Genomic DNA, 72,089 nt, shown 5'->3' with positions numbered 1-72,089 from the left:
TCGTTTGTCTGAGAGGTTTTCACTGCTTTCCGTACCTGTAAGGATTTCAGCTTCGGTGCTTTCTATCAGCGCTTGAAATTCCGGTACTTTACCAACGCAGCTTCGACAGTTTACAAGCCGGCCGGTGTGGCCGTGCGGTTAAAGGCGCTTCAGTCTGGAACCGCGTGACCGCTACGGTCGCAGGTTCGAATCCTGCCTCGGGCATGGATGTGTGTGATGTCCTTAGGTTAGTTAGGTTTAATTAGTTCTAAGTTCTAGGCGACTGATGACCTCAGAAGTTAAGTCGCATAGTGCTCAGAGCCATTTGAACCCATATGACAGTTTACAATTACAATACCGATTGCTGCTTGGTCCCCGCATGTCCTGACTTTGCCCCGCACCGTTTGAGGCTGTTGCCCTTTCTGTACTTGCCCGAGGCCATCTAACCTAAAAAACCACCCAGTCCACGCCGCACAACCCCTGCTACCCGTGTAGCCGCCTGCTGTGTGTAGTAGACTCCTGACCTATCCAGCGGAACCCGAAACCCCACCACCCTACGCCGCAAGTCGAGGAATCTGCAGCCCACACGGTCGCAGAACCGTCTCAGCCTCTGATTCAGACCTTCCACTCGGCTCTGTACCAAAGGTCCGCAGTCAGTCCTGTCGCGATGCTGCAGATGGCGAGCTCTGCTTTCATCCCGCTAGCGAGACTGGCAGTCTTCACCAAATCAGATAGCCGCCACCGGAAGCAATATCGTATTTATCCACCAATACCAAGCAGCAACTTTCAATTAAAATATCTTCCCCTGTACAGGAAGTACACAATGTATGTACGATATCAGGTTGTGACACAGGAATGACGACATATGGAAGTTTGGGCCTGGCTGCGAGACGTGCACCGATAGCCAAAAGAGCCGCCACGGTAGCTCAGCGTGCTCGGTCAGAGGGTTTAGCTACCCTCTGCAATAAAAACACTGAGTGAACGGATCAACAAAGAACCTGCTCAGCTGTCATCGGACGTCCGCATGAACAAATTAATCGACCAATATAGAGCAAAATGAGAAAAAAAACGATTTCGGCCACCATTCGCGTTAATGGGGAAATGCGGGTTCGAGTCTCGGTCTGGCACAAATTTTCACTGTCGTCATTCTCTTACACAGCTTTCGTATTCGAAACTGCGAAAAAATTTCATGAAGAACAAATATTTAGAATGTTTGTGTTGTGGGTTGGCAGGAGAGCCAACACCGTATTATTAGAGGAAGCCGAAAGGCACGCGTTTTAGCTCACGCAGGCTGGCGTGAGGTATGATTCAGTATCAATAGTATCTGGTAATGGCGCCTTGCTAGGTCTTAGCAAATGACGTAGCTGAAGGCTATGCTAACTATCGTCTCGGCAAATGAGAGCGTATTTTGTCAGTGAACCATCGCTAGCAAAGTCGGTTGTCCAACTGGGCGAGTGCTAGGAAGTCTCTCTAGACCTGCCGTGTGGCGGCGCTCGGTCTGCAATCACTGATAGTGGCGACACTCGGGTCCGACGTATACTAACGGACCGCGGCCGATTTAAAGGCCACCACCTAGCAAGTGTGGTGTCTGGCGCGTGACACCACAGTTTGTTTTATTTGAATAGCTTTTCACATAAAAATCCAGAGGCATTTCTTTTCAGCACGCCCTCGTATGTCGAGCAACATATATGATTGACTGTTCTTTGAAATTGTAATTACTTGATATCTCCGACGTCCTCTTTAGCTGCTCACAATTTTCATTCAATTTAGAAGCATTTATATAAATGCAACAGTTCTTTTTTATTTGAGAGCGTAAAACCACTCGAAACTTCTGCAATAATATTTCGCATGATATTAAGCCCTTTCGTCAAAAGTAGCCTGTGGGTAAAACAATGAAAGCACTCAAAAGGTTCAAATGGCTCTGAGCACTATGCGACTTAACTTCGGAGGTCATCAGTCGCCTATAACTTAGAACTAATTAAACCTAACTAACCTAAGGACATCACACACATCCATGCCCGAGGCAGGATTCGAACCTGCGACCGTAGCGGTCGCTCGGCTCCAGACTGTAGCTCCCAGAACCGCACGGCCACTCCGGCCGGCCGAAAGCACTCATCTTAAAACGTTTGTAGCTTGTAACGACCGTTAGGTTATTTCGTTTGGAGGCTGTCAGTTTGTAACGACCTGTCATGCTATGCAGTTTGGTAAGTAAACGACGTGTATTTGAAACAGTCTTCAAAAATATATTGGTTCGTATTTGACGGAGGATCTGTATCAAGATGCTCATTTTATGTGACTTACAAAGAGACAACAGTTTTAAGGTTTGTGAGGGAAGCACATATTCATCGGAAGATTCATCAGCCAAGAATAATAGTGGACGGAAACCAGAATTAAACGAGCTGGTTTATCGTATAATGAAGAGTGTTATCTCGAACAGCGTTATAACTCCGTCAGCATAACTTAGTGAGCGGCTGCAGGACTATGTTGCCATAAGAATTAGCCCAAGTGAACATCGTAAATTGTCCATCAAACGGAGGGCTGAAAATATTAATTGTTTATTTAAAGAGAGCAGTGTGGGAAAGGTGGTCCAGGAATAATAGAGCATGAACTGTTGTTATTAAACAGTCTTGTTTCAGGCGGCAGACTGTATTCATCTATCGAGAATGTGGGTAAAGCTTCGCCGTCAAGCCTCACTGAGTCCTTTACGGATTTTACTGAAATTATGAACGTTAAACTGGGTAAAGTAAAAGTAAGGATGTTCCCAACGCGTAAGTTAGTTATACATTCAGTTATGGGAGGGGGGAGCTTAGAGTTATCCCAGTCCTGTCGACTTGTGGTCTGCCAGTTACCAATTTTTTTAAAGCATTTCTTTCATTTTCTAAAAGAAATTCAATTTATATAGTTACCGAGCCGCCCGTAAAGTGTAGTTTCTCCACTACCTGCATGGGTAAGACAAACCAAGACCCGTGTTATCTCCAATATGAGAATGCTTACTAATGCATTGTGGTGTTCAAAGCAATTATCAGGTTGAGGATAGTTTTACTTTTTTCTAGGGTCAGATAAATGTTTGTTGGTAACGGAGTTCTGGTCTTGGATATTCTCGTTCGCTGTTTCGCATTCGATATCTGTCTAGCTCTTCTCCTTAACGTTACTTACGTTCCCAAACAGCGAATTTTCTACAGTCGCAGTACTTTGCTCGTGTTCAATGGGCACAACGTTGTTGTTACCATCTTAAGAAAATCATAAAAAATGCCCCGGCACGAAATAAATTTATTGAGCAGTGAAGAAAGGTGACATATCAAAGCTACAGGACAAGGCTCAGAGCCTATCCTAAATAACAATGAAGCGTAGAAAAACTCAAAGGCAGTACACCCCGGTCAACGGTCCGTGCAAAGTGAGCGGCTAAAAGCCTACACAAATGGCTACCGCACCAGATGCTGCTTCTTTTACGGTCGAAAATTACAGAGGCAGCAACTGAAGCCAAACAGCAGCGCTGCTACGAAGCCCCAGACCGAAGATATCGGGCCTCAGGTTTGTGTTCTGCAACCAAACGTAGAAGGCGCAAGTGACGAAAAATGTAAGCAGCTTATTAGACTAGCGATGAATGGTAATATAGACATTATAACACTACAGGAAACACACTTAGACTACAAAGAACAAATGGAAGTTCGAGGAAAAGTTAGTGGCCATAGAATTGTAGCCGCCATAACACCTGATTTCCATGGTTCCATAACCTACATACCTAAGAGACTATATTAACGGGTATAGAGTTTCAGCTCTACTAGACAACATAACGTTAAAACTATAACAACTGACATATCAGGAGCGACAATAATGTTGACTTTTATGCCATCTAATATCAGCTGACCAGTCCCGCCTCTGCCAGCCCTAAACCACCAAGGTGACTTCAGTAGTCACCGTACTGACTCGGGATACAACAGTAATGTTGAAAACGGTGAAATGTTAACATACTGAATGGAACAGAACGAAATTTATTCAGCTTTTGCTGTCAAAAGATTGAATACCGTACGACGTATAAGATGGCAAACTGAAACAAATCCAGAGCTTTGCTTAGTAAATACAAACAACTAAGGACCTCCTATGCAAAACACAAGGAGAGTCTGACGAGCTTCCCTGACCCAACATAGAGCACTAATACTTAATACAGAATTACACCTGCTTCTAATAACATAATTTCAGCAACCAAGGTAGAATTTCAGGAAAGCAAACCGGGGTAAGAGCACGAAAGAGATCAACCGTAACATCCGATAGATCGACCTCACAACAAAAAATTACTCCAGATTCACTGGAATATTGATCGCAGCGGAAAAACGCAGCATACCTCAGGAGTTCAAGAATAAATATATTCCTTGCTGGAACCATCTGGAATTCACCTATAGCACCCGGAAAGGGTGGTCTGACATTCGTAAACTGGGAGCAGCAAACCAATTTTACGGTTAGAAAACTTAGATCTCCTCATCTCAGGTAGTCCCTCATTTAAAAAAACGAGCACAAGAGGTTCCCCTGCCCCTAAATTTCTAAAATGAGGGAAAGCGACAAATAAGTGAACTGAATACTCAAACCAAGGACTATACCAATATCTCTATTCCATATATAGAGACCGAACTAGAAAAGATTGTAAAACGCTTAAAGTGAGAAAGGTTGCTAGACTTCATGGGTTATTCCTGGAGTTCATTGAACACCTGGGACCACTTGCTAGAAACTGGCTACAACGATTACACAAATATTGTGAACACCGGCCAAGTTCCTAGCAAGCTGAAGATATGCAAAACTCCTACCATTCTAAAACGCGGAAAACCACAAGGTAACCCAGAAAGCTTTCCTCCTAGAGCACTGCCAAGCGTCTGCTGTAAGCTATGAGGAAGGCTAATCTATAAGAGAATTTATGAAGATGCTGATGAAGCGGTTGCTTCCTACAAGGCAGGGTCCCGTACAGGGCATAGCTGTTGTGAGCAAGTTCTGCCCCTAAACTCATGCAGTCAAGTCAGATTCCAGAAAGGTCTGAAACACCTCTGTGACATTTTTGACTTAACAACAACCTATGGAACCGTGTGGGTAGATGGTCCGATTGTCAAACTAAATAAAACAATTCCACGTCCCAAAATTTCAAAATTTCTGGAGCGTAAGCTGAGAATCGCTACTCTAAAGTGACAGTCGAAGATGATACTAGTAAATACCTCACCATCATGAACGGATTACCTCAGGGATCAGTATTAGCTCCACTCTTCTGCAGTCTACAGACAAGTAACGTTTCAGATACAAACTGCGGAAATTTTGTTATGATTATGACATGGCGATAGCCACACAGTCTAAGGACTATGAACAGGATGAGTGAATACTAAATAAGCGTCTAAATATCACAAGTAAATTTCACACCAAGGAACCCTCAGAAAAGTGAAATATAGTGTTTCCATCTGAGCAACCACAAAGCAAGTAGAAAAGTAAAGGTATTTTTTGTGGTAGAAAGGTAAAATACAATATTTTGCAATATACCTAGATGGCTCCCTCATCTTTGAAAAGCACTTCGAAAACATCAAACAAAAATTTAAAACCAGAAAGAACTTGATTAGAAAAACTGTTGGAGCAAGCTGAGGAGCCCACGTTAAGACACTACGCATAGCGGCAGAAGCACTGGTCTATTTCAATACTTATTAGAGCTCTCCTGTGTGAAGTACAAGCTGTCATCCGAAAAAAACTGGAAGTACAGCTTAACTATACGATGCGGCTAATATGTGGAACACTCAACTCCACGTCTCTTCCATGGCTACACATTTCTCGAATATTGCCCCTACTCACCTCACGCGACTCTTACACGTGACTCAAGAGTGGAGCAAGATAAGCCATATCTCGATCTCCAAAGATCTGCCAATGAATAATAAATGGAGCTCCTTACACCATAATAGGCCACAGTCTAGGAAACCTGTCTGGAACCACATTCCACCCACCTATGAGTTGAAAGTACGGTGGAGAACAGGATGGGAATCTTTCCAGAAGCACAAGTACACAGCCTACACATATACCACTAAACCACTTCCAGGAATACGTCTGCCTCGGACATCATGGAGCTACCTGAGAAGAATCAGGACAGGGCATTCCAGAGAAAAGCTAAGCTGTTTAAGTGCAAAACGGCTGAAAATCCACAATGCCACTGTGGCTCTTCAGAATAAGCAGTACAGCATATAGTAACGGACAACAGTCTACATAGGTAATTCCAAAGGACCTGGGACGACCTGCTGGCAGCAATAACTAAAGCAAATGAATGGTTGAACTCATGGGACGAAGCACTATAATTTTAATTAATGTTTAGGTACTGGAATCAGCATTAAACATTTAGTATGTTTTATATTTTATTTATGATACATATTTATTTTTGCCATTGCAATATAATTATTAATACGAAAATGTTTTATATTTGAAGGTGTGAAATGATTTACTACCTCTGTTGACGCCAAGCGATAAATAAAAATAAACTATGGAACCTTAGAGCATCGCTCAAATAGAAATAAATGTTGCCAATATTTATGTATTTTAGTATTCTTTCTTAGTCGGAGATGGATTTTGGTTAATTATATTAAGCTTATTAAAATAATTGCTTTATCTTGTTCCAACAAATATCAGTCAGAGAGAGGTGACGCAGTGGTTAAGGTACTGAACTCGCATTCGGCTGAATTGGGGTTCAAATCTCGATCTGATCATCCGGGTTTACCCCATCGTGTTCTTAATCGACTACGGCAAATACTATACGGCTGGTTGTTATGAAATATTACTTCGCCACCCGATCTTGTGCTACGTCTCTAATGGCCCCCTCGTCGTCGTCGCGATGAAACGAAATCTTGCTGCTTAAACTAACACCAAGGCTGACAAAGAAGCAATGGTTGGTTTTATTTAACTCTAATAATGTATTCATTAGTAAAAAAATAAAAATAATGACGATTCAGTGAGCTATGTGCGGGATGTGGCGAATCAGTATACATGATGTGTAAAAACACAATTCCAGTCTTATAATTCATGATCGACTTTAGAAATGAATGCCGTTTACGAATACGGAACACGACTACCTCTAACAACAATGCAACATGTACGTCACCGTTGGAAACTGCTAGTGATGAATGTGAGATCTTATCTTTTCCCGTTTTGTTCTTTCTATAATATTCCTGTGCTTTATGGAAACTTGTTCTTTCTATAATTTTTCTATACTATATGGAAACTAGTATGGCCGGCCGTGGTGGCCGAGCGGTTCTAGTCGCTACAGTCTGGAACCGCTACGACCGCTACGGGCGCAGGTTCGAATCCTGCCTCGGGCACGGATGTGTGTGATGTCCTTAGGTTAGTTAGGTTTAAGTAGTTCTAAGTTCTAGGGGACTGATGACCTCAGCAGTTAAGTCCCATAGTGCTCAGAGCCAGAGAAACTAGTATGCATATTACAAGTGTTTTTCTTTAGATGAGCTGCTATACAATCAGAAAATAAGGAAATAACTTTGTCTCAAAGCAGCATGTACTATAGCACCAGCCACAATTGAAGTGAATAATGACTAATGACTTAAGTCTGAAACCCTGCAAAGCGACAATTGCTGCTGTGAACTGGCTGTGTCCCGTGACACGGGAATGTAGAGAGGTAAAGCACTGAATTTTCTGCCAACCACAATTTCTTCAGGCGATGTACTCTACATTTACGTGAATACTCCGCAAGCTACTATACAGTGAAAGGAAGAGGGTACTTTGTACCAATGTTAGCCACTACTTGTCCTATTCCACTGACATTTTTGGTGAACGAAAAATGAATGTCGAAGTACCTCTGTAGACACTCTCCCCTTCCTGTCTTACTCTCATGATCCATTCGCGAGAAATACCATGGGGTCAGCAGAATTTTCTCACAGTCGTCCTCGAATACCTTTTTTGCCCTAGGCCTTTACCCGTTATCTTCCTGCAGTCGGCATGCTAATTTTCGGATTTGGCACTGTTAGTTGTAGAGGGTGTCCGGATGCCCTTTCTGTCGCTGCCTCTTTCTCGCCCCGGGATGGAATTTGTGTACCGCAAATGTCTGCGTCTAATGTTATCCGTGTGAAAGTGTGCGCACGTTTTTTCTGAATGTTTAGGAATCTTGTAATTGAGGCATGATGTAGGTAAAATGGAAAAGCTGGTCGTACACAGGCTTTCGTCATTTATCCACCAGACGAATTCGATAGTCTTCCTCGAATACTATTTGTGTAAACTTACCCAAAAGGTTGTCGTGAGAACAACATCGCCTTCTCTCGAATGGTTCTCGTTTAAGATCCTGCGCCTGTACTATGTAACTGTCGTATGCACTGTACTGTCTTGTTAACAATCTGAGCGTGTGTCTCTTATTTCTTTGGCGGCTGCTGTCGGGTTTAATGAATAACGGCCTCAAACATATTCTTAAATAAGTCGCACTAGTGTCTTACACGGAGCTTCCTTAACAGATCAGTTCTAGGCGCTTCAATCTGGAACCGCGCAACCGCTACGGTCGCAGGTTCGAATCCTGCCTCGGGCATGGATGTGTGTGATGTCCTTAGGTTAGTTAGGTTTAAGTAGTTCTAAGTTCTAGGGGACTGATGACCTCAGATGTTAAGTCCCATAGTGCTCAGAGCCATTTGAACCATTTTGAACCTTAACAGATGCCTTGCACTTTCCGGCTACCAAACGATTAATTTCATAAGTTCTTTCCTTTCACATCACTTAGTATCATTCCACCTAGGTATTTACACTGTCTGATCAAAAGTAGCTGGACACTTTTCAGTAGACATTAACATGGGGTGTGTACATCTTTCGCCTTTATAATGGCTTGAACTCTGCTGGGAACACTTTCAGTGAAGCGTCTGAATGTCTGTGGAGGAATGGCAGCCCATTCACCTTCAAGAGCCGACAACAGGGAAGGTAGTGATTTTGGACGCCGGGATCTAAACCGAAGTCTACGTTCTAATTCATCTCAAAGGTGTTCCATTGGGTTCCGGTCGGGACTCTGGGAAGACTGTGTTATTAGAGGGTGCACTGTCAAGCAGATAATTCAAAATGTTCCTCTAGTGTGCGCAGAACACAATGCTGTAAAATGTGTTCATATCTTTCTGCAATTAGTGTGTTCTTAAGAGCAATAAGGAAACCATACCCTAATCACGAAAAACACCCTCATACAATATCACCACCTCCTTCATATGGCGCTGTTGGCGTGTACACCCTATGGCAGAGTGCCGGCCACTGTGGCCGAGCGGTTCTAGGCGCTTCAGTCCGTAGCCGCGCCACTGCTACGATCGCAGGTTCGAATCCTACCTCGGGCATAAATGTGTGTGATGTCCTTAAGTTAGTTAGGTTTAAGTAATTCTAAGTTCTAGGGGACTGATGACCTCAGATGTTAAGTTTCATAGTGCTCAGAGCCATTTGAACCACTTGATGGCAGAGTAATTTTCTTCAAGTATTCGCAGAACCCAAATCCGTCCATCGGATTGTCACAGGCTACAGTGTAATCCTGCCCTCCAAATTACTCGTTTCTAATCATGACCGTCCAGTGGCTTTGCCGGCCGCTGTGGTCGAACGGTTCTAGGCGCTTCAGTCCGGAACCACGCGGCTGTTGCGGTCCCAGGTTCGAATCTTGCCTCGGGCATGGATGTGTGTGATGTCCTTAGGTTAGTGAGGTTTAAGTAGTTCTAAGTCTAGGTGATCTCAGATGTTAAGTCCCATAGTGCTTAGAGCCATTTGAACCAGTGGCTTTGCTCTTTACACCACCTCAAGCGTCACTTGGCACTGACTGCAGAAATGTGTGGTTTACGAGAAGCTGCTCGACCATTGTACTACGTAGCTGCACTGCTCTCGCGAGTGATTCCTTCCGATGATTTCATGCGGTTTTTTACAACCACCTTCCGTAATTCTCGACGGCCTGCCTGGTACTGGTTTAGTTGTGATCGTTCCTTCCGGTTTCCACTTTACAGTCGCATTATCAACAGTCTGCTTGGACTGCTTTAGATGGGTAGAAATGTCCCTAATGGATTTGTTTCTCAGGTGACATTCAGTAACTAGTCCGCATTCGAAACCACTGAACTCTCGCGACTGATCCGTTTTACTGTTACTGCTGCTCTTCTGACAACAAATACTCCCCACCTCGTTTTATACTGACGCTTCCGCCAGTATAAAAGTGGTAAATTCCGCATTAGATAGGAGTGGCGGTACACATTTCATCAGATAGTGTGTGACAGGCACCCCAACTTTACCGGTAATTCTGTACTCGGGTGGTATCGAGTTTTTCCTCTTGTTTAAGGGCATTTTCTTGCGTTTATCGACATTAAGGAGATCTTTTTGGGTGCACCAAGTACATTACTGGCCATCAAAACTGCAATACCAGGAAGAACAGCAAATGGTGGTGGTTAGTGTTTAACGTCCCGTCGACAACGAGGTCATTAGAGACGGAGCGCAAGCTCGGGTTGGGGAAGGATTGGGAAGGAAATCGGCCGTGCCCTTTCAAAGGAACCATCCCGGCATTTGCCTGAAACGATTTAGGGAAATCACGGAAAACCTAAATCAGGATGGCTGGAGACGGGATTGAACCGTCGTCCTCCCGAATGCGAGTCCAGTGTGCTAACCACTGCGCCACCTCGCTCGGTGAAGAACAGCAAATATCGAATTTTTATTGTACGCATACAGTATTGTAGCAAGAATACGTGATAAAATTTTTTGGTGATTTGCGGTATACACGATGCGAAATTTTGAACACTGAGCTGCCAACTCTGTCAGCATCAACGGTGTAACCTTGTTGGGCGTAGAGTCGAATCGAGCTTTGATGAAAGATACGGGTGCGTTTTTACACCCGTTCTTTCGTCGTGGCTTTTCATAATGGGCCAGGGAAAGAGTGCCAAGATAGTGGTGCCAGATGTATGCTTCGCCACACACCGTATGGTGACTTGCGGAGCGTAGACGTTCTGGTATATGTAGCTGAAACTCATAAATTGTCTACACAGGCAAAGAGTAACTGAAGGAAAAATTTTATTTGCTATGTGTAAAAATTATGTCAACTGTTTAGAATCTGTACGTACCGGTTGATTAGAAGGAAATTGTCGGCCCCCTGCAGCTGAGTGATCAGCGCGACAAAATGTCAATACTAAGGGGCCGGGTTAGATTCCCGGCTGGGTCGGAGATTTTCTTCGTTCAGGGAGTGAGTGATGTGTTGTCCTAATCATGATCATTTCATCCCCATCGACGCGCAAGTCGCCGAAGTGGCGACAAATCGAAAGACTTGCACCCGGCGAACGGTCTACCCGATGAGAGGCGGGTCACACGACATTTATTCATAATGAAAGTGCAGCTACTCGCAAAGGTCCATTGTGGGCTGTAATTATCGTATGATAGCGAATCTTGTTAGATATTCTAACGCGTTAATGCGGAACCGATTTACGCTGAAAAAAAAATTGTTCTAATTTTGTCCACCAGGTGCAAATCTGGCGCTGTGAATGCAAGAATGACGTATAGAAATGTTTCCACACCTTTTCTGCCTAGGTCTCGTTGGGCAGAAAAGGTAAAACAAATGAGAGGCATAATGTTGATTTTATTAGTATTTGCTGATTACCGGAGACGCCGAAGAAATGCTGTACAGCGCCAGATTTGCTCCTGGATCCATTTTTTAAGCGTAAATGGGCTCCACACTAACGTATTAGCACATCTACCAAGTTTTCTTGCCATACGATAGTTACAGCCCATACTGGACCTCTGTGAATAGCTTATGCAGTAAACAAAACTGTATATTATTCTTTAAAACCCATTTAAGACGCCTTTCATACAAACGCGAAATGCGTCTGGAAATTAAATGTTTTTGTTGCAGCAAGAAAATGGTGTTTAATTTATACAACGAAAATAGTTGCTATCACTATGACTATCGTAAATGTGCCAGTCATTCCATAATTATTATCACAAAGTGAGACAAGTAACACTAAAAGAATCGCAGGGATAAATTTGTGGAAAGAGTCGAAGTAAGAATTTAGGGGGAGAAAATCAAAGCCCTGTAACACCAGCGGAGCGGCTCATGAAAAAATAATTTCCCTGATAAGTGTACTGCGACGGTTCGGTAGATAGCTGGATGTAGTGCATCCTACTGAAGAAGCTGTACACACACTCAAAGGCAAAAGTTGCGCTAATTTACAGAAAAGCGGTCGAGTACTGGATTCGGCCTCGCATACAGCGCGAGTGTGAACATCGTTATTTGAAGCGAATGCATAAGCAATATGGAGTGCTGTTATTGAAAATAATATGTTGTAGTGTTTTTATGCCTCCATCTACACGTGAGGAACATTGTTCGTTATAACAAGATAATCGAAACATATTGTAAAAAGATACACCCACGCTTATTAATTACTAGTTGATTAGATTTATAGAATTTGAATCACGATTAAAAAAAATCCCCGATGACGGGACAGATGTGCTGACAAGTGTTTGAGGAAGAAAATAAGATAAGAAGATTTTTTTTTTTTTGCAGTCCTGTAACTTCAGCGTAAGAACTTTGAAATTATTGCAAGAAATCGAAGCTGCAAATTAACATGTGCACTAATGCACTATTAAAAACAAGACGCAACTCTCAGACGTAGTACAACGCTCTTGCTACTTTCCTATCTTTTTAATCGTCTGCTATGTGCATCAGTATAAAGTTCCTCTATATGAGTTTCTGAGATTCGTCAATGACGGCATTGTGACCTTGTATTATCTAAGTATTAACAGCTGTGGCCCTTGCCCGAAGGACATGCTGCGATAACTCGGAAAGGTAGCTTAATGTTCTCAGCTCGCCGACACATGATAATTACTGAGGACGGCTGGAAGGTAAATGAATGCAGTAACGTCAGAAACCAAACATCCGGTCTTCAAACAAGCATCGGCGCGCCTTGTGCGCGGTGCATACGCTGTCAAGGAGATCTGAAATCTTTCCAGCTTTCAGTGGATACCTGCGACTTGTTTCAAGAATAAAGTATTGAGAAGCTTATCTTCAAAAGATCCTACGAGTTTCTATAAAGAAATTTTGCTTGTTCGATTTAAACATAGCTTTTATTGATTTGTGACGTCTAGGTCGTCTGTTATACGAATTATTATAGGTGTCGGTCATAGGTATTAGCAGATCCGTTCTTGAACTACACTCTACTATTAAAATACATTCATGATAAAACTGTAACCTTTGGATGATCAGTCAAATTGCAGTGCTGACGTAAAAGGGTCCTTTTTGCGGATCGTGAAATAACACAGTAACAGTGCAATAAACGTACTAAACATATTTCGTTATTTTGTTGTTATGACCTGTAATACTGTAACAGTATCATCAAATACTCATAAAATAATGTAGTATAATAACTAAGAATCTTCTTAACTCCCAAGCTTGTTAGACAATTTTATAATCTGACAGCTATCATTGTTTCACATATTTTTATTAAATATAGTTACAAACTGAATTATAACTGCTGATGTAACAAATTAATTTAAGAGCATTAGTAAAATAATGTGTCTCCATCAACAAAGAGTAAATAATTTGTAATAAACAGGCTCGCAACACTATGGAGCTACCTACCGTGTTACTTGAGGCGTCTAGATAACGGGCTCTTTTAAGTCAGCTCCAACTCGCGCCATGACAGGAAAAAACGGCTATGAATCAGAGCCAGAAATCAAACCTTTTTCGCCATTAAACTCTAAATAATCGTAAACAAACATACCACCATCGAAACGATGAACTAATACAGTACGATTATCGTACACGATGGTATAACAGGATGGTGCTACGATGTAAAAGTAATTCATGCTATGGTGCAGCTTCGTAGTTAGTACGAATTTCAATGTATTAACTAGGAAGCCACTTCACAGAATTAATCACTAAATTACTAGAACAGTAAGCGTCGTATTCATGGATTTAACGAAACTTTGCGTTCTGGTTTCGTAAGTTATATCTCTGCCCATATTCAACTCAAATAATAATTTCTTGATTGGAAAACATTGTAATGTAGTTTTAGGCGAAGAAATGTCACCGGAAATGTGTATCACTTTCTGCGGGACTCTGGACTGTGTGAGGAGTCAACTGTCATTCACAGTGTGTGATTTAGCAGACCACGTAGGTACCAGTTCGGCGTAAGGAAGCCATGGCAAGGCTTTGAACGGTGTACTTAGTGTCAGTACACGGAAACTGATTAAAGTTAAATAAGTGTCTTGCAGTGTGCGTAACTCCAAAGTTATAAAAAAGTTCAATATTACGAAAGATATACACTGATTAGCCAAACCATTATGAGCACATGCTTAATTTGTTTGTCCGTTTTTGAACGAAATACATCACTGATTCTGCTTATAAGGGATCCAACGTTTCTAGGTAGGTTTGTGGAGGTATGCAGCAGTAGAGGTCAACGCACAGGTCGTGTAATTCGCGTAAATAACGGGCCGCTGATTTGCGGACGCGGTGATGGCGCCCAATAGCGACCCAGATGGGTTCCACAGGATTTATATCATGCGAATTTGATGGCCGAGACATCAACGTGAGTTCACTATAATGCTCCTCAAACCACTGCAGCACGGTTCTGGGTCCGAGACACAGACAATTATACTGCTGAAAGATGACCTAGCCGTCTGGGAAGACATCAGGTATGAAGGGATGCAGGTGTTTGCAGTTGTCAGCGTGTCTTCGATTACTGCCACAGGTGCCACGCACGCGCAGGAAAATATCTCCCACAGCGTAATACTGCTCCCATCAGCCTGCGTCAGTGGCGCGCTGCACTTTTCGAGCCGGCGTTCTCCTTGATGACGGCGTTTGTAGAGACGATCATCGACATAGTGTAGCAAAAATGTGCTTCTCCCGGAGAGTTGACACGTTTCCATCGATAGGCAGTCGAATTCCGATGGTCCCGTGTCCGCTGCAATCGTAATTGACGAAGTGGTTGGATCAACATGTGAACACTTAGGAGTAGTCTCCTGCGGAGCCCCATGTTCAACAATGTACGATGAATGGTGTGTTCAGAAACACTTGTGCGCACACCAGTATTGTGCTCTTTCGGTATAGAAGACACAGATCACCATGTATCCTACTTTATAGAACAGATAGGCCTCCGAACCCCTCTTCTGTGAAGAGTCGTGGCCGTCCAACCATTTACGCCTATTGGTAGTTTCAGTTACCCTCCACCTCTTCCCGTAGATGCTCACGACAGTAGCACGTGAACGTTCGACCAGCTTCGCCGTTTTCGAGATCCACGTTCGCAGGCTCTGCGTAATAATTACCTGTCGTTTACCTCGATGGATTTCCGCATTTGCAGCCCATGTCTTCGGCAGGGTGATACCCTGTGTGTGTCTGCTCCCCTTACAAATTTTTGTTACCTCGTCACGTGTCCGCAACACCGTCAGGCTGCTTCCAACGTTGCGGTAGGCGGTGGTCGTAATGTTTTGTGTTATCAGTGTATGCGACTCAAATGAAATGGATGCTATAGGTAAGGTACACGTCAGTCAGCAAAATATTAGGATTGAAAAACTGTAGACGATCTCGAACTTCCTGTATGACGTCAAGCCCTTGCGTTCTGTAAACAGAGAATCTTAACATTGAGTTGTGGAATGAGAGAGAACCTGAGAGAGTAATTACTTACGATTCGCTGATCTGCGTTTCCTCTCAGATCAGCAAATCGTAAGTAATTACTTTTTTTACATAAAAGATCGCGACGTGAACTGTTTAATAAACTAAAAATAACAAAAACTGTATCTTTATAGATCCCACTAATGATGACTTAGAATAAGAAAAAGGTAAAACGCACCTGGCATAAATAAATTAAGTGGCAGCAGGAAAAGGCGGTTTTATTTACAAAACGAGAAACAATACAATCGAACTGTAGTCACTAGTACATAATCACTTCTCTTCGCAAAGTCTTACCAAAGTTCTGAAATATGCATGATACAAATCGGGGTATTTAGAGGATGACCCTAAAAATTTGAAACCTTGCTGCATTTTGTTGCCGGCCGGTGTGGCCGAGCGGTTCTAGGCGCTACAGTCTAGGACCGCGCGACCACTACGGTCGCAGGTTCGAATCCTGCCTCGGGCATGGATGTGTGTGATGTCCTTAGTTTAGTTAGGTTTAAGTAGTTCTAAGTTCTAGGGGACTGATGACCTTAGAAGTTAAGTTCCATAGTGCTCAGAGCCATTTGAACCAGTTTTGCATTTTGTTCTATATTGTCTTCCCCATCGTGTATATAACGTGAAGAAATTTTGACATTTTATGTGCATGGTGTAAAGAAACGCTATGTTTTAAGCATTTATTTGCAGATTATCTTAATTGTAACTATTTTCTATCATAATAATGAGTAGTTATTTCCAGTTAACGATATACACGCATATGATACAGTAAACTAAAAATAAAAAAAAACTATAATTGTAAAAAGTAAAATAAGAATTTAAAACATAAAACAAATGTAAGTAAAGTAATTAAAACAGTAATTAATATTTAGGTATTTTAATTATGTATGTTGACAGTACTCTCTCAACACATTGTGTACACCGTATTTTCCGAAAATGACTTTTCGGAAGCCAGCTGTATTACACATGGATGTATGTAACATAAAGTCTTCTTTAATTTATGTTGTAACAAAAGTTTTCATTTTACAAAATTAATTGAGTATGATGGGGTATTTTGCAAAATTTTAAATTATTACGAAAGGTGGTTACACAGTTTTCAAGAACAGTAATTACATATCAAGTTTTACATGCAAAACATTTTTTATATATCATCGTTTCGAAAAAGAAATTCCCTCTATTAATAAAATGCCAAATTACCTTTCGGGATGTGTTTTACCCCTTAAAAGTGAAATTCGGCACAAACAAAAAAATACGTATTACAATATTTTGCACACACCCACCACGTTTCATCGAGATCCTTTATTGGCATTTGGGAATGTTCCCTCGTGAATGACCAGTGTGCATTTTTATTGTTTTTCCATTGTTGACTAGTTATGTTACCTCAGGTACAGGTAATACAGGGGAATCAAAGTCAGTTATGCGTTACGAGTTTAGTAACGTCATGGTTACCTGAACTGTACGGTGTGATATGTTTTTGAACAAGTCTTGAGGATAGGACGTGGCTTACCAAACAAAAAATATAAGGCGCTGTTTAAAAAAAGCGGACTGCTAATAATATCTTCGTAACGAACGAAGTTACAAGAAAGATCATAAGGTTGCTTAATGTGTGGCTGGTAGCTAAACAACATGTGTTTAATATATTTTTATGTTGCTCCTCCGCGAAGAATTATATGGAAAGTTCAAGATAGATGGGACACACTGTTTTCTGCTTTCCAGATCACTATGTAACTATGACCCAGAGACATCAAATAAAAGATATGGCGTTGGTTGGTTGGCTGATTTCAGTCCGATCGGATTAGGGAATGTTGGGGAAGGAAGTTGGCAGTGCCCTTTCAAAGGAACGATCCCGGCATTTGCCTTAAGCGATTTACGGAAATCACAGAAAACCTAAATCACGATGGCCGGACGCGGGTTTGAACCGTCGTCCTCCCCAATGCGAGTCCGGTGTGCTAACAACTGAGCCAATTCTCTCGGTAGAAGATATGCTGTGGAATATTTATGATAATACAGGCCTGGTGATAATAAAAAGATATGTGGTAGTATATTAGTCATCACCAAGCATGTATTATGATCCAGTGGTAGGATGTGGTGCTACTCCCTTACTTTGAGCTTAGTCATCAGTGTGATTAACAACCATTTGCAGAAAGTATTACAGTAATGTATTATGTTGCTATCAATTAAGTTGGAAACATATCTGAGAGATTGAAATTTTCAGAGCCCTAGCAAAAAAGCAATAGTCAATATTGATATGGTTAGAAGCAGCGTATCTTCTTATTGCTAAATTGTCTAGTTTTACCAGTTTCTATGTAAAAAATACACATTGCTTCATGCACTTGAAAGAGGAAAGTAAGTTACCGTTTAAAGTCGCAATCATTGGGCAGGTCTAGCTCAATTAGACAACAATAATTGAAAAAAATAGACTGTGACCCCGTCCGAGGAACCATCCTGGCATTCATCTGAAGTGGCCGGGTGAAGTCACGAAAAACCTAAATACGAGTCAAGTGTGTAAACCACAGCGCTTCATCGCCCACGAAGTTCCTCGAAAGAGTCGCGCGAACGTTCCCTGAGGCTCTCTATTTCCGTGCTAATATAACTTGGTCAGCGTGTTCTCTTTATGTTGGACTGCACTTGTCTCTGAAGACATGGGTATCAACGCTCAATAATATAAGTCAGAATTTTCCACTGAGTTTAGTAAAATGTATCAGTCAGAAAGAGAAAAGTTCAGATAAACATAGGTCCACAAGTGTTTAGTTACGGAGTTACGGCTATTAAAATATTTTGCCAGAAATTTAGCAACTTCGCTAATATGAAGCCATCGCAAAACTGTGTGAGGTTAAAGTAGAGCACGATTTCAGTCCTATCTTGTACGGATCCCAGAATGACAAACAATATCCAAATATTGCTCGAAAGAGTGCATTGTAAGCTACTTTCTTTGTTGACAGAATATAGTTCCTGAGGATTCTTCCAACGAACCTCAGTCTGGTATCTGCCTTACTCACGTTTAATTTTATGTGGTCGTTCCACTTCAAATTGCTCCTTACGTATAGTCCAAGATATTTTATGGAAATAACTGCTTCCAGTGATTGTTCTACAATTTTGCAGTCATAGAGTAAATGGTCTTCCTGCCTATGTATTTGCAATACGTTACATTTATTTGTGTTGTGGGTCAATTGGCACTCTACACCAAGCGACGATCCTCTGTGGTCACCCTGCATTATTTTACTAGCGTCGTGAATTCTCTGTATACAATATTATCATCCTCGAAAAGCTTCATGGAATTTACGAGGTTATCTAGTAGGTTATTTTTATATACTGTAAAACGTAATGGTCCAATAACACTCCCTGGGACATGCCTAAAGCTACGTTTACGTCTGAAAACTTCGGTCCGTTCAGAATGGCACGCAGTGTTCTGATTGATAGAAAATCTTCAATCGAGTCACATAGTTGGTCTGATATTCCATACACTCGTATTTTATATATGGAAATTGTCTGGTGGATGACGTCGGGAGCTCGGTAAGGATTGTTGCGAATGATGCTGTTGTATAAAGTCGCAACGTCTGAAAATTGTAGTGAAATACAGGGAGAGCTGGAGAAGATGACTATTTTGCAGGGACTTGCAGTTTACTCTCAGCTTTAATATATGAAACTTTTTGTGCGTAAACAGGCTGAAAGGCCTATTATAATGCGACTACATTATTGGCGATAAATCACTGCAAAAAATAACATCCATTACATATCTAGGAATATCCGACCGGCACGATCTTAAGTGACTCGACTATATAAAATTAACTGCAGAAAACCAGATGCTAGACTGAACTTCACTGTAAAAATCCTACAGAAATGATACTCACCGACGAGAGAGGTGCCCTACAAAACCCTCGTTAGCCCGATTCCTGAATAATGCCTCCCAATCTGTGCCCTTAGTAGGCAGGGTAAATAGAGAAGATCCAAAGATCAGTAGATTGTCTGTTTACCGGCACGTTTGGCAATCGCGAGAGCGTATCGGAGATGCTCATCGAATACCAGACGCAGACGCTACAGGAGAGACGTAGTGTATCACAGAGGTGTTTTCTATTAAGTTATCGAGAGTGATCATTCCAAGAAGAACCCGGCAAAATATTACTTCCTCCCACATACATCTCTCGAAATGACCATGATAGGAAAAATCACAGAAATTAGAATTGTTGGTAGTTAGCTCGAGGATAAATGGACTTTTCGAAAATGTGTGATTACAGATGTTGGATACACACAATTAGCTATAAGAAATTTAACAGCGAAGAAATTCTGCCTGACAAAAGAAATAATCCAATTGATCAACGACAGAAGGAAACATAAAATAATTCAGAAGAAAAGGAGTACAGCAGTATAAACCACTTAGAAATGGAACCAGGAGGGAGTGACTGCTGGAAAAATACGAGGCAATCCATACTTATTATAAAAACGGGTTATGTATGAATGTATGTTTCATATCTCCTCCTAAAACACTGGCCCGACTTCAACCAAACTTTGTACACTGTCTGGAAAGATATCTGTAGGGTAAGAACCACCTACCTATGAAAGGGGTGGGGGTGATAAAGAAGTGTAGCCCAAAAGGCGCGAATACACAGACCTTATTATTTGAGAATGAGAACACTCAGTTACTTGCAACATACTTTACACATAATTTGAAACTTTTACGAAACTTTTTGTCTCTGAGCACTCACACAAAATGATGAAAGGAAAAAAGTTTACCACTTCCTACATTTTCGCTCTTCATACAATAAACTGCTGCATCAGGCACGATGTTTTTTAATTTATTAGTTCTTTGATATTAACTGTATTCGCGACACATTTTTCAGACAGTATTCGCATACAGAACTGAATGCACCTGCAAAATTATATCGTTGTATGACTGGCAATTCAGGAAATATGACGCCATAAACGCTGAGATGCGTGAAAAATTGTCGCGTCTTGCATGACGTTTAATTTTATTAGTTGTTTGCTGCAAAATCTATTCGCAAGACATTTTGGAGACATTATTCACATATGGCGCTGATTATACCTATAAAATTATATCACTTTACGACTCATGGTTCAGGAGATGTGACGTCATTAACATTGAGCTTCGTGAAACCGAAACTACAGGGGAGAAATTCGCTAGAGTTACAGATGAACTGTTTACAAACATGTGTGAAATATGTTACATGTATGTGACAGTATTTTATCCATCTTCAGGAAATGTATTTGTATTTATTGAAATGATCAGCAATCAGCTTCCCACAAGAAATTTTATTTCCTTAACCGGTTTCAGGCACCTAATGCCCTTCTTCAGAAAGTTGTAACTATCGCATTGTTTCCAAGTGTCAAAAATAAGACACCTGCAGCGTACTGCTTTGGTCATGCGGTTCATAGTTTTCGTACAGGCACTATGATTCACATGATAGCAGAAATATGCTGCGCGCATCTTATTTTTCACACTCGAATGTAATGCGATAGTTATACACTTCTGAAGAAGGGCACTATGTACCTGAAAGCGGTTAAGGAAATACATGCGTCATGCTCGTCTATGGATAAAGTCACGGGTAAAAAGCACCTCCCAAAGTCCTAGATCGATTTCAACCAAATTTGGTACACATACTACTTACTGCCTGGAAAGAAATACTGTGGGAGTTAGAACCAGCAACTTCCTATTGGGATGGGGATGACAGTGTGGAGAGATAAGGGAGAGAAGGAGATGGACAGACAGAGAGGGCTAAGGAGTAGACTGACAGAGAAAGAAAAGAGGAGGATATGAACAGAGACAGGGTGAGAGGAGGATATGGACAGAGAAAGGGAGAGGGGAAAGTGGGCAGGAAGAGGGAAGAAGAGGAGCAGATGGACAGAGACAGGGTGAGAGGAAGAGATGACAGAGACAGAGCGAGGGGAAAATGGACAGGGAGAGGGGCAGTAAGGACATGGGCGAGAGAATGGAGAGAAGGAGATGGACAGAGAAAGGATAAAAGAGGAGATGGACAGAAGAAGAAAAGAGTAGGAGATGGATAAATAAAGGGGAGGAGATATGGACAGTGGGATTGGAGAAGAGGATATAGACAGAGAGAAGGGAAGGAGGAGATGGGCAGACAGAAGATCAAGAGGATATGGACAAAGAGAGGGAGAAGAGGAGAGAGACTTAGAGGAGGAGAGGAGGAGATAGAGTGGGAGGAGAAGATTGGGGAGGAGGAGATTGACAAAGGGGGAAGAGAAGATAGACAAAAGGAGGAGGAGCAAATGGACAGAGAGATGGGATGGGGGATGGACACAGAGAGGGGAGGAGAAGATAGACAGAGAGAGTGGGAGGAGGATATGAACAAAGAGAGAAGGAGAAGGAAATAGAGGGAGTGTGGAGGAGATGGAGAGGAGGAGGAGACTGACTTAGAGAGGGGAAGGAACAGATGGACAGAGGAGGAGGAGCTGGTAGATATAGAGAGGGGAGGGGAAGATGGACAGAGAGGGGGAGGAGCAGATGGACAGAGAGAGGGGTGAGGAGGAGATTGACAGAGAAAGGAGAAAAGAGGAGATGGGCAGAGAAAGGAAAGAGTAAGAAATTGACAGAGTGATTAGAAGGAGATGGAGAGTGGGTGTGGGGAGGAGGAGATGGACAGAGAGAGGGGGAGGAGGATATGGACAAAGAGAGGAGGAGGAGGTGATGGACTTAGATGGAAAGAGGAGGAGATAGACGGGAGGAGGAGACTGACTTAGAGGGGAGGGGGGGGGGACAGATAGACAGAGATGGAGGAGCTGGTAGACAGAGAGAGGGGAGGGGAAGATGTACAGAGAGGGGGAGGAGCAGATGGACAGAGGGAGGAGAGGGGGAGATGGACAGAGACAGGGAGAAGGCGGAGATAGACTAATAGAAGATTATAATAAATACACACCTGGTCAACACAGGGTACTCAGCTAGTAGAAATATAGGTAGCTGTCACAAGGACAGATTCAGCAAATGGAAAAATTGCAACACCGTATAGGTGGCACTCATCAAAGTCAAACTGACTTGAAGTGCACTACATGCTTGGATATGTATATAATCATCACATAAACGCAACCGTGCAGGGTAGGTAGTAGTAACACCATCTACATACTATATGTAAGGAAACATCGATCGGTGGGTTTCTCATTAAAAAATAGAATTTCGAAGTTTTTTGTGAGAAAGAAGGAGTAATTTTCACCACAACGAGTAAGAATTGGAGCCGGCCGAGCGGTTATAGGCGCTACAGTCTGGAACCGCGCGACCGCTACGGTCACAGGTTCGAATCCTGCCTCGGGCATGGATGTGTGTGATGTCCTTAGGTTAGTTAGGTTTAAGTAGTTCTAAGTTATAGGGGACTGATGACCTTAGAAGTTAAGTCCCATAGTACTCAGAGCCATTTGAACCGTTTTTAAGAATTGGACAGCATCAGGCTAACGTCCTGTCGAGACAGAGGTGTATCGTTCTGTGATAATGCTGCTGGCGTTCGTCTCGTCCCGCAGTTGTGATGCGAACATGAAATCGATGGGTTCAGCAGGGCCATACTCAACAATCAGAAAATTAAAGGCCCCGTAGGACTAGCGCCCATGAGCACAGACAAAATTAGTGTAAGGTGGCTAAGCGTCAACCGTTCGCCGCGCGGAGATGCCGCGTGGTTTGAGGCGTCATGTCACGGACTGCGCGGCCCCTCCCGCCGGAGGTTCGAGTCCTCCCTCGGGCCTGGGTGTGTGTGTTGTTCTTAGCATAACTTAGTTTAAGTTAGACTAAGTAGTGTGTCAGTCTAGGGACCGATGACCTAAGCAGTTTGGTCCGTTAGAAATTCACACACATTTGAAGATTTGAAGCGTGCAACGAATTCTAAAGGAAAAATGTATCTACCGACTTGACAGAAAATCCTAAGAAGTTATTGTCTATGTTAAATCGCTAAACTGATTGAAGCCATTTGTCCAGACAATCTGTGACCGTAATGGCACTGAAACAAGGGATGACGCGAAAAATGCCTCAACGCTAACGTAATTTTCCTCTGTTTCATCGAGGAAGATCGCATTGTAGTTCCTTTTTTAAATCGTCGCATGAACGAAAAAATGACTGGTGTCGAAATCAGCGACTAAAGGACAGAAAAGCAATTCAACAGAATCGCTCAACAGACGAAGCATCTCAGCACCTGATGGAATACCAGTTCTACTTTACACAGCGTAAGAGAAAAAACTTGCCCCTTTTCTAGCAGCAACTTACCGTAGGTTTCTAGAGGAATGGAACGTTCACAATGATTGAAAAACGCACACATCATTCCTGTTTTGAACAAGGGTCGTCGAGCAGACGTCCAAAACTATAGGTCTGTATTCCTGACGTCGGTCTGTTGTACAATTTTGGAACATGTTTTATGTTCGCGTTTTATGACATTTCTGAAAATCAAAAAACTCTTTTGTAAGAAGCAACATGAGTTTCGGAAATAATGTTCAAGTAAATCTCAATCCACTCTATTTACCACAAACACAGAAAACGGTAGATACAGGCGCACAGATCGATGCCGTGTTCCTTGACTTTTGGAAGCCGTAATTTAGCAATGTTGGCTAAAGAACAAAATACGAGTGTACGGAATATTGGACCAATTGTTTGGCTGGACTGAAGAGTTTCTAGCAAACAGAACACAGCATGATATTCTGAACGGAGAGAAGTCTTCAGAAGTAAAAGTAACTTCGGGCGTGTCCCAAGGGAGTGTAGGACTATTACTTTTCACAATAGATGTTAATTACCTAGTAGATAACATCGGAAATTCCATGAGGCTTTTCGCGGATCATGGTGTTGTATATAGAGAAGTCGCGACGCTAGAAAAATGTAGCGAATTGCAGGGTGACCTACAGAAGATCGACGCTTGGTGTAGGGAGTCACGATTGACCCTCAACCTAAACAGACGTGATGTATTGCAATACGTAAATAGTGTGGTGTCACCGCCAGACACCACACTTGCTAGGTGGTAGCTTTAAATCGGCCGCGGTCCATTAGTACATGTCGGACCCGCGTGTCGCCACTGTCAGTAATTGTAGACCGAGCGCCACCACACGGCAGGTCTAGAGAGACGTACTAGGACTCGTCCCAGTTGTACGACGACTTTGCTAGCGACTACACTGACGAAGCCTTTCTCTCATTTGCCGAGAGATAGTTAGAATAGCCTTCAGCTAAGTCCATGGCTACGACCTAGCAAGGCGCCATTAACCATTTCTAGAGAGAGTCTCACTTGTATCATCAAGAATGCTGTGTACAAATGATGGATTAAAGTTAAGTATTCCAGCAGCTACGTACTTTTCTTTATAGTATTCATTACGTATCCTGTTTCAGACATAACGCCAGCCGGCGTGTGTAAACGCGTGCCTTTCGGTTACCCGTCACTGTGGACTGGCTGTCTTGTCAGTCCACTACAAATAGGAAGACTCTTTATTGTATGATAGCACGATTGCCGAACAATCACTGGAAGCAGTTACTTCCATAAAATATTGGGGAGCATGTGTACGGAGCTATTTGAAGTGGAATGACCACATAAAATTAATCGCCGGTAAGGCAGATGACGTACTGAGATTTATTGGAAGAGTCCTCACGAAATATATTCCACCAGCAAAAGACGTTGCTTACAAAAAACTCGTTCGACCAGTACTTGAATACTGCTCGTCGGTCTGCGATCCATTCCAGATAGGATTGATAAATGAAACAGAGAAGATCCAAAGAAGGGTAGCACGTTTCGCTGCAGGTTTCTTTAGTAAGCGGGAAGGAGTCACCGAGTTGCTCAAGCAACTCCAGTGGCAAGACGCTTCAAGAGAGCCGTTCTGCATCACTGTATCAATGTATGGTCTAATGTTGAAGTTCTGAGAGCGTACGTTCTTAGAAGAGTCAACCAATATATTGCTTCCTTCTACGCATATCTCGCGAAAAGACCAGGAAGAAACAATTAGTGACATTCGCGCCCACATGGAGGCTTACTAGCAATTATTCTCCCTGCGAACCATACGCGACTGGAACGAAAAAGAGGGGAAGTGAGAGTCGCACATAAAGCACCCTTTGACACATACCGTAAGGTGGCTTGCGGAGTATAGATGTAGATGTAGACTGTTCGCTCTGCCGTGCAGAGCCGTGCAGCCACGTTACCTAATGGTACGTTTCGCTGCAGGTTTCTTTAGTAAGCGGGAAGGAGTCACCGAGTTGCTCAAGCAACTCCAGTAGCAAGACGCTTCAAGAGAGCCGTTCTGATGTTTTAAGACTGGTTGCTCATCCCTAATTCGAGGTCTCCGTGAAGGTGTCTTTCAACAAGATAACGCAAGACCACACATTGCCCGTGATGTCCTAATCTTTTCTATGCAGATGGTGTTTGTTTCTGTGGTCAGCATGTTCTCCAGATTTGTCACCCTTTGAAAACATTTGATCACGGTATGTCGAGATCCTGGCACGCCACCACTCGCTAGTCATTGCGATTGATGAACTTTATCACAGAGTTGAAGCAACATAGATTAATGTATCTGTATCTGTCATGTAGGCTCAGTTCGACGCGATGCCCGGCAGAATTTGAGCCGTCGTTGCTGCCAGACATGGCAGCTCTGTGTTCTTAATTTCGCACCCTGTATCTCCCGAAATCAGCTACAAATTAAATCATGAATAGTTTTAATTAAACGAAATACTGATTTAGCATTGTTTCACAAACTCTATCATCATTGTACAACCGAGGTTGCCAGTGATACGCTCATTTTCCAGCACACAGCTGATCCCAAAGATGGTAACCAAACAAAGATAAACATGTCAACCTCTTAATCTATCGAGTCTTGACTTAAACTAAAGAGGTTATCTCTGTTGACAATTCTGACACAGTAACATTTGGTTGCTACAGTATTTATTAGGATAGCATTTACAATAACTACGAATAACATATACTGGAATAGAACATTGTGCACAGAAATTTGTGCCATTATCTGCAGCGGCTGGACAAAAATACGGAAACACAGCGACACATGCATGCTTGAACATAAATGCAGACGCTGACCAAGCCTGAGAGTTGCGCTGTTGTATTATGACCACGAACGACACCTGTGCAATGTCCTCAATACGTTGCACAGTGTCCCGTGTAGCTGTGTGTGCACTATGTCGGCGCTAAGTGAATTCGAACGTGGGCAAATTGGTGGTGCTCTTATGAGTGGGGGGGGGGGGGGGGGATGATTGCTTCTATTACCACGTGAGCCAAAATGTTTGGCGTTTCCAAAGGCAGCGCGTCGAAGATTTGTACTACATACGGGGAAAGCGGAGAAACATCATCCGCTAAGTCACAGAGCGGATGAGCGTGTGTGTTGAGTGATCGTGAAAGACGGCCATTGAAGAGGATTGTGACGAATAATAAGAGAACGACAGCTACAAAAGTCACTGCTGAACTGACTGTTGCACTTGCGAATTCCTCAGCAACAAAACAACACGAAAGGAACTCCATAAGTAGGGAATTGCAGGGCCAGCAGGAATTTCAAAACATTCATCAGTATTGAAAATGCCCCTAAGAGAAAAACGTGGAACCGAAGCAATAAAACCTGGGCTGTGGAGCAACAGAAGAAAGACGTTTGTTTGGCGAGTCTTCTTGCACACTGTTTTGGCGTGGGTTCGGTGATGATTTGAGCAGTCGTATAGTGGTATTTCATGGGCCCTACGATTGCTTTGCAAGGTCGAATTACTGCCACGGATTATGTGACCATTTTGGACCATCAAGTTCATACCGTGGTACAGTTTTTGTTCCTCAATGGTGATGCTGCGATCCAAGACGACAGGGACCTTGCTCACACGAGTTACATCTTCCAGCACTGGTTTTGTAAGCACGGGGAAGAATTGTCGCATCTCCCCTGGCAATCAAAACCACCAGACCCCAATATTATGTAGCCTTTGCGGTCTATTTTGGAGAGAAGGGTGACTGACCGCTATCCACCTCCATCATCGTTACCTGAAATTGGCACTATTTCTCAGGAAGGATGGTATAGTATTCCCTTGAAAACCATATGGCACCTGGACGACTGGAAGCTCTTTTGAATGCCAATTGTTTTCATAAACCGTATCAGGCTAGGTAATGTGTTGTGTTTTCGGTCTTTCCATGTTGTTGTCCACCGCCTATATTTATGAATTACGGCACGCCGGATTTCCTCTCCTATGTAGAGGAGTAAGTAGGCTGTTTAGGTTCTTATATTGGTAACGCCACCGACACGTAGCGCTCTGTATGAAAATCACTGGCTGTGCTGTGTGCAGTCTGTGGCTGGGTGGCATTGTTGGAATTTGCTATTGTAGTGTTGGGCAGCTGGATGTTAACAGCGCGTAGCGTTGCGCAGTTGGAGGTGAGCCGCCAGCAGTGGTGGATGTGGGGAGAGAGATGGCGGAATTTTGAGAGCGGACGATCTGGACGTGTGTCCATCAGAAAAAAGTAAATTTGTAATATTGGATATCATGGACTGATATATATATATATATATATATATATATATATATATATATATATATATATTATGAATTTTGAACACTATTAAGGTAAATACATTGTTTGTTCTCTATCAAAATCTTTCTTTTGCTAACTATGCCTATCAGTAGTTAGTGCCTTCAGTAGTTTGAATCTTTTATTTAGCTGGCAGTAGTGGCGCTCACTGTATTGAGTAGTTCGAGTAACGAAGATTTTTGTGAGGTAAGTGATTTGTGAAACGTATAGGTTAATTTAGTCAGGGCCATTCTCTTGTAGGGATTATTGAAAGTCAGATTGCGTTGCGCTAAAAAATATTGTGTGTCAGTTTAAGCACAATCATGTATAATTTTTCTAAGGGAACGTTTCAGAGGTTGTAACATTGCCTACCAGTGCTGAAAAATTGGCTTGAGTTCGCTCATTCAATAGCAAATCTGAGGTTACAGACACCTGTTTTTTTCTTTTTTTTTAATCTGTAATATTTCTAATGCAGTGAGGTTTGCATCCTTTCTCCCTGTGTGTAAAATTTCTATATCTGCGACGTATTTGTGATCTTGGTTTTACCAATGTTCGATAAGCTGGAGATTAAGGAAGTGAGACATCGCCGCCGATCATACATCGATAAGTGAATCGATGGTCTGTACGCCTTCGCCATCGGCGGCGCATGTGTAAGCGAATCCCTCTGCCACCGATCAGCATCGGTGACCCGCATGCGCAGTACCGCTGCGCTGGTGCATATAAGGCCGGCCTTGGCATCTTGTCGTCAGTTCACCTCATCCGGATCCCTCATCTCCGCTCCATCCAATCCAAAGCCCACAACCGCCTCCGACTCCTCAAACTCCTCTCTGGCCGGACATGGGGGTTGCACCCCTCTACCATCCTCCACACCTACAAATCCTTAATCCGTCCCATCCTATGTTATGCCAGTCCTGCCTGGGTATCTGCCCCCCCCCCCCTCCCAAATTCTATAAGTCCCTCCAGATCCTTGAGCGTCATGCACTCCGCCTCGCCTTCCATATACGCCTCTCCTGTCCCCCACGCGGAACCTCATAGGATCTCATTCCTTTCCCCCATCTGCTCCTATTCCTCGAACATATCCGCATCCTCTACACCTCCCGCCGTCTTGAACCCCCTCACCCCCTGGTTGCTCCTCTCCTCTCCGATCCCCGCCCCCTGCCACGTCTTCACTGTTGTGTCCCCCCTACCCTCAATCTCTACACCCTACATCTCCTTTCCCAAGGTGGCTTCTATCAACTCTCCCTCCCAGATGATGCCCTCTCTCCCTCCATTTATCCCTCCTATCAACTCTGATCCTCACTCCCCCTCCTTTCCTCTGTCCTTTTCCCGGGCTCCCTCTCCCCCCCCCTTCCATCCTCTTTCTTCCCCACCTCCCCTCTCTTTGCCCCCTTCTCTCCCCCAAGTCCTTTTACATTTCCCTCCTCTGCCTCCTCTCATTACCTCTCGCGTCTGCCCTTCTCCCCCTTTATTAGTCCTCTCCCTCCTTGGTTCCCCCCCCCCTTTTCGTTTTTTCCTCTCCTCCCTCCTTGTTTTTCCCCCACCTCCAGGTCCCCCCCCCCCATCTGCCTTTGGATCGGTAGTGCCGTATTTGTGCCGCCATTTTCGTACAGTGTTTTACGGTGTGTTTTTCCAGTGAGTGTTCCGTGTTGTGTCTTTTGGGAAGTGTAGCGAACAGCCATCATACTGTCGCTGGGTGTGATTTTTTTTTATCTCTTGCGAACAGAAACCAGACTGTCGCCATGTTTTTTAATTGTGTGTCTACTATGTTACTTGTCTGATTCCTGTGTATTTTATCAACCTTGCCAACCCCTTTTGCTTTCTGTTTTAACTTTCCGCATTTTTACGCCATTTTACACTTTAAATCACCATTTTATCGCCTGTTTTTCCTTGTTTCTTTCTTCTTCCTTTTTTTTTAAAAAAAGTCTGTAGACTGTAGAGCAGCGTAGTAAGCTGCTGCCAGCCCGCCCCCTTCGGGGGGAATTGAAAATCAATAAAGAAAAAAAAAACTTGTCGTCAGTCTTGTGACTCACTCTCAGGATGGCTGGACGATACGCGGCCGAAATATCAGTGGAGGAAATTTTATTTGCGCGGCTGCATGCCCGAAATTTAATGGACTATTCATTACGCCGCGAGAAGTTGAAAATGCACAGTACTAATGATGTGAGTACCTTTGGATCGGAAGAGATTCTCTCTGGTTTCAGGCGGCTACCTCAAGTGGTAAGGACTGCCAGTCTTGCTTGCGATATAAAGGTAGAGCTCACCGTATGTACCATCGTCGACAGAACCGGCTGTGGTCATTTAGTACAGAGCCAAGTGGAGAGTCTGAATCACAGGTCCAGACGGTTCTGCGATGTGTAAGCTGCAGATACCTCGACTTGCACCTTAGGGGCCGTGCGGTTCTGGCGCTGCAGTCCGGAACCGCGAGGCTGCTACGGTCGCAGGTTCGAATCCTGCCTCGGGCATGGGTGTGTGTGATGTCTTTAGGTTAGTTAGGTTTAAGTAGTTCTAAGTTCTAGGGGACTTATGACCTAAGATGTTGAGTCCCATAGTGCTCAGAGCCATTTGAACCATTTTTTGTACCTTAGGGTGGTGAGTTTCCGGGTTCTGCTTAATAGGTCAGGGGTCTACTAAACACAGGAAGCGACTACACAGGTATCGGCGCTGTGGGGAGGGGTATGCGTGCGTATTTGGGTTAGAGGGTCCCGGGAAACTACAGAAAGAGCGTCAGTCTAAAAGGATGCAGCGCATACACTGGAAGACAGACATAGCTACAATCTGAATTGTAGTTGTAAACTGTCGTAGCTGTGTTGGAAAAGAACCAGAACTACAACTGCTCATAGAAAACACTCGTTATATGTCCGCAGCTCGTGGTGTAGTGGTTAGCGTTTCTGTCTCTGGATCACTGGGTCATGGGTTCGATTCCCGGTCCGGTCAGGGATTTCCTCCGCCCGTGGACTGGGTGTTTGTGTTGTCTTCATCATAGTTCTGAAAAATGGTGAGACTGGACAGTGTAAAGATTGGGTGCTGATAACTGCGTCGTTGAGGGCCGAACAAACCAAACATCATCATCATAAATCGTTACAGGTACGAAAAGCTGGCTAAAGCCAGAGATAAGTTCAGGTGAAATTTTTACAGAGGACCTAATCGTCTCAGAAAGGATAGATTAAATACAGTTGGTGGTGGAGTGTTCATATCTGTCAGTAGTAGCTGACCTTGTAGTGAAACTGAAGTAGGTAGTTCCTGTGAGTTAGTATCGGTAGAGGTTATGCCAGAAAACCAGAATAAACTAATTATTGGTTCGTTTATACCGACAGCCTGACTCAGATGATACAGTTACTGAACAGTTAAAAGAAAACTTGAATGTAATTCCAAATAGGTATCCCACTCATACAATTATAGTAGGTGGTGACTTCAATTTGTCCTCGATATGATGACGAAGATACATGTTTAAAGTCTGTGGTAGTCATAAAAAGCCTTCCGAAATCGTACTGAATGGCTTCTCAGAAAATTATTTTTAACTGTTAGTTCAGGAGCCCAACCGAAGTGTAAATGGTTGACTAAACACACTTGACCTCTTAGCAACAAACAATCAAGTCCAAATGGGTAGCATCATGTCGGATACAGGAACTACCGACCACAACTTAGTTGAAGCGGGACTAAATACGGTAACATTCAAAACCACGAAAAATAATTGCAAAATACATCTATTTAAAAAAAAAACAGATAAAAATTCGCTTGGCGCCTTGCTAAGAGATATTCTCCACTCCTTCGGATATGATTATGTAAGGATACATCAGATGTGGTTTACATTCTAAGAGATAGTATCGATGGCAATTCAGTGATACATATCAAATAAATTAATAAGATATGGTACTGATCCGCCGTGGTATACGAAACAGGTCAGAACACTGTTGCAGAAGCAGCGAAAAAAGCATCCCAAATTTAAAAGGCTGGCGAAGTTTTACAGAAGATCGAAATTTAGTGCGAACTTCAATGCGAGACGCTTTTAATAGTTTCCACAACTAACTGCCTTGAAATCTAACAGAAAACACAAAGAGAGTCTGATCATATGTAAAGTATGTCAGTGGTAAGACGCAACCAACATCTTCACTGCGCGATAACAATGGTGATGTTACTGAAGAGAGTGCCACTAAAGCACTGTTACTAAACACAGTTCTTCGAAATTACTTCGGCTGGCTGATCGAAAGATCCGTACCAAAACACTAGAAAGCTACATAAGTAACACCAACACCCAAGAAAGGAAATATGAGTGATCCAATGAATTGCAGACCCATATCGCCAACGTCGATTTGCAGTAGGATTTTGATACATACGCTGTGCTCGAATTTCCTTGAAGAAAACGATTTATTGAAAAAGAGCCAACATGGATTCAGAAAATATCGTACTTGTGAAATGCAACTAGCTCTTTACTCTCACGAAGTAATGCGTGCTGTCGAAGGGAGCTGTCAGATTGATTTCACATTTTTTGATTTTCAGAATGCTTTTGACACCGTTTCTCACAAGCGACTTCTAACCAAATTGCTTGCCTATGGAGTATCGTCTCGGCTGTTTCGTGATTTCATGTCAGAAAGGCCATAGTTCGTAGTAATTGACGTAAAGTCATTGAGTAAAACAGAATTAATTTCTGGCGTTCCCCAAGCAATTGTTATAGGTCCTCAACTGTTCCTGATCTACATAAATGTTTTAGGAGACAATCTGAGCAACCCACTTAGATTGCTTGCAGGAGATGCTGTCATTTACCGTCTTGCAACCTCATCAGACGATCAAACTAACTGAAAAATTATTTAGACGAAATATCTGTATAATGCGAAAAGTGACAATTGACTCTAAATAGTGGAAGTCATCCATATGAGTGTTAAAAGGAATTCTCTAAATTTCGGTTACGCCATGAATCACACAAATCTAAAGGCTGTAAATTCAACTAAATACTTAGGGATTACGATTACGAGTAACTTAAAGTGGAACGATTGCATAGGTAATGTTGTGGGGAAAGCACACCAAAGACTGCAGTTTATTGGTAGAGCACTTAGATAATGCAACAGGTCTACTAAATAGACTGCTTACGGTACGCTTTTCCTCCATAAAAGGAGTGTTGTTTAGCGGTGTGGGATCCGCATTAGTTAGGATCGACAAACGCCATAGAAAATGTCCAAAGAAGGGCAGCTCGTTTTGTATTATCGCGAAATACGAGAGAGAGTGCTACGGATATGATACGCGAATTGGGGTGGCAATCATTGAAACAAAGACTTTTTCGTTGCGGCAGAATCTTCCCATTAAATATCAATCACCAAGTTTCTTCTCAGGGTATGTAAACATTTTGTTGGCGCTTGTCTACATAGGGAGATATGATCATCATAATAAAATAAGAGAAATCAAAGCTCGACCAAAAAAAGGTTTAGATGTCCGTTTTTACCGCGCGACTTTCGAAAGTGGAACGTTAGAGAAATAGCTTGAAGGTGTTTCGGTGAACGCTCTTCCTGGCACTTATTAGTGAACTACAGAGTAATCTTGTGGAGGTAGATGTAGATGTAGATCCATAGTTCGTCGTATATCATGCGAGGAAAGGGCAAGCTGAGTTTCGCACGAGTGATGCGTTCTTGATAGTTGAATCTGCAAAACTACCATTCTTTTCGTGCTTTCATCATAATAAATGGTTCAAATGGCTCTGAGCACTATGGGACTTAACATCTGAGGTCATCAGTCCCCTAGAACTTAGAACTACTTAAACCTAACTAACCTAAGGACATCGCACACATCCATGCCCGAGGCAGGATTCGAACCTGCGACGGTAGCGGTCGCGCGGTTCCAGACTGAAGCGCCTAGAACCGCTCGGCCACTTCAGTCATCATAATACCTAAGAAGTCATATCACCACCAAATACTACTCGCAGGCGTATTTTACGGATTTAAGTTCTTTCTTACACGTAGTACGCAGACTTAGACTGCTTCACTTATAGTCGTCAAAACGATGTATATCTGTGAAGCAGCTTTTATAACGATAAGTTCAGTCACTTATTGAGAAGTGACATGCATGGTTTAACGCCTCTAAGAACCTTCAGATCACCCTCAGAAAATAAAGCATTCTGATTCAACAAACATTGAATTAATGGCAGTACTAATTTACTAAAGGACTAAATACGCGGGAGTGACAGTAAGAAAAGAACTGACCTGGTCTCTACGTCGACGATGATAAGAACAAACTGCCACGGGTTCCGCTCGTGCTCAGACCGCTGCTCAACTGAAACTGAACTGGGGATGTTAAATGGGCATTCTGGCCCCAAGCGCTCTGCTTACCTGGTAAGAGGGAGAGAGAGAGAGGAGAGAGAGAGGTACAGAGAAACAGGGAAAGAGAAGAGGCGTCGGTCTGGCACGACCAAATCCGCTCATCTGGGAACTAAATCGAAGACGTAAGTGGCCGGAAGTTACATTTGGCCTCACAAAGTGACGACAGGAGCGCTAGCAGGCTTTACTGGGAAAATATGCCGTTTGAAGCAGGCATTCGGAGGCACTGAGATTAATTGTTCTAGGAATGCCACTCTTTCCACAGAATCGACCTCAGGGAAAGCGATGAGAGGCAGAGCGAACGATGGGACTTCGAGTAACTCGCCGTCCCGACAGGAACCTATGTACTTCCTTCCCGACAAGTTTTGTTATGAAAATACTTAAGCAAAACCGTAGTAAATACTAATAGTATGACTGCCGCAGCAAGTAATTTCAGTTCAAAGCGTAAGTGATGGAATTCTACATAGACAGAGGCAGCTAAGACAGGCCACCCCAAATGCATCCAGAAAGAATAAATATATTGAGGCAAGGTATCCGTCATTTTATAGCGGACAATATGACGAATTTCCTGACTTTTTCAAGTAATTTTTATCGTTTATGGTAGGCGACTTAAGACACTGACTTTGTTTTTCCCAACGGAACTATGCACTTTTTCCTGTGGCGTTTGGAAGAAGCTTCTAAGTGAACTTCGAACACGTGAGGGGCAGGAGAAGAGGTTCTACAGACGCCTGCCCTATTATACCCCATGTAAATAAAAAAATAATAAAAAAAGCATGTAACTCACATACGCTTCGTGTGTTTATTATCACGGCTGTCATACCAAATGGTCAAAACCTTGACCATGCGTATTGCTACACACCATAAAGTGATTCTGGAGAAATAATACTGCACGTTGAATTATATCTGGAGTTAACGTCAGCACAGGCCCGTTTTATAAGGCATTTCATGCCTTCGGGAGTCATCTGTGTTTCCTAATAGAACTTTTGTTTTAATTTTCGTCACAGATAAAAATGCAGAAGTGTTAAGTTGGTTGAATGTGCAGACCGTTTCGTGGTTCCTGAACGACCGTTGCAATGTTCTCCCGAGAGAGTCTGTTATTACATGTGAGGGATATCCATCATGTAGGTACCATACTGATTGCTTAATGTCTAGTAGGATGTCTTCTAATAACTGCGGAGGCAGCATATGTTAGAAACTCGAGGTACTTGAAGATATTTAGATCCCTATCAATAAAACAGGGGTCAATGATGCGGATTTTGAAAAGCTTGCACCAAACGTTGATAAACCATTAGCGTTGCTTTTATCCAGTGCTTTGAGTCAGCATGGATTTTCATAGACGATCAGTGTATATTGTGAAGACAGACTTCGCCATGGTCTTCAAAGGATGATTCTTCCTCAAACAAAATTTTGCATTGATGCACCGCATCACTTAGCAATTTTAATAGGTAACAGTCGGAGAACTAACCAAGTTTGGAAGTCATTGCCATGACGGCGCAGTTGCAGCGAAATGTGAAGAGGATGAAATGCGATGGAATGTTGTCTTAGAAGAACAGTCGTTTGATTGATCCGTCTGGTACTTTGAAATGCCTCTTACTGACATTTGCAAGTGTGCTACTGGTACTAAAATGTTAGTTTCATTCCTTCCATCAGTTGCTCTTCTTTCTCCTTGGCGTATTTTACTCTCCACACTTTCAGTTTCTAGAACTTTCGTATAATGTTTGAAAATGCTGATCGTGAGTGCTTGACACGATACGGATACTCTTCATCACAAGCGCATCGCTACTCTAATAGTTTGGCGACATTCGTCATAAACGATATTCACTTTTTAGACTCTCGTATGAATTATGAAAATCTCAGTAGCTTTACGAGCAAGTTACCTGATTGCTAGAATAGCAGAACACAAACTGATGGGCTTCAAGCTCACAGATAAACGCAAGAACGATACCTGAGTCACGTGTTTGCTTGTTGTTATTGTTGTTGTTGTCGTCCTCAGTCCGAAGAGTGGTTTGATGCACCTCTCAATTCTACTTCGTCCTGTGCAAGTCTCTTCATCTCCGAGCAACTGCTGCACCCTACATCCTTCTCAATCTGCTTATTGTATTCATCTCTTGGTCTCCTTCTACGATTTTATCCCCCCTTCCCTCACACACACACACTTCCCCCCCAGTACTAAATTGGTGATCCCTTGATGTCTCAGAATGTGTCCTACCAACATATCACTTCTTCTAGTCAGATGGTGCCACAAATTAGTTTTCTCGCCAGTTCTGTTCAGTACTTCCTCATTAGTTACATGATCTACCCATCTGATCTTCAGCATTCTTCTGTGGCATCACATTTCACAAGCTTCTATTCTCTTTTGTCTACAACGTTCATCGTCCACGTTTCACTTTTATACGAGGCTACACTACAGACAAATATCTTCAGAAAGAGTGCCTAACACTTAAATTTATATTAGGTGTTAACAAATTTCTCTTCTTCAGAAACGCTTTTCTTGCCATTGCTAGTCTACACTTAATATCCTCTCTGCTTCCGCCATCATCAAATCGTTTGCTTCCCAAAATAACAAAACTCATCTACTACTTGAAGTGTATTGTTTCCTACTCTAATTCTCTCAGCCTCACCTTATTTAATTCGACTACGTTCCTTTGTCCTTGTTTTGCTTCTGGTGATGTCCATCTTACATCCTTCTTTCAAGACACTGACTATTCCGTTCAACTGCTCCTCCAAGTCCTTTGCTGTCTCTGACAAAATTACAATCTCATCGGCAGATCTCAATGTTTTTATTTCTTCTTCCTGGACTTTAATTCCTACTCCAAATTTTTATTTTGTTTCCTTTATTGTTTGCTCAGTTACAGATTGAATGAAATAGGGGGTAGGCTACAACATTATCTCAGTCCCTTCTAACCACTGCATTCCTTTTATGCCCTTCGACCGTCATAACTGCCGCCTGATTACTGTACAAGTTGTAAATAGCCTTTCCCTCCTTATCCTTTCTTCTGTAAGGAATTCGTGTTAATATTTTGCAACCACGACTTATTGCACTGAAAGTTCGATAATATTGACACCTGTCAGCACCTGCTTTCCTTGGAATTGGAATTATTATGTTCTTGCTTACATTTCTTATAATAGGGTAGCCGTTTGTGGATCCTCTTCTCCTGGCGGTGTGACGGTGAACTGCGGTGCTGTTATCTTGATTTAATCAAATCTCACACATGACATGCCGTTGAGGTTCTCTCAGAGGCTTCTTTCGAATGCTACAGAGAGAAGTGTATAGTTCCGTTAGAAAAAAGTCGGTGTCATAATTCGGCGACTATAAAACATAAAAATTACATGAGAACGTCAGGAAATTCGCCATATTGTCCTCTATAACTTGGCGAAAACTGCTTTCTGAATATTTGTGGGATAGCCTTTCTCAGCTGCCTCGCACTGTATGAATACTTAAGGCATTCGCGGTTACGTCCTGAAAAAAGTTGGTACAAAAGGGTCGAAAAGTCGGTTATCTTAGTATTTTTAGCTATTTTATGTAATGAATCCATACAACTTTGATGAGAATGGAGTTCTCAGTTTACAGATCCAAATGTTAACTTGTGAACTTATTTCAACGGTTTGAATCCGCGCCATTCATATCATCGTACTAGAAAATACATATTAAATACAGAACTTCATCGTTACATAATCACGCTAAGAGACTATTGATTTGTAGCAGGTTTGTGCCATAAGCAGTTCAAATGAACTAAAAAAATATTTCTAGCTGGTTGGATAACAAATAACATTAAATTACGTTATGCTGTGGTATGGTTCATCGTCAGACGACTATATTGAACACAAAATTGCGAAAGATGTTAATCGTAAAAATTTTTTATTTGCCCAAGCACGTACAGAAGGATTTACCGCATTTGTAGGGATGCTGTTCTGTTGCCACGATAAACCAAATTCCAAAGACGCTCTATTAAAGTTGTAGGCTGTGATCCGTTCATCAGGAGTTAGTTTAACGCGGCAGCTGACTGAAGTACAGTGGCCCTGTGCCTCATCAGATACAGATAAAATGCGAAGAATTGAAAATTATGAAAGAAACTTCACAAATGATAACAGTACAGAAATAGATAGGTGAGCTAACTGCTGACGTCTGAGCAGTATGTAAATGTGAACTTTTACGGTGTATTCCAGATGAATGTAAAGGTAACTACGGTTTCACACACCATCACAAAAATTGTGTGTGGACAATTCGTCACACCAACATTGAAAGGAGGAAGATTAACGTGATACCACATCGCAACACGAATGAGATTTTACATATAACCATAGCTAAAAGAATTATTCCTGAGTTTCGAACTACGGTCACGCACTGTCCGAACCTTCATTCTTAGGTTTGCACGTAAACACCAAACATCCACAAAATACACAAAACATTTGTTGCTTCGAAAGATATAAAATCAACTTATTAGATGGTATCAAAATTCTGTCTTTAGGAAACAAACCGTAAGTGATCACTTACCGAGCCCAATACTGTACCAAAAAATGGATCAAATGGCTCTGAGCACTATGGGACTTAGCATCTGAGAGCATCAGTCCCCTAGAACTTAGAACAACTACTTAAACCTGACTAACATAAGGACATCACACTCATCCATGCCCGAGGCAACATTCGAATCTGCGACCGTAGCAGTCCCGCAGTTCCGGACTGCAGCGCCTAGAACCGCACGGCAAAGGTCCCGAGTTCGAGTCTCGGTCGGGCACACAGTTTTAATCTGCCAGGAAGTTTCATATCAGCGCACACTCCGCTGCAGTGTGAAAATCTCATTCTGGAAACATCCCCCAGTCTGTGGCTAAGCCATGTCTCCGCAATATCCTTTCTTTCAGGAGTGCTATTTCTGCAAGTTTCGCAGGAGAGATTCTGTAAAGTTTGGAAGGTAGGAGACGAGATACTGGGAGAAATAAATCTGGATTGACTGTGGTTCGCTACGATGACAACAGCAATGTTACCATCGCCTCAAACAGAAGTGGAGTTCCACCAACTGGACAATCCAAACGATACAGCAGGAGTGACTAAAAGTTCATTGATATACACTCCTGGAAATTGAAATAAGAACACCGTGAATTCATTGTCCCAGGAAGGGGAAACTTTATTGACACATTCCTGGGGTCAGATACATCACATGATCACACTGACAGAACCACAGGCACATAGACACAGGCAACAGAGCATGCACAATGTCGGCACTAGTACAGTGTACATCCACCTTTCGCAGCAATGCAGGCTGCTATTCTCCCATGGAGACGATCGTAGAGATGCTGGATGTAGTCCTGTGGAACGGTTTGCCATGCCATTTCCACCTGGCGCCTCAGTTGGACCAGCGTTCGTGCTGGACGTGCAGACCGCGTGAGACGACGCTTCATCCAGTCCCAAACATGCTCAATGGGGGACAGATCCGGAGATCTTGCTGGCCAGGGTAGTTGACTTACACCTTCTAGAGCACGTTGGGTGGCACGGGATACATGCGGACGTGCATTGTCCTGTTGGAACAGCAAGTTCCCTTGCCGGTCTAGGAATGGTAGAACGATGGGTTCGATGACGGTTTGGATGTACCGTGCACTATTCAGTGTCCCCTCGACGATCACCAGTGGTGTACGGCCAGTGTAGGAGATCGCTCCCCACACCATGATGCCGGGTGTTGGCCCTGTGTGCCTCGGTCGTATGCAGTCCTGATTGTGGCGCTCACCTGCACGGCGCCAAACACGCATACGACCATCATTGGCACCAAGGCAGAAGCGACTCTCATCGCTGAAGACGACACGTCTCCATTCGTCCCTCCATTCACGCCTGTCGCGACACCACTGGAGGCGGGCTGCACGATGTTGGGGCGTGAGCGGAAGACGGCCTAACGGTGTGCGGGACCGTAGCCCAGCTTCATGGAGACGGTTGCGAATGGTCCTCGCCGATACCCCAGTACCAACAGTGTCCCTAATTTGCTGGGAAGTGGCGATGCGGTCCCCTACGGCACTGCGTAGGATCCTACGGTCTTGGCGTGCATCCGTGCGTCGCTGCGGTCCGGTCCCAGGTCGACGGGCACGTGCACCTTCCGCCGACCACTGGCGACAACATCGATGTACTGTGGAGACCTCACGCCCCACGTGTTGAGCAATTCGGCGGTACGTCCACCTGGCCTCCCGCATGCCCACTATACGCCCTCGCTCAAAGTCCGTCAACTGCACATACGGTTCACGTCCACGCTGTCGCGGCATGCTACCAGTGTTAAAGACTGCGATGGAGCTCCGTATGCCACGGCAAACTGGCTGACACTGACGGCGGCGGTGCACAAATGCTGCGCAGCTAGCGCCATTCGACGGCCAACACCGCGGTTCCTGCTGTGTCCGCTGTGCCGTGCGTGTGATCATTGCTTGTACAGCCCTCTCGCAGTGTCCGGAGCAAGTATGGTGGGTCTGACACACCGGTGTCAATGTGTTCTTTTTTCAATTTCCAGGAGTGTAATTACTCCTGCTGCAGTTCTTAGCTACAACACTTAAACGGGAGGAGTGGACAGACTTGATGAAAATATTGGAAAATACAGGATTAATTTCAGAACGAAGAAATGGTACTACCAACTTCTTGCTCTTCCATTAAATGCATCAATAAACAATGCTTGGTTGCTGGATAGACAAACAATACAGTATCAGGTTTCACAAGGAATGTGGTCAACTGCTATTTTCAAAAGTACAGCTCACGACAGTCACCTGCCCATCCAGTGCGAAATCCAAAAGCCTTCATAAAAGGCGTTCAATGATGTACGCTATGACGGAAAAGACCATCTGATTATACTATTAGGCAAACAACTAAGCTGTGGCCAGTGCTAGAAGAACGCAACAAAACAATGTAAGAAATGTAAAATTCCTTTGCATGCAAATTGTTTTGTGTAGTTTCGTACAAACTAAAGTTGAAACTGAACTTACTAAAACACAGTGCAATTTTGTTTATTTATTATTTAGTTATATTTCACATTTTGTATAATCTGTAAACAAGCTGTATAAAATATGTAGTGAGAAAAATAAATGTAAACAAGAAAAATTTACGTCCATTTCTCATAGTGTTATATGCATGGTACCTGTACCCTCCCATTCCCACTGTTCCATTTCTTGAACGTCCATTTTTTGTACTAAATATATTGTTGTTGTTGTTGTTGTTGTGGTCTTCAGTCCTGAGACTGGTTTGATGCAGCTCTCCATGCTTCTCTATCCTGTGCAAGCTTCTTCATCTCCCAGTACCTACTGCAACCTACATCCTTCTGAATCTGCTTGGTGTATTCCTCTCTTGGTCTCCCTCTACGATTTTTACCCTCCACGCTACCCTCCAATGCTAAATTTGTGATCCCTTGATGCCTCAGGACATTTCCTACCAACCGATCCCTTCTTCTAGTCAAGTTGTGCCACAGACTTCTCTTCTCCCCAATCCTATTCAATACCTCCTCATTAGTTACGTGATCTACCCACCTAATCTTCAACATTCTTCTGTAGTACCACATTTCGAAGCTTCTATTCTCTTCTTGTCCAAACTATTTATTGTCCACGTTTCACTTCCATACATGGCTACACTCCATACAAATACTTTCAGAAATGACTTAGTGACACTTAAATCTATACTCGATGTTAACAAATTTCTCTTCTTCAGAAACGCTTTCCTTGCCATTGCCAGTCTACTTTTATGTCCTCTCTACTTCGACCATCATCAGTTATTTTGCTCCCCAAATAGCAAAACTCCTTTACTACTTTAAGTGTCTCATTTCCTAATCTAATTCCTTCAGCATCACCCGACTTAATTCGACTACATTCCATTATCCTCGTTTTGCTTTTGTTGATGTTCATCTTATATCCTCCTTTCAAGACACTGTCCATTCCGTTCAACTGCTCTTCCAAGTCCTTTGCTGTCTCTGACAGAATTACAATGTCATCGGCGAACCTCAAAGTTTTTATTTCTTCTCCATGGATTGTAATACCTACTCCGAATTTTGCTTTTGTTTCCTTCACTGCTTGCTCAATATAGAGATTGAATAACATCGAGGAGAGGCTACAACCCTGTCTCACTCCCTACCCAACCGCTGCTTCCCTTTCATGTCCCTCGACTCTTATAATTGCCATCTGGTTTCTGTACAAATTGTAAATAGCCTTTCGCTCCCTGTATTTTACCCCTGACAACTTTAGAATTTGAAAGAGAGTATTCCAATCAACATTGTCAAAAGCTTTCTCTAAGTCTACAAATGCTAGAAACGTTGGTTTACCTTTCCTTAATCTATCTTCTAAGATAAGTCGTAGGGTCAGTATTGCCTCACGTGTTCCAACATTTCTACGGAATCCAAACTGATCTTCCCCGAGGTCGGCTTCTACCAGTTTTTCCATTCGTCTGTAAATAATTCGTGGTAGTATTTTGCAGCTGTGACTTATTAAACTGATAGTTCGGTAATTTTCACATCTGTCAACACCTGCTTTCTTTGGGATTGGAATTACTATATTCTTCTTGTAGTCTCAGGGTATTTCGCCTGTCTCGTACATCTTGCTCACCAGATGGTAGAGTTTTGTCAGGACTAGCTCTCCCAAGGCCGTAAGTAGTTCTAATGAAATGTTGTCTACTCCTGGGGCCTTGTTTCGACTCAGGTCTTTCAGTGCTCTCTCAAACTCTTCACGCAGTATCATATCTCCTAATTCATCTTCATCTACATCCTCTTCTATTTCCATAATATTGTCCTCAAGTACATCACCCTTGTATAGACCCTCTATATACTCCTTCCTCTTTTCTGCTTTCCCTTCTTTGCTTAGAACTGGGTTTCCATCTGAGCTTTTGATATTCATACAAGTGGTTCTCCTTTCTCCAAAGGTGTTTTTAATTTTCCTGTAGGCAGTATCTATCTTACCCCTAGTGAAATAAGCCTCTACATCCTTACATTTGTCCTCTAGCCATCGCTGCTTAGCCATTTTGCACTTCCTGTCGATCTCATTTTTGAGACGTTTGTATTCCCTTTCGCTTGCTTCATTTACTGCATTTTTATATTTTCTCCTTTCATCAATTAAATTCAATATTTCTTCTGTTACCCAAGGATTTCTATTAGTCCTCGTCTTTTTACCTACTTGATCCTCTGCTGCCTTCACTACTTCATCCCTCAGAGCTACCCATTCTTCTTCTATTGTATTTCTTTCCCCCATTCCTGTCAACTGTTCCCTTATGCTGTCCCTGAAACTCTGTACAACCTGTGGTTTAGTCAGTTTATCCAGGTCCCATCTACTTAAATTCCCACCTTTTTGCAATTTCTTCAGTTTTAATCTACAGTTCATAACCAATAGATTGTGGTCGGAGTCCACATCTGCCCCTGGAAACGTCTCACAATTTAAAACCTGGTTCCTAAATCTCTGTCTTAGCATTATATAATCTATCTGATACCTTTTAGTATCTCCAGGGTTCTTCCATGTATACAACCTTCTTTTATGATTCTTGAACCAAGTGTTAGCTATGATTAAGTTATGCTTTGTGCAAAATTCTAACAGACGGCTTCCTCTTTGATTTCTTAGCCCCAATCCATATTCACCTACTATGTTTCCTTCTCTCCCTTTTCCTACTGTCGAATTCCAGTCACCCATGACTATTAAATTTTCGTCTCCCTTCACTACCTGAATAATTTCTTTTATCTCATTAAACATTTCTTCAATTTCTTCGTCATCTGCAGAGCTAGTTGGCATATAAACTTGTACTACTGTAGTAGGCATGGGCTTCGTGTCTATCTTGGCCACTACAATACGTTCACTATGCTGTTTGTAGTAGCTTACCCGCACTCCTATTTTTTTATTCATTATTAAACCTACTCCTGCATTACCCTTATCTGATTTTGTATTTATAATCCTGTATTCACCTGACAAGAAGTCTTGTTCCTCCTGCCACCGAACTTCACTAATTCCCACTATATCTAACTTTAACCTATCCATTTCCCATTTTAAATTTTCTAACCTGCCTGCCCGATTAAGGGATCTGACATTCCACGCTCCGATCCGTAGAATGCCAGTTATCTTTCTCCTGATAACGACGTTCTCTTGAGTAGTCCCCGCCCGGAGATCCGAATGGGGGACTATTTTACCTCCGGAATATTTTACCCAAGAGGACGCCATCATCATTTAACCATACAGTAAAGCTGCATGCCCTCGGGAATAATTACGGCTGTAGTTTCCCCTTGCTTTCAGCCGTCCGCAGTACTTTCACTCTTCAACCTGTGCAAATTTCATAAAGATGACAATTTTGTACCCCAAGCTGGGTCACTCCTTTGTAAGCCAGGCTACGGAACAGTTACAGTTCTTGTAGCCGTTACATATATTGTTCTTACTATAACACCTGTTGTACAGTTGCAACTAATTGGCTTTTGCTGCACTTTTTACTAATGCAACTGACCATTTGCCTCCTTTGCTATCGTCATATTGCGAGATTATTGTTTGACAACCTGGCTCGCTCACGATGAAAACCAATTGCAATATGACTCAGACACCATATCTGTATGATGCGAAAAATGGCAATTGACTTTGAATAACTAAACGTGCGAGGTCATCCACATGAGTCGGTTACACAATAAATCGCAGAAATCTGAAAGTTATTATTTGACCCAAATACCTAGGAATTACAATTACGAGCAACTTCAACTGGAACGATCACTTAGATGATATGTAGGAATGGCAAATCAAAGACTGCGTTTTATTAGCAAAACACTCAGAAGATGCAACAGGTCTACTAAAGAGACTGCCTACACTACGCTAGTCCGTTCTCTACTAGAGTACTGTTGTGCTTCATGGGATCCGTGCCAAGTAGTGTTGACAGAGAACATCGAAAAAGTCTAACGAAAGCCAGCTCGTTTTGTATCCTCACGAAGTAGAGGAGTTTCACGGATATGATAAGCGAGTAAGGGGTGGCAGTCGCTGTGCCGAGATCTTTTCACAAAATTTCAATCACCAACTTCCTTCTCTGAATGCAAAAATATTTTAGCGTCGTCAACATATATAGGGAGAAATGATCATCGTAATAAAATAAGAGAAATCAGGGCTCGTAAGGAGATATTTAAGTGTTCATTTTTCCCACGCGCTGTTCGAGAGTGGAACGGTAGAGAAATAGTTTGATCGTGTTCCGAAGAACCCTCCGACAGGCACTGAAGTGCGATTACCAGACTAATCATGCGATGTAAATGTAGATGAAGTAATATGTTGCCCAACTCTAGTTGGAAATATGTTCTCGGAATCTCAACAGCAACGGCATCTATGCTACTGAATGAACATTATCAGACGACCTCACTCAGATTAAAAATTTTCTGGGAATGTCGTATACAAGTTTTGATATCTCTTTTCTATGGAAGAATCAAGCATTCCGAAACAGGATACAAAACTGCGACAAGCTTTACCACCAGGAGATCGTCTTTTAATTACTCTTTGATTTTTAGCCACAGGTAAGAGAATAAACACTTAAATATCAAATAAAATAAATATTTATTGACCGTAGCTACATTTGGACTTATTTTACTGAATTCTTATTTGGTGATAGTTTTCACTCGCGCATGTATCTCTTGCGAGTTAGTGTCTACCATGTCTGATATCATTCTGGAATGCTGTGTGACTCTATTTGAGTGTTTGATAGAGAAATTTTGATATTTCATAAGCTCACTCAAATACACTGATGTGTAAAACTGAAGAACGAAAATAACTTTCGCATGATGTGTAACTGCCAAATAACATAGCTCAATGAAGATTGGACGGTACACAGAAAGAACTGCTACAGTATAATACAGAAAGCAGCTGAAAGGATTACGCAATGAGACAAACAAGAATGACACTTTTATTAATAAACAATAATTACATCGAAGTCAACGGGATTTACGATGGTCCCCTGGACATTACAAAGGCAGGACATGGTTCCTAATAGGGTATTTACTTATTTATTTATTTATCCTGACAGGATGTGTGATCACTGCGGACAGCAATGCATGCTGTGCAACCTGCACCAATGTTGGCCACATGGTTGGTAAGGAGTTATTGTGGTAGACCGTTCCATTTTTCCACCAGGGCTGTTGGTAAGTCCTGGATGGTTGTGTGGACATGCTGAAATACGTCTCCCCAACATATCCCACACTGGCTCGATGAGATTTAAGTCGTGGAAAGGGGATGGCCAGTTCATTCACTGAATATCTCCTCGTTCCAAGAGGTCCTTCACCTGCGCAGTTCGATGCGGATCTTATCATCACCCATAAAAGTGTAGTGAGAGCGGAACGTATCCCTGGAAAGACAAAAAATGGAAGGAGTATAGTGTCACAATAACATTGACTGGTGAGTTTACTGTGTTAAAAGATTTGGAGATCAGTATGTACATGCAACATTATGCCTCCCCACATTCTATCGTCTGAATAATGGAGGTATGAGCATACGGCGACAAAGACCCTATTGTTCTCCTTAAGTAAATGAACCGGCCAATTGCCCTTATGAAAACAAACTGCACCCTTGGGTTCTTGTTTTGTTCATTTAGGACGTAATGAATGGGCAGTAACTGTCATTATAATTACAGTTAATAGTACATAATCGTAATTATAATTACCGTAATTTATAGGCAAGAAGGCGGTCGAGTATTACACCTGCACCCATTTTTATTGAGGTGCCCAAATGCTTTTAGCGTAAAGTGATAACTGTCATTACAAAGATAGTAATTTATGACCCAAAAATTAACATCTCCCCTCCCCCACTGGTGCATTGTGCTACTATTGGTCCAACCGTCACGAGTGCCCCCATTCCTGCCCCCAGAAACCTGAGAGGAGACTTGGCTTTCTTAGTCTGTACCTCGCTCGGGCAACAACACCACCATGAAGCGTCAGAGATCATCCACTGCCTGCAAGGAGAATAAAAGTTAGAAGACTGTTTGATTCGATTGTAATTGTTAACACCTCCATCTCTCTCTCATTATTATTATTACTATTATATTATTATTTGACATCTGGTAGTATTTTGTTTCTCTTACAGTCAGCAGACTCATAATGATAATGGAGTCGACCAGCCTGATTTATAGGAGCGATTAGATTTTCCACAGTACTTACCAGTTTTGCCAGACTTCAGATTTCCACCGCCTGTTTCGTCCATCTTTGAGCCTCCAGTGTAGCAGCAGCAGCAATGGTCCACCCGCAACGTATCACAGGATAATATAAAGAACTGTTCTTGTATGGCCGCGTGTTTCATCTATCAGCGACGTCAGCACCATGTTACCTTACATAATAAAGTGTTTCGATTGACAGTTATGTACAGTCTAAATATGGGTAGTAATAAGTGTGAAGTTGTCTGAGTGTCCTCTCGTCATGACTTCAGTACTCTAGCAACGTTTAAAAATTCTCAGTTTAGCGGTAAGAATGTTATGCTTTCATCGTATGAGTTGTGGCAGTTAGGTGAGAATTTCTCAAAGGCGGCTTCTCTGTGTTATTGGGCTGTCACACAGTGTGTGTTGATTTAAAAACTAAACTCCGTCCGATCAGGCCTTGGAAGGCCCAATGGTACGGACCGGCCGCCGTGTCATCCTCAGCCGACAGGCGTCACTGGATGTGGGTATGGAGGGGCATGTGTTCAGCACACCACTCTCCCGGCCGTATGTCAGTTTACGAGACCGGATCCGCTACTTCTCAATCAAGTAGCTCCTCAGGTTGCCTCACAAGGGGTGAGTGCACCCTGCTTGCCAACAGCAGTCGGCAGATCGGGTGGTCACCCATCCAAGTGCTAGCCCAGCCCGCCAGCGCTTAACTTCGGTGATCTGACGGGAACCGGTGTTACCACTGCGGCAAGGCCGTTGGCAGTGTGTGTTAATGGCTATCCAAAAACAATTAAAATTTACAACGATGAGGATAGGGTAGAGTAGAACCATTTACAGGAGGCAACATTCAGAAACTTAATGCGTGTTCGTTCTGATGTGCAGTGGGCAGTGAATGACAAAGTTGTGTGGTGGGATTATGTGAGCAGATTTTTTGGCAATGTTTGGCACGCTCTTTCAAAGCTGACTAATGATAACGCTTCTGATGATGTATTTACTAAAAACTTTGATATGTGTTGTGATGCTGCACACAGCATCTATGGTGCACGGACACTACCTGACGTGGGCAGATAGATGCGTGTATATTTACATACCTCCATCTTCCCCAAAATATTATCCGAAATGAAAAGAGAAAATAAACGACCCGTAAAAAAATTCTTTGTACTTTATTTCAAGTGGAGATGCAGTGCCATTGCAGCTCAGTCAGTAGTGTACTTGCACTAAGAGAAAAAATGAGAATGCCTCCATTACCTGCTGACACTAAGCTGTACAATGGCTATGTATTTTTACATGCAGTGGAACTACCCAAGCAGCGCGGGATTAGCCGAGTGGCCTTGGGCGCTGCAATCATGGACTTTGCGGCTGGTTCCGGCGGAGGTTCGAGTCCTCCTTCGGGCATGGGTGTGTGTGTTTGTCCTTAGGATAATTTAGGTTAAGTAGTGTGTAAGCTTAGGGACTGATGACCTTAGCAGTTAAGTCTCATAAGATTTCACAGACATTTCAACATTTTTTGAACTACCCAAAATATGTGCTCTCCGCTGTGGCCGAGCGGTTCTAGGAGCTTCAGTCCGGAACAACGCGACTGCTACGGTCGCAGGTTCGAATCCTGCCTCGGGCATGGATGTGTGTGATGTCCTTAGGTTAGTTAGGTTTAAGTAGTTCTAAGTCTAGGGGACTGGTGACCTCAGAAGTTAAGTCCCATAGTGCTCAGAGAAAATTGAACCATTTTTTTTAATGTGCTATCTTTTTGTAAACAAGAAGATTAGAGGAGAGATATATATTTGATAATTCACTAGGTATACATATAATTCTTTTGTACAGAGATGCATAGCTTTGACTAGAAATTACAGACATAAATTTTTCTTTGGTGTCTGTCTTAATGCCTGAGTGATACTGACCAGAAAAATATTACAGAGATTCATTTCATGTGACTGTAAACATTTTTCATGCTACTTCTATACCTCCCATGGCGGTGTAAAGTAAATGTCATTTTTTCTGATGCAATATTAGACAGAATCTTTTTTGATATGATATTAGAGAATCTTTTTGATATACTGTATATGTTTTAATGTACTTATCATTTCTCTCTCTTTGATAATAGACTTTGTGTTTCAAAATGGGAGACAAAAGGTAATATATCCACTAATACTAGTCGTATAGCTAGCAGCAAGTGGAGAAACAAGACTATATAGAATATATACGCGTATGTACCCCACACACACCCTCAGTTTCGTATATAGTACATACATATTATATATTTAGCTGACATGCACATACAGTGTGCAGCCAACCCAATAGAGACATGCATATATAAACAGCTATACTCTATGAGAAACAATTCGTCCAACTGTTCCACGTACACTCACAGACATACACACATCTGCTGTTTACAGATAAATATCCATTCAAACACTCAATCACTCAAGCGAATAGTTTGAGTATGGAAGAGTCTCTATCCTGTCTACACAGATGAATCGCTTGTTATCCTGACACGGCAGACCGATTTTTAGTTGCGAAAAAGTGATCAAATGCTCACTTGGTGCACCAATAAGGGGAAAGAAGAAGAATCCTCACCAAGTAGCAGGCACACCAAGTTATCATCAATCGTGAGAGCCATGAAGGCTTTACGGCGCATACCCTTAGTCTGCATTTAGGTGGTACCTGTTTCTGGAAGGTACACCTACTTCTGGATATCAGACCCACAAGCTCCAAACTCCACAAACCATTCCGCTGGTCTTTCATCAGGCTGATAACCCTCTTGTTTTAAGGTGTAATACCTTAAGGATTATCGGCCTCATGTCCACATGTCCAGATGTGTAGGATTTTTCGGGTTTGTACTAGAGATGGGGGATCCGCTCTTGAACTAATTCATAGAGTTGAATCTTTCAAAGGAGTGAACAATCAGTGATTCAGAAAAAAAGAACGGTAGCTCCAAACGTTTCCCACGGCAGAGAGAGAGAGAGAGAGAGAGAGAGAGAGAGAGAGACGGAGCATATCAGCAGCGCCTCTGCTGGTCAGAGCACAGTGCACGCCACACAATACAGCCAGCGCCGGCCTCTGCCCTGCTTCTACCTTGGCTGCCTGCATTGTGCAGTGCCCCATTGGATTTTGTGTTTCACATATGCCGTGTCGTCTCTGTGCGTCATCTGCCGCGTGGTGTCTGGCGCAGCTTAACTTCGCATCGCACTCTGTCGGCGATCGTTTCAGTCGCACGTCCTGCCCTCTGGGCAATTGATGCGAGCAACAGGACAGAGAGCCACCTAGCGGATAACATAGGAACTACTTGCAACAACCTGCTCGCAAGGGAACGGACGATTTGTCTCGGAGCGGGTGAGTTCACCGCTCCCCCCACCCTCGGAAGTTGCCCGCTCAACGCTCACCCCACCGTCTCGACTCTAGCCAGAGCGTTGAGCAAAGCGACTCAGGTGTCTCCCTGGTCTCTGCGGTCTCAGCTCACACAGTAAAACAGCTTGCGGCTCGACCTGCTCGACTCAGCGCCTCTGCATCGGAGTTCGTCCCTACTGGATATTGTTCTTCGTAGTAATACCGCTATGTATATTACATTATTATGTTATGTATACATCAATTGTTTTTATTTTATTTTTATTTGTTTAAACTGATTAGATTAGGTTCCTGATGACTCCTCTTACTATAGGATTTTTATTATGGACACTCGAATTTACGCTTGAATTACGAGCGAACCGATAAACGTATCGCAAAATGTGATACACCAATATTTTCCTTGTTTTATTCTGCGTAAGGCTATATGCAGCACTTTCGTTTTACAGTCAAATTTATATTTTTTTTCTTATTCTTGTACGGATTTTGCGATTTTAGGCGTCTTCGGAAGGAAACGTTCACTTTAAAAATATATGGCTTGCGATGTATTTCTATGAGGTTAATGAAATTTTAATACATTATAGCCAAATATATTGTTAATGTAAATCTCAAGTTACAACATTTTCCGATCACCCAAAAAACCACGATAGTGCAAAATAAATCAATAATCAAAAACTTTGTCATATCGTGGAAATTTCAATAAACAATACAAAATTCTTACTCATTATCTGTGTTACTTCAAAATAGGATCAAATAAGATCAAAATACAGGTATAGTACTGGAGTAAACCAAGTTTAAAGGGCAATGTGCCTTCCATTTATTTTCTAATGTAAATGAGTGGTGGGTCATGAAAAAGAGCTAATTCATTTCAGGGAGTGAACAGTTCTGATCCAATCTCTGAAAAGAACAGTTTCGCCCATCTCTAGTTTGTACCTAAGTACTTCATACTAATCGCTACTTTTCACCCAAAAGATAAACCTCTCTGTATCCGTACAAAGTAACTTTGGATCAGAGAATTTCGGCTTCGCAAACTGAAAGTGAAATCGGTACAGGTGGAGTTTGGAAACGTCAAGTATACACATACCAACATAAAAACATTTTCTGAAATCTGTCGAAACCTTAGCCATCCCCAGAACGACTAATCCTGATTGAAGATTGTGGTCCATTTAGAATTTTGTCTGGCGATATAATCTTTTACGCCATACCGTTTCTCTGAGTGGCGAACTACATAAATTTGTCGGTGGCTTCTCACAGTCTCGACGATTTTTCCGAAAATAGCGTTATTCGTTAATGTAAAAAATCTTTCTCAAAGTCGCACGGTGCTAGAGCCTTCTCTTCGGTATTAACATCAATGTACTCCCTCAACCAGCGTGACTGCTTGAAGCAGATGCCGCAGGCGACTCTAATCAGACTCATTTGTAAACTGAGGCACTGCTGGAGGTTTCTGTAGTGTTTAATGTACATCTCATTTTCCCACTGCGTCGTCATCAGCTTGGGGACATAACCATTGCATGGGACTAGGTGCTCTGGACATAGTGGCAAATCGCTGTGCTGGTCATGCAAACTAGCAGGATATTCCCTGTCTGCCTCTACGACGTATCCTTCGCTAGAATTCGCTGGCACACCCACGAAATCATCTAACCTTGCAGATGTCTCTTCACTGAACAGTTATCGAAACTCTCCAACAGGCAGATACTGTTGCATGGTGTATCTGTTTAAGTTTTTAACATCAATGTACATCATGTTCCTTTCATCCTCATTTGCTTTGAACTAGCCACCCATTCAAGAGTTATTTTCCTTTGCATGCCTATGCACACATTGGCAAAGTTCCGCATGAATCCTGTGTTCGAAAGACAGTGGCATGTTAACATTGGTCAATTATTTGTAATTACTGTGAATGATCTGTGTGTGACCGAATATATATGACACTTATTTCTATATTTAAATATTGTTGTAATATATTAGTTTAGTCTGGTAAGTCGTTTAGTCAAATCATGTCTTTAGAACTTAAGGACGATGCACTGCAAGAAATTTAACCCCAAACACTGAAAACTATGGCCACACAGTGACCGAAATCTGGATTTGAATTAACATTATTTGCGACTGACTGCTGTGCTCTTTATCGCTCGAAATAAATACGGTCGGTGGACACATTCGTTTCCACGTGGAATCAAACTTGATATTAATGGACGTTCGACCTTTGGATCACACCTTGGAAGGACTGCTTGACATTCTTGCAAACTTATCCGTAACAAAAAAATACAGAGTTATTCTAAATGATGGACTCATTTTCAAAAATTCGTATGTATTCAAGTACAAATCCAAAATGAATAAGCTTTATACCAATGAAAAGAGGAAGTTTCAAAGTATTTGGCGAGCGGCAGGGGGCGGGCGGTGATGGTTTCAGAAGCGGCCGGTAGAGTTCTCGCGACAATGGGACCGCAATTGCGTTTCACCGTCAGTTGTGAGTGAGATGGATACTGTGAAGCGCAAGGTTTTCCGCGTTCTTGAGTTCACGAAAAGTGAGTCGCAAATTGCAGTGCAGTGGGCATTTAGTACCAAATTCGGTATTCCACCACCAACCCGCAAAAGCATTAACCGTTGGTTTAAGCAGTAAACAGACATTGAGTGTGTGCACAGGAAAAAGCACAGACCGATCGCATGTGTCAGAGGATGATGTCCGACGGATTCAAGAAAGATTTGTGGGTAGTCGCAGTAAGCCTACCGATAGATCCAGTCACGAATACCCCAACCATTTGTGTGGAAGGTTCTAAGATGGCGTTTGCTGTACAAGCCCTACCGATTACAACTTTTGCAGGCTCTGAACCCCAATGACGAAGAGAAGCGTCTCTCATTTTCTGGTTATGTGGTAGCAAAGATGCAGGCTGACACATTTCTACAGCGTGTAATTTTTAGTGATGAAGTGATGTTCCACCTTAGCAAAAAAGTCAACAGACACAATGTTCGCATATGGGGTTTGGAAAAATCCACATTCACCATTGCAACACGAAAGAGTCTCACCGAAGATCAATGTGTTCTGTGCCATTTCCCGTACGAAGGCTTATGGACCATTTTTCTTTGCGGAAAAAACTGAAATGGGAGTCACTTAGCTGGACATGTGGGAACAATGGCTGTTCCCTAAAGTTATGAAAGATTCTCAGGACTTCATTTTCCAACTGGATGAAGCTCCAGCCCATTGGCGCCATAATGCATGAGGCTTTTTGAATGGCTCCCTGCCTCAGTGCTGGATCGGTCACAGGGGACGTGATCCCCCTGTCGGAGGTTCGAGTCCTGCCTTGGACATGGGTGTGTGTGTTGTCCTTAGCGTAAGTTAGTTTAAGTTCGATTAAGTAGTGTGTGAGCCTAGGGGCCAATGACCTCAGCAGTTTGGTCCCACAGGAACTTACCACAAATTTCCAATTTCTAGAGGACTGGAGACCTGGTTCTGCATTTCTGACCACCAAGATCTCCTGATCTCACACCCTGCGACTATTTCTTATGGGGCTATGTGAAGGAAGCTGTTTACATTCTGCATCTACCAACCACTCTGAACGATCTGCGGAACCAGGTCACTGCTGCTGTGCACTCAGTAACAGCAGGTACACTTTCGCGTGTGTGGGACGAGTTTGACTACCGTGTCGATGTTTGTCGTGCAGTCAACAGTGGCCACATTGAATATTTATAACATTTATCGCATTTCTAATTATTAAATAATTATTAAAAACTAATTAATTATAAAGTATTAAATTTATTAAATTGATATCAACCATTATGAGAGAAACCTTTGAAACTTCCTCTTTTCATTGATATAAAGCTTGTTAATTTTGGATTTGTACTTTAATAAATATGAAATACTAAAAATGGGTCCATCATTTAGAATAACCCTGTATAGTGACACAGCTACATACTGGTACACTTTTTGTGTAACAGGAACTACCCTCAGCAATCCCCCCATACCACTATAAATTAATTGAGTGTCATGTTACCTATGTTTACTTAATAAATGTGTTTCAAATTCAGATTGTTGTTTTTGAAAGCGATAATAAGGTTCGTATTATCCCTGATCATCTGCTTCAGAATCCTTGACTACGTCTGGCAAAAAAAAAAAAAAAAAAAAAAAAAAAAGAGACGTTGGTTTTCATATTATGACCAAAGCAGAAACGTTTCCATATCCAATTTCTGTTTCCATACCTCATCATTGTTTTCCACTGCAACACTGGTTTTACTTTCTCAGGTGGTGGAACATTGCTTCTTTCACTGAACATCTGGTGCATTACTCCATCGATATCATGCATAATCCCTTGGAATACCAGATACTTGAGCTGAAATAATGTTTCTGAAAATATGTATTCATGTTCGAAGTGAACTTCATCAGGCTGTATTAACAGTGATAGGACAATGTTAGTCTTACTGCAGTCAGAAGGACCAATAATTGAAGTATGCATGTTTCAGGGAAAGAGTAATCAATTTCTTTTCTTCGTCTTAGTATCAGCTTCATTGCAGGACTGGTCGGTTACTGAAGAAGTCCTTGTGACGAGGATGTTTTGTCCACTCAGCCATGGTGGTGACTACAGGTTTAGAACAGCATGCAAGTGCTTTTATAAAGAAAGAAAACACATATTGAACTTACATTTTTATGTTTTTCCTTTATAAATTCTTATTTAGATGAGGATAAATATACATGCTTAAATATGCTGATACTTCAGTGCCCATATCAGTGACGGCTGGCTCATACATATTCCCAAAAATCGATGCACAACTTGCGTCATACAACTTAGCGCTGATTTGTTCCCACAGGTTAAGAGAGTGGCACGCCAACTTAGTCAGATTCGTCCATATTTTCTCGAAGAATCGGTACATGCATGGTAGTTTAGTTACCTGTCTACAGCATAGTGAATTGTTTAACTGACATGCATTCAATTTTAATCATGCCTGGGAAGTCCCCTGATACAACTGTATGGTCACCTAGTATCACTCAGCGATAATCTGCATCAAAGTTTCACAAAGGCAAATCCACTCATCGATGTATATTATGATTTTGTCATCACTATATCAAGGATTTTCGAAAGACATCATGGGTAGAACTCATGATCTGAGCGCATCCCTACGTTAACATGTTTGCTGTCACTCATGTTTAAACTGTAGGTGGTGTTATTAACATAATTATAACATCCAGTGGCTTCTGTGATGGCTTTGCCTCACACACATGAAGAAGAAGAAATGTGTTAGATATACATTTATGGTCACATTATTCTACTTACTCTACCACCACTAATACTTACTTGCCACTTGCATCAAGAAGGAGGTGAGCTGCGAAGTGCAGTTTGACATCTTCCTCCTTTAAGAGTTCTTACTCGGCTGATGATATTTTCAACTGCTATTAATGTATAACATTTGTATGCAACACGAAAAAACAAAAAAAACTATATGTATATTATCTTTCGTTGTAGAGAGCTCCACAGTCTGTTCATTGCATGATGCAATGAATGATTCCATGATACTAGACTCTAATTGTGATGAGATTAGTGTGTTGGTATTAGTCGTTAATTTACATGCAGGTGACAAGTAAATACTGAAAGTTCTTACCATCTTTCAACACTCTGAAGTCGAGCATTAAGGCGCTGTTAACGGAGAATGAAGATTACACAACATTGGTGCTTTCAGGAAATCTACTAAGTCCAGCCATTCTACATATTGTGGAACAAATTATACCAGAATACATGACTATAGTGCAACTATAAGAGTAAGGATTTAATAAGACAGAGAGTGTTGAAATGTATTACGTATTGAAATGCCTTGAATCAAAATTTGTGTAAGATCAGTCTTAAAATTTATAAAAATATTATAGGTGAGTGCTATAATTTGAATGCAATAGATTACTATCTGTTTCCTAAGAAATTACGCTTGCTTTCTGTAATATTACACACAAATTTCACAAACTATCACTGGTTGTTCCGGAGTAATGAGTTTATTTCCAGTTATGACTATTGCAATAAGCATTTTCACTTGGAGGGAAATTGTGAGGTAGATGGTCCACCTCCTATTAGAATACACTGTGAAGGTTGTAAAAAAAGGGGATAGAATAAAATAATTAGTTTCTGATATATCTTCTTTTTCTCTCATATAAAATGAGTGAGTGATTTAGCTCAGTCAGTTGGTGATACGGGCCACTCTCTAATTCTGTTTGCAGGTACCATACTGACTACACCCAACCAACAGGACATCTTCAAGCACTATGAATTAGATGTGTATCATGCAGAGAGAGAGAGAGAGAGAGAGAGAGAGAGAGAGAGAGAGAGAGAGAAATGAGCTTATGGCATTGGTGGCCGGGTGACCCCCCCGCGGGGCGGTTCGGCCGCCGCTCCACAAGTTCTTTAACTTGATGATGATGAAAGACACACAAAAGCCAGTCATCTCGAGGCAGAGAAAATTCCTGACCCAACCGGGAATCGAACCCGGGACCCAGTGCGCGGGAAGCGAGAACGCTACCGCAAGGCCACGAGCCGCAGAGAGAGAGAGAGAGAGAGAGAGAGAGAGAGAGAGAAAGTCTTCCATTACAAGAGAGCGAGCTTATGTGTCTGTGTGTTTATTCAGGCACCTGATGAGGAGGAGGAAAGTGCACAGTACCACTGCCAGTAGTTCGCTCTGCCTGTGTAAGGCTCACTCCAGTAGTTAGTGGCCACGAAGAGTAGAGCTGACCCCAACACTATCCCCACTGACCCCTCCCCCAGGCGAGTCCAGTGCTTGTGTGTGTGTGTGTGTGTGTGTGTGTGTGAGAGAGAGAGAGAGAGAGAGAGAGATACTGTGTGCTGTGTGTGAAAGATATGTATTAAAGTACATAGCTAACTCATCCCAGTGTTATTTACTACAATATTACAGTGTCGAAGTAGTAAGAGCATATTTTTGGTGCAGTATGATGTTAGTTTGTTAAACACTTTTAAATGTGATTGCAGGTTATGCAATGTGGCGTTATTTGCAAGGACATTATTTACTGTAACATTAGAGTGACAATATAGCAAGAAGGGATTTTCGCTGCATTGTGGGGTTGTGTTCCATATTTACATCTGCATTCTTTAAAAAATCGGTAAATAACATTGGGGTGCACTACTGCACTAGGAATTGCAGACATTTAATGGTGTTGCTCATGCGAGGTACAGACTAAGAATGCCCTCTCAGGATTCTGGGGACAGTAAATGGGTGGGGGGGGGTGGACTGGAGCGATAGGAGCACACTGTACCAGTGGGCGAGAGGAGATGCCATTTTTATCCCATATCTCCATTACTCACCTGGACCCCCAAAAAGATCATGTTCAGTAGTGTTCCATGGTGAATTACATAACCTCATGTGGTGGGAGGTGGGAGGAGAATGATTGCTTTGTTGGTCCAGGCGTTATAGTGTGGGGAGGCATAATGTTGCATGAGCATACTGACCTCCATATCTTTGAAGATGGTACACTCACTGGTCAGCATTATTGTGACACTGTCCTTTTTCTGATACAAATCTTTTCAGGGGGTATTTGGGCCTGACTTTATTTGCATATACTGCAATGCCCGATCCCACTGAACTGGGCTGGTGGTGGACCTATTAGAACGAGAGGATATTCGGCAAAAAGACTGGCCTGCTGGTTTCCGCAACTTAAATCCCACTGGGCAAGTGAGGGATAGCGCTGGGGAGACATATTGCACCATGTCCATATGCTCCAACGATCACCCTGCAGTTGTCAATTGCCTTGGTGGAGCAATGGAGCGCACTCTCACAAGAACTCATCACCAACCTTGTGGCTCACATGGGATCACGTTGTAGAGCATGGATTGCCATCTGTGGTGATCAAACTCTCTATTAAGAACCATGTAATGCCTTTTGCAATATTCAGGGGACCTTCATAATTCGTGGTGACTTCAGTGTAATTATTGTCTATATGAAACTATCATTTCTGTTTATCTCTTTGAGTGTATCTTTCAGTTACCTTCTGTACTATTCTGTAGTGGTTCTTTCTGTGTCTGGTCCAAATTCAATCGAGCTGTGTTACTTGGCAGTGACACATCATGCAAAAGTTACTTTCGTTCTTAAGTTTTCCACATCAGTCTAATCAGATTAAGCAAGAAAATTTTTAAAAAGCAGTTTCCTTGTCGACAATGCAACCCGGTGGTATCAGAAATAATAATAACGTCTTTGGACAGAGTGCACGTCAAGTTTGTATCACCTGACTACCATGAAGTATTGCAAGCAGATACAATTTTATCTCCTGCAAAAATATGCAGAATTGGTTGTTCTATGATCAGTTGTAGTCTTTTTGCTTCATAACTGCGATAATAAACACATACATGCAATAATTCCCTAATATCTGGTACTCATCAGTAGGCTTCTGCATAGTTACAGCTGCACTCTGAAGAATATACAGGGTGAGTCACTAACTATTGCCACGAAGAATAACTCCAAAAGTATGATAGGAGCTGAAAAGTTTGTGGGATAAAAGTTGCATAGGACAATGGGGCCATAATATGACGTTGGTTTTTTGTTGCTAGGTGGGGTCGCTTCAGTGATATGAAGGTCAACTTTGGTTTTTTAAAATAGATGCTATAGTTTGGTACTTACTTCCTGACAGCGACTATTGAGACGAATCCAATGATGTGTAACAGTAAGCTCTTTGAAGGTCAACGAAGGTCAGAAAGGTGGTATGAACGTCCATTAACAGAAGGAGTTCGAAGTGACGACCATTGGTATCAATGCAGTGCTGCAATCTTCTTATCAAGGATTAAGTGGTATTCCTTATCACATCGGGACTTATCGAAGCACATGCTCTGACAATTCATTCTCGCATATCTTCAGGTGTAGTTGGAACGTCTTCATAAACAATGTCTTTTACGAATCCCCACAAAGAGAAATCCGGAGGTGTCAAGTCTGGCGAACGATCCGGGCACGACACATCTCCTCTGCGTCCGATCCAACGATTTGGGCATTGTCTTTGCAACTCATTTCTAGCCATCAGCGAAAAATGTGCCGGTCACCCATCATGCTGATACCACAGTCTGTTCCTTGTACCTAAAGGTATTTCTTCCAATAACAGACCCTAATATTTTTTGCAGGACTGTGGTGTACCTCCTACCATTAAGATTTCCTTCGATGAAATAGGTACCTATAATTCTATCCTCCAGAATCCCACATGATACATTCACCGATCACGGTTTTTGGTGTGCAACTTGCCGCAGTCAACATGGATTTCCAGTTGTCGAATAATGCATGTTATGCAAATTAACATTTCCATGGTTCGGGAATGTAGCTTCGTCAGTAAATAAAATCAAATTAATAAATGTGTCATCCTTCTGAATCTGAATTTGAGCCCATCGGCAGAATTCAATGCGACGCGTACAATCCGTACCAGTTAATTCTTGGTGGAGACTGATATGGTAAGGATGATACTTATGGAGATGCAGAACACGCACAACACTACTTGCGATTTGACGCGGACTAACACAAGGATCTCGAACCACAGTGTGAAGAGTATCAATTTCCGTTTCCTCGTTAGTAACTTTCCTTTGCCAGATATGTTTACGATACGTGAAAGATCCAGTTGTTCTCAATTTATCATACACATATTTAAATGTACGACTTGTAAGGTGAGTATGTTGAGATATTTCTCAGCGTATAAGTCTCGAGCTCTCACTGAATTTCGTTGGCACTCTCCGTAAATGAGAAGCATATATACTTGTTCTTCGAAGGAATACATCACTCAAATTCGCTTGATTCGACGATAATAGTCGTACCGTTCCTATTACTGTTGTATTGCGAGTCCGTCGAATGGTGTTTACATGTCAATGGCACGTCAGATGTATACGCCGTATTCGGCGAATATTTACTATTTGCATGATATACGAGAAAGAATTGTCAGACATGTGCTTCGATAAGTGCCGAAGTGATGAGAAATACCACTCAATCCATGATAAAAAGATTGCAGCACTGCACTGATATCAATGGTCATCACTTCGAACACCTTCTTTAAATGGACGTTCATGTCACTTTTGTGACCTTCGTTGACCATCAAAGACTTTACTGTTACACATCATTGGATTCGTCTCGGTAGCCGCTGTCAGAAAATAAGTACCAAACTATAACATCCCATTTAAAACAAACGAAGTTGCACTTTATATCGCTGACGTGACCCCACCTAGCAACAAAAAACCAACGTCATATTACGGCCCCCGTTGGCCCATGCAACATTTGACGCACAAACTTTTCAGCTACTATCATACCTCTATCTACTACTAGCACCCTGTATACCTTGCTGATTTCCTTTCACTTGACAGAAGGTCTTGTGTCTTTTGTATCAACGAATGTGTTATCAAGAAAAGAATTTGTCTCACACTCATTTCCCTTCCTTGCACTTTCTGATACTTAAAATAAACGTCATAATTTAGTATGTGATAAATTTCAGACAGAATTGTTATTAGTGTATCCAAGTCAATGCAAGATCCATTCTTTAATCCATCTATGTCAGTGTCATGTGGGTATCAAGGGCACATGCATGCGGTGTGGAGGGTGGGGGAAGGGTTTGGTTACAAGCTACTTGTGTACCCTGTTAAGGGGGGTGGGTCTGTACTCAGATGTGTGTGCCTGATTAGTCAGCAAGTTCTCAGACAGATTCAGAGTTCGTACTTTTATGCATATGTAGTTGAACGATTTGGGCGCCTGGAGATGGTAACTGTGGAGGGGAAATTATTGTACGGCTGAATGCTAGAGGGCTCACGGCTCAGGGTGCGCCACAGTACATCGGCTAGGTGACTGGTGACTAGTATGGGAGAGTCCAGGTAATTATTGTGAATCATCTGAGTGTAATAGAATATTTATAATATTTCTTTATTTAAATATCATTGTAATACATCAGCCAGAAATGAGTAAATCCCAAAGCTGGGAATTTGAATGGCTGTTGTTCGTATGGCCTTTGTGTAGGAGATCACCAAAAATGGCGGAGTGTCAGACAAGCTGAAAGATGGCTTCTTATTTTTTTATAGTCAAGTACTAAAACAAATCTAAATACATTTGTGATCTCAGAAAAATGAGGCGCATCTAGTGACACGAAAATACTTTCAGAATTTTTTAAAACTACAGAAGTTTATATTTCTCAATGATTAAACATTGTCACAGTGGACCACAGAATTAACAGCTTCTGAATGCTTCATGTGATTTCAACAAACATCTCAGATGAGAGCATGAGAGGTGGCATGAGCCCCCTCTCATATTTCTATCTTAGTCTGAGTAATTCGATCTTCCTCTCTAATTGCATGCGATGAAAAGTCGCTATTCCTTCACACGAGGACTTCCCACGCAGCGTCTGTCGTCACCTGGGTGGTCCAGGGACAGGCGAGTTCCGCTGAGCTTGAAAGGGTTAAGCCGACGGGTGTGAGGGAGTCGAGTGGATGCTTTCCAGAAGCCAACATTGTCATACGAGCGGGAGCGACACGCGCAGATGCGCCGGAAGGGGCGGCTGGGCTAGAGATTCCGTCACTTCGCAGAAACTTAGTGAAAACCGTTTCTGGCGGGCTACCAGCGAGGCGTGGGAATGACTTATGTTCCCAGGCAGTCTTGGCGGAGAAATTCCCGCGTTTTCTGCAAAATCGTAACTTTGATTGGCTTGCTCAGGGCATAGCTCCGTGACGCAGCAAAATCGGCGCAGAAATTGGCGCCAAGAATCTCCATTGGTGGAATGGTAGTGCTTCAGCAATAGAGTGGAATTTTCCGCCGGTTTTCGGTTTGCTGATTGGAACGTTTAACCACGGCCACTGTCGTGGGGGCGGGAATGTTCTGTGTTCGGCTTGTACGGGTGCTCTTGAGAGAATTGGCTCTCGCCTTTCGGTCGGAGTAGGTTACAAGACTGAGCTCTCGCTGCTCTGGACAGCTTGCCTTCCGTTGGCTGTCTAATATACTTTTATTTAATTGTAACTGTTTGACGAAGTTGCTGAAGTTTCGACTTTAACGTAACTTTCCGAGTACAGTTGGCAGTTGAGCGTTCTGCGTACAAGCGGCCTATGTTTTCTGTCTTGAGCAGTTTTGGCTAAAGTTGACTGTGTCGGAGTTACTATGTGACTTCGCGTGTTAAAATCAATCACTGTACCTTCAGTGATTGTGTGGCAAGCCTTCTTCGTCTCCCTCAGAGGCGCATTTGTATTGATAGGAAGTCTTTAGTCTGGAACAACCAGACCAGGATAATTTGTTTCGGGCTATACTCGCGACATTATCATCACCACGACGGGACGTCGAAGCAACCAGCCATCGCTTCCAGTACGCCAGATCGTGTCCTTGCAGTTAAGAAGACAGCTTGGTAATGTATGTCCGCAGCATCGGCAGATTAGGGAATTTGCTCTATGATAATCAGAGCCCAGCAGAGCGCGCCTGTTCCCGTCTTTTCTTACGTGGTTCTGTCTTAGATGTTCATTGTCTGAGTTCTCACTACTGTAGCAGCGTTTCATGGGTTCTCTGACGTCATCGCTGGCTTCGTTTTCCACTCACCAGAATGCCATCTTCGGTGCAGAACACGATCGTACAGACATCTATTGACAGTTTGTACGATTAGACACAGGACAAGGAAATGTGGTTTGTTGCTTTAATTTTGGGCACCAGTGTACACAGAAATACAAACTAAAAGTTAAATGAATAATTTGATAACAAGGGTTCTATTGTGAGATCTATAATTGATGTAGAGGACAGAGAATTATGTTGAATAATGTTTACTCAAGAAAGGACATCTCAACTAAATTGGAAGTGGCCCTACCACACTCAGCTAAAATACAGACTGAAAATACCCTTATCAAACACAGTAAAGTTATGTCGGGAGTGTTATGAGAAATGTATCAAAATCCCCAAACTAAAATTTCAGCAAAACTAAGCGAAAACTAAGTCAATTTTGCAATCACAAAACACAAAATATTCACCAGCTCAAAACAGTTCAGAGCTTAACATGATGATTTACAAAATAGCGCACTAATATAAAGAATATCAACTTATACTCTGCCTATCCTCAGTTCCATAATACACGCGGAAAAAGTTAGAGTCCTACCACCGACACAACCAAATATCATACATATCACTGGCACCTCTGTGTCCTTCCAGAAAGAACATCCAAGTGTCCAGAAACGCTTCCTTGAGCTCTTCACTCGAAAAGCCGTAGTCTCCACTTGACTCCCATAGTGTTCTTATATTGTCCCCACGAAAAATACATCATTCTTAAGTTCTACAAACATGATATGACGCAACTTGGCCACTTTCCGGAATAAACTAATATATTACAACAATATTTAAATAAAGAAATACACTCCTGGAAATGGAAAAAAGAACACATTGACACCGGTGTGTCAGACCCACCATACTTGCTCCGGACACTGCGAGAGGGCTGTACAAGCAATGATCACACGCACGGCACAGCGGACACACCAGGAACCGCGGTGTTGGCCGTCGAATGGCGCTAGCTGCGCAGCATTTGTGCACCGCCGCCGTCAGTGTCAGCCAGTTTGCCGTGGCATACGGAGCTCCATCGCAGTCTTTAACACTGGTAGCATGCCGCGACAGCGTGGACGTGAACCGTATGTGCAGTTGACGGACTTTGAGCGAGGGCGTATAGTGGGCATGCGGGAGGCCGGGTGGACGTACCGCCGAATTGCTCAACAGGTGGGGCGTGAGGTCTCCACAGTACATCGATGTTGTCGCCAGTGGTCGGCGGAAGGTGCACGTGCCCGTCGACCTGGGACCGGACCGCAGCGACGCACGGATGCACGCCAAGACCGTAGGATCCTACGCAGTGCCGTAGGGGACCGCACCGCCACTTCCCAGCAAATTAGGGACACTGTTGCTCCTGGGGTATCGGCGAGGACCATTCGCAACCGTCTCCATGAAGCTGGGCTACGGTCCCGCACACCGTTAGGCCGTCTTCCGCTCACGCCCCAACATCGTGCAGCCCGCCTCCAGTGGTGTCGCGACAGGCGTGAATGGAAGGACGAATGGAGACGTGTCGTCTTCAGCGATGAGAGTCGCTTCTGCCTTGGTGTCAATGATGGTCGTATGCGTGTTTGGCGCCGTGCAGGTGAGCGCCACAATCAGGACTGCATACGACCGAGGCACACAGGGCCAACACCCGGCATCATGGTGTGGGGAGCGATCTCCTACACTGGCCATACACCACTGGTGATCGTCGAGGGGACACTGAATAGTGCACGGTACATCCAAACCGTCATCGAACCCATCGTTCTACCATTCCTAGACCGGCAAGGGAACTTGCTGTTCCAACAGGACAATGCACGTCCGCATGTATCCCGTGCCACCCAACGTGCTCTAGAAGGTGTAAGTCAACTACCCTGGCCACCAAGATCTCCGGATCTGTCCCCCATTGAGCATGTTTGGGACTGGATGAAGCGTCGTCTCACGCGGTCTGCACGTCCAGCACGAACGCTGGTCCAACTGAGGCGCCAGGTGGAAATGGCATGGCAAGCCGTTCCACAGGACTACATCCAGCATCTCTACGATCGTCTCCATGGGAGAATAGCAGCCTGCATTGCTGCGAAAGGTGGATATACACTGTACTAGTGCCGACATTGTGCATGCTCTGTTGCCTGTGTCTATGTGCCTGTGGTTCTGTCAGTGTGATCATGTGATGTATCTGACCCCAGGAATGTGTCAATAAAGTTTCCCCTTCCTGGGACAATGAATTCACGGTGTTCGTATTTCAATTTCCAGGAGTGTATTATACAAATTTGGTCACACTCAAATCTTTCACAATAATTACAAATAAAGGTTTGCTCTTAAGTAAATAAGCTTCCTGACAGAAGTATCTTTTGGTTCACTTTTCAATTGTGGTGTCCACTAACATATACGGTGTACGGTGTACACAAACGGTGTACAGAAAGCTTCGGCAGTGTAGCCTTTATTGTCGGAGACTTGCTGTGTGTGTACCTTGACACGTCTTCATGGAAGGGAACGTCTAGAGTGGAGTCGTCAACATGCCACCTATATGGTCGAACAGTGGATCAGTGTTCTTTTCACAGATGGATCCCGATTTGCTCTGGAGAATGATTCTCAACGGTTTTGCATCTGGATGGAACGTGGAAAACGATTTCGGGGCCCGATCACTGTGGGAAGAGACCGATATCGTGAAGGATCTGTAACGGTGTGAGCAGGGATTTCGAACAGCTCTTCATGAAATTGTACGGATGAACTGGCAAGGTTTAACTGCTGCCAGATATCGTGACTAGATCCTGGGACCTTATGTGTGGTTGTGGTGAGGCGCTGTGGGCCCAGACTTAATATTTATGGACACTAATGCTTGATCTTATAGAGCACAGGTGTTGCTGTTTTCTTGGAAATGGACGATATTGCATGCATTGCATGATGTGCTCGCTCTCCCGATTTAAGTCCCATACAGCATGTCTGGGTTGCGTTAGGGAGACAGGTTGCATCACGTCAGCATTTACCAACCACTCTCGAAGACTTGCGAACAGCTCTGCAGGAAGAATGGGTGGTATTGCGTCAATACAAGTTTAATGACATCATTCACTGCATGTCCCGTCGTTGGCAGGCCTGTGTTGCTGCCAGAGGTGGTCACACCCGATACTGAGCACATTAATCAGTTGTCGGAATGTGTGTGAAAATCTGTTAAGTTGAAAAAAACGAAGACCATTTTTGTCTACCGTTATGTATGTTGCAGTTGTTTACGTTCTGTGTTCTTTACATGGTTGCTACTTTACTGTGTGGTAGCATAAGTGAGCCTTATCAGCAAAAGATGACAAACATTTTGTAATGCAAAATAAAGTTAATATCCTAGCCTGGAGTTGCAGTAATGTTTGGGTGACTTTGAAAAGTGGTTGAAAGTGAGTAGTTGAAAGCATAGCAACTCTCATTTCTTACCTATACCGGAGTCTATTATTACTGTTCAGTATACTATTTCATCAAGGTGTCATGGAGTTTGTACTGTTTGACAGGATAAGTCAGTCCTTGCAGATGTTCTATCAATATCAGCGTCATGTATATTTTGATAAATAATATGGGCATTTTAGATGTGGAGATCTTTAATTTTACCGTTGGCTGTGCTTTGTACCAAGTGTGGTACAAAGACCAAATTATACTCAGTGACAAATGCAGCTTAGTCTGCAAGTTAGATCAATAGTACTGAGCCGTGTTGCCTCGCATCACTCAAGCGATCGCGAGATTGTGGTAGCGAGGAACAATCTTCGGTGGTTCTCCACGCGAGGAGCTTTGATCAGCACAAAGAATGACAGAATTGGCTGATCAGATTGGAAGGAGCATTTGCAGGGTGTGAGGCCAGTATACCTCCACTGTCTGGAACTGAGAGTAAAAGGCTTTCGGAGAGCACAGACCTTATCCCGTGAAGACGGTGTTTTTGGTTGGCTGTGGTGGCGATGGGACTCTGGAAATTTGCCTGTGCCAAGCGTGTGGGGGTTTAGAATGCCATTTCGCTACCGATTCATAAAATATGGTTCTGAACTTACATCACCAACGTACATGACGCACTGCTTATGTTACTACTGTTGTTAACGAATCTGCTGCAGTCGTTTGAGATATTATATTCAAAAGTCAATTGAAAAATTTTGTAAATGTTAAGGTTTTGATTATTACTATGCAGCTTGGCCGACTTCAGATATCTGTTAATGTTTGACAAATTGCTCAGCTCTTTAACTGTTTAAAAGTTCTTTTGCTGATGCCACTTGCTGATCTCATTTCCTCGTTAATATTCGACTAGTTGTTTAATTTCTTGCCCGTTTTTAAAAGCTATTTTGTTGATATCATAAGTCGTTGGCTTTTACTTAAATAAAAGATTATGCATATTTTCAACTGTGAACGTTGCTTTTTTGCTTCCCGGCCCAGCCCTACCGCTCAACGGCGTGTTAAGCTACTCTGGGGTACCTATGCCCGCTTCAAGTACCAATGTGCAAGCCACGTGTATTGTTTTTACTGTTATACGACAACTAAGTTACAACGGCAGTGCCACATGAGGTTTGTGCCAAAAATCTTAATTCATTTTGGTAAATGATATGGTCAATTTAATTTTGGTGCAAAGATCGAATTTGCGTTCTTAATCAGAGATCTGGAGTTACACTTGTGTATTTCGATAAGTGCCCTGCGTTTGTTGTACTTGAAATCTTTACATATGTTGATAAATAATTTTATTTTGGTGGAAAGATTGATTTTTCGAGAGACTGAACTTTCTCCTGTGTGTATGCTTTTCCATCATTGTATTTGTCTGTCTTGTGTTTACATTTCGTATTTTGTACATTACAAAGCTAGGCTTGCATATTACAAAATCCTGAAATTCAAGTGACCCAGTACATTAAAGATCTCGTCAAACTATCCAATTTTTAATATAGTTTGTTGTGCTAAAGTGTCAGAAAGTGAAACGCCTGAGACGTGACAGTGACCTGCTGTCTCTCTGACCACGATCGTCTCCCATAGCTGAAGCTACATAATCAAGACAGTGGATGAAGTTACGAAAGGAGGCTGGAACATAACATGCGAGCGCTTTATTTGTTGTAACATTGATTGGTACAAACACCATTAAAATCCAAACTTTGCATAGCGAGATATTTAAATTGTAATTAAGCGCTGGCGTTAGAATTCGCTGGCAGAGTACGGCCGTTCTTATGCAGGGCAGCTCAGGCCACAGTAACTTGCAAGCCACCGAAGCGGTAGCTTGGAGTGCAGCGTCGCAAAGTTTCTGAGGTCTTGGTGGAAGGATGGGGGGGGGGGGGTAAAAAGTTAAGGTACAGTTTGCGAGGGCAGACATCCCTTAACAGCAAGTAATTAGGCTCGCTGAAGCCAAAGAGGGGAAAAATAGTCCAGCCAGAAAAATACACTTCTAAGTAGTTAGTGGTTGTAAAATTGTTTTACGCAGTGGTACGAAAGACTTGATACTGGAGGAGTCACTGTAGAACAAGGTATTATCAAAAGTGTAAATAGTAGGAAAGGGACTTTTCTGATGTCACAATTGACAGAATAGTTATAAATAGGGGTCATAGACCATTATGTAGTAGAGAACGCATCAAGTGTTCACTTAGGTAGGACCTGTGTCTGACGACGGTTCCACCTCAGTGGTGTAATAAGATTTGTAATTATTCCTTTTATGTTGATAAAGTCGGAATATGAACCGTCATCTAGGCAGTGATTTTGATTGGTGTTTTGAAAGTATACTTCTGGTTGTGACGTAGCTACAGGATTAGACGTTAGTACCGTAACTGGACAAAGCTTATGTCAGGTCGCTATGTCATCTTTCACCTTGCTGTCGGCAAATTGTACGACGTTTACAATCTGGTTGTGAGCGTATTACATTGTCGCTGGTGGCCTGTTATTTTCTTGGAGAATAAAGCTCGACTTGTTGCCAAGCATATTCAGAACTATCCTGGCGTTTTGTTTCCAAGTTCCGTCCCGAGCGAGGTGGCGCAGTGGTTAGCACACTGGACTCGCATTCGGGAGGACGACGGTTCAATCCCGTCTCCGGCAATCCTGATTTAGGTTTTCCGTAATTTCCCTAAATCGCTCTAGGCAAATGCCGGGATGCTTCCTTTGAAAGGGCACGGCCGATTTCCTTCCCCATCCTGCCCTCACCCGAGCTTGCGCTCCGTCTCTAATGACCTCGTTGTCGACGGGACGTTAAACACTAATCTCCTCCTCCTCCTCCTCCAAGTTCCGTGTCGCAGCAGCAGCGTTACTGTGATTTTATACGGGAGAGGCTATGTAGATAAAGGTAAAAGTGATTCTTGTCAATCAGAATTAGCATCTACCGTATAGGCTCTGTGAATTCTGGAGTGTGAGATTGTAGCTTTGCCTTTCCTTGTGACTCGTGCACATCAAACAAATTTGAGGACATAATGCCTCAACAGTATATTATGGTTTTACCAAAGAAGTGTGTTATTTATTTGATGATGTACCAACATCTCCCAGAGTGGTGCTGTGTTACTGCAAAGCTTTATCACGTTACACAAGGTGGAGCACAGCGTAAAAACACATGCATAACAGATAAGGGTACAGGTCAAGAACGTGATGCTGGACTTCGAGTACACAGAGCAAATAGATAGGTTTCTGTTACAACTCGATCACGCATCGCTGCTATTCCTCTTCTTACAGCTGCAGGCAGTTCATTCTAACATATGTTGAAGGTGTACTTTTGTGCATCTTCCTCTTGTCCATTTAAACCGATGTACCAATTCTTCATTGTTAAAGAGTTTGAGAGGTTACTGAGAAGTGCAGTGCTTATTTGCTTATTCTATGCACGAAAAAATGTTTCGTAAGTCAACGGAGAGCGTAAAGTGTGTTAAATGTCGGTCGATAAACATGCCACTACAGATGTATCCACGATAAAAAGTAATAAAAAGGAAGCTATTACATTAGCCAGTCAATAACGTTATTTGTATTTTCTTCGTTCATTGCCTTCTTCCCCAGGAAAATGACTCTTGGTCAGTTCGTTTTTGTATCATAGCCTCATTTAGGTCTAAGATGAAAGGTCAACTATTACTGCAGGAAATTAGTTGTAGAAGCTAAGGTTTGTACTGTTATAGAACAATTTAGACGTCGAAGTATCATTGTGGCACTCATTTTGAGAGAGCGCAGTAACTTTTTAGACATCAGGTATACAAAAGTGCTGTAGTCTTGCCGTTTTAGGTAACACGCGTTTTATAGAACAATAAATACTGAAATTTTAGACTTGTAAATAACATTGACATAACCAGTTTGGGAAGGATTACTTATTTTTGATAAATGATAAATCTTTTTGGTACCACCAGTAACATAGCCTCATACAGGTCTGAGATGAGGTATGAACTATTACCGCAACATGTTATTTTTAGCTACATGTGTTTTGCGCTATTGAAGAACAAATTAGAAATGGAAATTGCACTGTGGCACGTAACTTGAGAGTCCACAGTCATGTTTTAGTCGTCAAGTGTAAGTTACACAATAACTGAGGACCTAGAAACAATAACAGCGTAAATCTACTTACGCTGTTATTGCAGTATCGTCCTTTTTGAAATCCCTAAAGTCTCTGCTATCCGGCAGTCTGGGTCTCAGTTCTATGTACCTCCCCTAAAGGTCATGGGCTACAAAGTCGACAGATGTGCGCGCCGCTATTACTGCATGTAACCAAACAATGTCGCGTTCGCGTCTGTAGTGTTAGTTGGAGAATATAGCAGAAGTAGGTGAGATGACTACAGAATGTGAATCTTCCACAATTGAGTGTGATACAGATAACTGCAGTAAAAAGGACGCTACAGATGTTGAAATTTGTAATCCTTAGGTAAAGGAAGAAAACGGAAACGAGACCCTAGTGCTTGGAAAAGAAATATCGCAAAACGTGACAGAAACCGCAGGAAAAGTTAAATTTCTCTTACAACTGGAAATGAAATGAAACAGAAGAGATTCCAGAAAGTGGACAGATGCTGGAGAGAAATGTAAAATTATTTCTATATTTAATTAGCTTCCATCTGTAATATTAAGTGTAAAAATACATATTACTGGTAATTTTCTAAATACAACATATTCAGGTGTGTTCAGATTATTGACTGGGATGAGCAAAGTAAATGTTTCAAAGTGTTTTCCGATACTGGGGATAAATTAATGCAAAAGGCAATGTTGCTTGCATATATAAAGAAGAAAGATAAAGTTTTTCATAAAACAGAAAGCTGTAAAGAGAAGAACTACTCGTATTTGTGGACTTATGCTACAAAGGTGTAAAAAGACGACAAGCCTATTTGCAGACAGATTTTACTCTTCACATTACAAATTTTAGAAATAAGACTGAGTACAGTACAGAATTCCAGAAATGAGATTGATTACAGTACAGAATTCTTTAAAAACAGGTTAGTCCTTTCATTATTTTTATTATTTTTATGACAATTATATTAATTATTATTATTTCCAAATTTAATTGTGTAATTTTAACACACACACACATTTAACATGTTACCAACAATGAAAACATGTTGTTTGTTGTTGTGGTCTTCAGTCCTGAGACTGGTTTGATGCAGCCCTCCATGCTACTCTATCCTGTGCAAGCTTCTTCATCTCCCAGTACCTACAGCAACCTACATCCTTCTGAATATGTTTAGTGTATTCATCTCTTGGTCTCCCTCTACGATTTTTACGCTCCACGCTGCCCTCCAATACTAAATTGGTGATCCCTTGATGCCTCAGAACATGTCCTACCAATCGATCCCTTCTTCTAGACAAGTTGTGCCACAAACTTCGCTTCTCCCCAATCCTATTCAGTATTTCCTCATTAGTTATGTGATCTACCCATCTAATCTTCAGCATTCTTCTGTAGCACCACATTTCAAAAGTTTCTATTCTCTTCTTGT

At 42.5% G+C, this 72,089-nt stretch overlaps 1 pseudogene; it reads right to left on the bottom strand.

The window, feature by feature from the left end:
* Positions 1–48,052: 48,052 nt before the first annotated feature.
* On the bottom strand, positions 48,053–48,170 carry LOC126185647 (5S ribosomal RNA; annotated as a pseudogene).
* Positions 48,171–72,089: the final 23,919 nt, after the last annotated feature.

The sequence above is a fragment of the Schistocerca cancellata genome, chromosome 4, assembly GCF_023864275.1.
Source record: "Schistocerca cancellata isolate TAMUIC-IGC-003103 chromosome 4, iqSchCanc2.1, whole genome shotgun sequence".
Taxonomy (NCBI): domain Eukaryota; kingdom Metazoa; phylum Arthropoda; class Insecta; order Orthoptera; family Acrididae; genus Schistocerca; species Schistocerca cancellata.
Note: the sequence above shows the minus strand (reverse complement) of the source record. Positions and strands in the feature narration are given on the sequence as shown.